The sequence below is a fragment of the Falco biarmicus genome, chromosome 2, assembly GCF_023638135.1.
Source record: "Falco biarmicus isolate bFalBia1 chromosome 2, bFalBia1.pri, whole genome shotgun sequence".
NCBI classification, from domain to species: Eukaryota; Metazoa; Chordata; class Aves; order Falconiformes; family Falconidae; genus Falco; species Falco biarmicus.
The window spans coordinates 77,783,848-77,855,936 of NC_079289.1; the positions used below are offsets into that span (position 1 = coordinate 77,783,848).

Consider the following 72,089-nt stretch of genomic DNA (forward strand, 5'->3'; position numbering starts at 1 on the left):
CAGCAAAGAAGGAAACTTTTAACAGGCATTTAGTACTTGTTTAAAAAAAAACCACAACATTTGATAAATACTTTACTGAGTGAAAGTAACTTCCCTATTAAAGAGGAATTTTTGCTAAATTCAGTAACTATTCTTAGCACAGAAGTGACAGTTCACTTGAGCAACAGAGCAATCACTCTTCCTAGTATACAGACAGTAAACAAAGGAAACACATCTGAAGCTGTGACCCTGGCCCTAAAACCTTGTCCCTCTCCCGATATCATTAATGTGTCCTTTACCAATTTCAGGAAGCTGTAACATTTGTTAAAGAGATTTACACATTAGGCAGAACATGCAACTGCCAGACATGCTCTGGGATAAATATGATTCACTGAACATCCAGAAGATGGCATAGATGTAGCAAGCCTGGTGTGAGAAAGCCTTTAAATGCCATTGGGGGGGGGGGGGGTGGGCGGTGCGGGAGCCAAAGAAGAGGGGAAAATTTCACATAACTTCACTTTTACTCAGCAGAACTACCCCGGCAAATATCAATACATAGAGAAAAGGGACAGAATAACCGGTTTGTGAGGAAGTGTAAGGACCCTGACTTGCAGAGCTCTGAGCATTGCCAGGGAGGGAAAGGAGCCTCTTGCATAGGCTGGAGCCCACAAAAAGCAAGAGGCAGTGGCTGCAAGGAGCAGAAGGGTCTGAACCAAAATTTAGGTTGTCTGTAAGGAAAACACAGTGGTAGGAAAACCTGCTTGCCTGTCAATAGCTTCTGACAGAAAAGGTTTTGAAAAGGAAAGCCATTTCTTTGGATATTATTAAGATGTTATGCATGTGGACGATTGTAATTGTGGCTTTATTAGATATTAATAAAGGGAATTATTAAGTTAGTTATTTTTAAGTGTGCTGCTGTTATCTTTTTTGCATTGACAAGGAGATGGAATAGGCATATGTTTTTAGTGTTGCCAAGTCTCCGTTATTCAGAAAAAAAATATTCTATGCAATTCCTCTATTATTATCAATGCAGAACTAGCACAGAGGCAGAATGAAAAGGTAACACCTGACTAAAGGAGCTTTCAGCATAAAATATAGTTATAGACAGTGTTCTACTTAGAGCTTAATACTGTAGCCTGTAACTTGTCACACTGTTTTGTCATTACCTCCAAAATGGAGGAAAACATTGCTCATACACAGAGACTGAAAGCAGTGGTGATAACAATTTGCAAAGGGTGAAAGACACTGCTGAATCCTAAGATCTCCTGAAGTCCTTTCAAAGGTGTTGCTTTCTGCCATTGCAATGTCTGTTCTCACTTCAAAAGGAAACTCATGCTATGACTGGGGTGGGAAGGATCTGGAATTCAAAATTCAGTGAAGAAATTCTGCTTGTTGCAACAGGGTCCATTGGGTGGCTTTTGCACTTGTGAGAAGCATCCCTTTGATAGAGCCATCTTGGACACAGAGCTCTGTGAAGGCACATCAAGAAGCAAATATCTTGAAAGTCACAACAATGTTTAATATGGGTTCAACACAAACCCATGTTTTGCAAACTGTGGTAAGAATTAATCTGTGTCATTAGGGGAAAGATGCTATTTCATCAGGTCCTGCATCTTCTTTTGTATGGGGTTAGGACTGGACACCCACCTCTAGTCCTCAGGCTGGGACATGATTCAGAAAGCTTGGAAAAAAGCAAAGATGGGGTTTTCCCTTCTCTAAAAAGTAGAAAATGTTTCTATCCCCCATGCTTTTTACTTATAACCACAAGTATAGCTCTTTGATTTGTGTAATGATGGGAGAAATAAGTGAACAAGAGATGGCTTAGTGGAAAGAGACTGCACTATATATCTCGAAAACTGCTCTCTGCTCTGATGGCAGCATTGTGTAGGAGCAGGGACCAGTCAGCCAGAATTGGAGTCATAAAGCATGACAAGTACCAACAGCCTAGGTTGCTCCCAAAGACTCTCTCCATTGAAGTCTGCTCTTAGAAATGCTGACATTCCTTATAAAAATGTTCCCTGTGTGCTTAAAAGTCCTGCGCAGCTTGACAGGTCTGAGCACCTATCCCATGGCTAAGCCCTGCTGGCATTCACAGGCGGGCTGCTTCCAGACACATCTCACCTGTGATCTGCTTGATCTAACAGGCCTTCCTACTACACCCCTCTTGTATTGGGCTCCAGCCAAAACCTGGCTGCCAGGAAGGTGCTTATTTTGTAGCAAATAGCTCAAGGCCAACCAAAATGAAATATTTCATTTGGGAATTTCATTTGGGATGTTCTGCTAGGAAATCAGAAAATATCAGGAAAATTAAGCTTTCCCCACAGAAATATGATGTTGGTAGAGAATTACTAATTAGCTCTCATATATGGTGTCAAAGACACTTAGACCCCAATCTTTGTTATAACCTGTAGCACTTTCTGTGGTAAATAATTAAAGCTACTGCTTGATGGAAGAGAAGCCAGTCTAGTTCAACTTGAAAACCACAATTCCTTGAGCAGAATAAAAAAAAAAAAAGAAGAAGAAACCAGACCTATTTCTTCTCCTGTCTTTTATGATTTTATTATTTCCTTTGCGATAATTGAGCATCACCTTAAAGTGCAATAACATTATCTTCTAAAAAGCACAGTATCATTTTCAAGTTAGGATACCAGTGTCATACTCCCCTTCCAAAATCAAAGTGTGTGATATTCTGCTCTATCATTAATACTGAAGCTTTCAGTATGGGATCAGTCTATTTGTTAGTGATGCTACTTGCTGTTACTGAACAGATTATATAGCTTCTTAGCTAAGAATAAATAACAGCTTATAATTAGGGTTGCAAAACCTTTTTCTATATTCAGGAGGCATAAATGCAGTGTTTGTTTCATGGAAGAGGAAACAAATTTCCACTTCTTTGTCCAAATGGCATAGACCTGGCAAGTCTAGAGATAATTAACCACAAGTAATGAAAAAATCCTTCTAATTCTGACATTACATTGCACTTCTTGCTTTTTTGTTGCTTTTCCAGAATTCATGTTTAAAAGACTCTTCAGTTTACTATCTTGGAGTAAAACTACTAAACATAAAACTAAATGCCAATAAGTTAGTTTAAAGGCATAATTATAAAATAAAACTTAATGGCCATGTTCCAGCAAATCATATAGTTTCTTCCATGTAAATGTAGCTGGCCTTATAAATGTCTTGGGCTCATATATAGCATTCCCCAGCACATTCTGCCTTAAACCAATTGGTGCATGTTCTCTGTGATGTTTACAGCTCAATTGACTGAAAGAGCACGTTTCCCTTTCCTGTCTTTACAACCTTTTTCCTCTAATGTTTGTTGATTGGCTTGTTATATTAAAGTTTCATCATAATTACATGTCAGTTTAGAATTCTCCTTTATCATTCCTTCAACCAACCTATGAATAAATTTCACATGTGCAAAATACCTCCACAAAGCCATTCAAGCTTCTCTGACAGGAGCATGGTAAGACTCATACATCTCCAGGACAAGAACGATGTTTGCTCTGCTCCTCATGGACAATCGTACCACTGACTTGGGTTAGCTTGAAGCAGGCCAGTTTGAAATAACCTGATGAAAAACTACTTATAATCTGAGGCAAAGTCACAATCTCTAGCTCTGCTTGATTCTGTCTTTGAGTAAAGGAATGAGGATGTGTTGAGTAAAAAGAAAAAGAAACCACGAGGAAATATTTAAGGCTAACTTTTTCCACGGCCTCTGAAAGAAGTTACTGAAGTAAGTGCTAAATGCCAGCAAAGCGATGTCAGTACCACTGCTAATACAGTTACCATTGAACTATAAACCATGAAAGCTTTCAGTTTCTGCAATGATTAGAACACTCAGTGAAATAAATGGGAATACAAGGCAACAGGATCCATTTTGGACAGTTGGCTGCCCAGGCCCCTCATGTTCCAGTAAGGTGAAAGGTAATCCAGCCAGCCCCTTTTGCAGCCTCCTGAGAGACAGAGATTTAGCACAAGATGGGGAATCGGGAGTTCCTGAGGCCAGTCTCACTGCCCCCACTGAGACCCCAGACCCTCCACAGTGTCACCGTGTGAGGGCATGTGGCACTAACCAGGAGCTCCAGCAGGTTTGGCTGTCCAGCCATTAACTGCCTATTCCCACGCTGACTGCTGGAGCTGTGAGGGTGAACTTGTTGAAGCTTAGACAGCACTTTGTGCAGTAAATAATTATCCCCGCTATCCAGTAGCTTTGTGAAAATGAAAATAACTGTGCCAACAGATAACTGTTTTGTAACTGCATCTTTTTTTTTTGCTGAGTTCATGTGCCTCAGCGCTCAGTTAGTTAATCACAAATCACCAGTAGACTGATTTTTTTATTTACATTAACAAAGTACTTAGTTTTGGCTTTCTGCCTTTCTGTAGACTTGGCTTTTCCATCTGAAATGTTGCCTTATGAAGCTAAATTCACTTCGTAAGTCTCTTTTCTTTTGGTTTGTGTTTTAAATTCCCCATTGCTTGTAAGACTGACCAGTAAACAGTCTATACAAAATGTTTGATGCTGATTTCTCCTTAAACATAGGATGTGAATTTTAACCTGTCTGTAATTTAAACACAGCACTCTCCTCAAGCAGGCTTGAATATAAAAAAGAATATTAACTTGATGCAGAGTTTTAAAATGCGTGCACCTTTCCAACCAATTCAGAGATGGCTTGATGCATTTTAAACTTTGGCAAAACAAAATAATGTTATGTTTACTGCTTGCCAAAATGTTGCTCATACTCTCCTGATAGCAAGTGGAATGCTGCTCACCCTTTGAAACAATTTACTGTTATAAATCAAACCACTGACTGTCCGTTTCTAAACCATGAAGGAATCACCAAAATTCAACCGTTTCAAGTGGAACAGTTGGAACAGCAAAACAACTTCCCTGGGAGCTTGTGTACACAGCTGAGGAGTCAGTGGCTGGAGAAAGCATGCAGCTGAACAGTTGAGACTGCAACCTCAAAGGCTAACAAGAGGTGGAAAGCCCCAGGAGTAATTTGAAAGGGTAATTTTCTTAGGAAAATGGTCGTGGTGGATAAGGACTATTAGAGGGTGCCACCACCTGTATGGGCATTTTAGATTGGCTCAGGAACATGCTGCTGAGGGTGGTGTCCCCAGAACCTACACTTAGCCTGCTTTTGTAGGGGTCAGAATGAACAAACCAGACTGGTTCTGCATGGCGCCTGCCTGGGAGGTGTGCATGGGGTATGCAGTCACTGATGGCGCTCGCTCTGCAGACCCAGGCTAAAGTGAACTCACTGACTGGATAGTCAAGGACAGTGAGGTCCCTGGCATGGACTGTTTAGTGCTATTGATCTGCTCTTGTTGGGCCAGTCTACTTGAACAGCCCACTCTGGTGCAATTTCAGCTGCATGGATGCTGAACTATAGTGAGAAAGAAGAGAATTGGATGGACTATGGCAGGGGTCCTCAAACTACGGCCCGTGGGCCGGATACAGCCCCCCAGGGTCCTCAATCCGGCCCCCGGTATTTACAGAACCCCCCCATCCCGTGTCCCCCCCCCCCCCCGCTGGGGTTTGGGGGGGGAAACCAAGCAGCCGCAGATGACTGCCTGCCACTTCATCCATGCGCCGGCCCCCTGTTTAAAAAGTTTGAGGACCCCTGGACTATGGGAAGGAAAGTTTGATCAAAACAAGTCCCTGTGCATGGGCTCAGCGGAGAGAGGACCTGACCAGTGCTGGAGCTGAACCCTGCCCCATGTCCTATTTATAGCACGCACTGTCGGGTCTTTAACCTAATGCTGCATTTAGACCTCTGATAGGGAAAACACTTATCCCCAAGCTTGATCTGAATATGTGTATTTTTATATATATCTGTCCATTTGGTTTACATGAAACTTGAAGTACATGTCTGAATTCATAGATCTCATTCCTCTTGACTTGAGACCTGTGCTGGGAGTAAAAGACTCAGCTGACAAAGCTTCTTTTAAAATCTTGTCTATGGCAAAGGGAAAACACACTTATGTAGCAATAAATCCATGAATTTACTGAAAACTAAAGAATCTAATCACAAGTAGTCCAGATCTAATAGTTACAGAAGAAGAAATAACAAACGTGGATTCAAATTGACTTCTATATAATTCTTAGTTTCTGCCTGTTTTCCTGGTGTTATGCTCACGTCTCCACCATTCCTCTGGGTACTAAAGTTGGCACTTTCCTTGTTGTAGTGGTGGGGTTAGAGAACTGTCAGCATGCAGAGTCCTCTGGAAGGAAAGTGATGTTTGTGCTGGTGGTTTCTTCTTCCTCACTCTAGGATCCACTTGGGATCACTTTTGTGTTTGCTAACATGTTGTTGCACCCTTGCTCTGTCTGTGTTGGTCTGCAGCACCCTGATACATCTGAATATACCATATATAGGGCCTTTTACATATGTTAGATAGTGTTTCTTTGTTTATCCTAAAATTGTGTGTGTCCAGATCCAGGTCTGGCATGTCTTTAACTGACCATTGGTGAGTTGTTTATAGCCAATGCAAAGCCTGTGCCCCATCTCTTGTCGTTTCATGCCTGTACTCCTTCATGCTGCATCCTGTGTCTCCACTTCTCAAGGCCTCTGCTGTCATATAAGGACACTATTTATTTATGGGACATCATCATTTTGGAGTCGTAAATACCTCATTCTGTATAGACAGAAGTAGCAAGCAGTTACTTCACTTAAATCTATGGTTGTACCACACGAAGATGAACAAAAGTAGAACAAATTAGCCGTAGACACCTGGTCAATTACAGTAATTATTGTCACAGTTAAACCAAATAAAAGAAAGCTGCAGGCAAGTGAAACTGCAGTTCAGCCTGAGCAAGGCTCAAAAGCCTCAGTCAAGCTTTGCAGCCTTGGTACCAAGCTTATGGCCTGTGACAAGTAATGGCAATACAGTAGTACAGGTCCACACAGTTACAGTTCAGGGACAGATGGGTTTGCTCAGGGCCTCTTAGAAGAAGTTCAAAGCTGGGAAAGAAAAAATTCCCCAAAGGTGGTAGGTACACAGTCATCTTTCTCATGCAGCAACAGGAAGAGGCAGAGTATGTTATTCACTGACATGTTGAGGTGGTGGTTTCTTTCAACACAAAGGAAATAAAGGGGGTTTGAGGCTTATTGGAGCAGTGTGCTGAAAGCAAGGAAAGAAGGGGCTTCACTAGCCTCTCTCTTGTTAAACCCTACTAGCTTTGGCTTACAAGGATCACCAAGAGCATGTAGAGGTTGTGCTGAGCAGCATCAAGCTCTTGAGACCCAGCACACAGACAAGGTCACTGATGGCACATCTTTACTACAAAGTCTGTTCTTCAATGTCATCAGCCACCTTCCAGCTGTATCTTTTATTTCCCTTTCCTACCACTACGATCTGAGTGCCACAGCTATCTGCCCACAGACTTTTCTTAAATTCCCACATGCACCTCTGAGATATTCAAATTAGTTTGTTTCCTACAGCTTGGGAAGCCTAGATATGGATAAACATGTAATTATACCATCTGTGCTGAAGTCCACACATTTAGCAAAGTACTTAGGCATATATTTCTATGGAATTAATCTCAGTGGAGAGTGTCACAAGCTTCTGTGCCTTGTTGAACAAGGTGATACATTAAGTACAAGTGAAGTACCTGCTCAAATCTGATGCTGAACCAGGATCTTAATTGGTTGAAAATCTACAGCTCAGCCTTGAGTCTTTCTTTCTAGAGGAAACCCTTTTCACTGGACTGAGATGAGTCATTACTCCCTGAGTGCAACTGTGCTCACTGCAGTCAAATAATATAAAAATCACCAGTCATGAGGGCACAGTTTGCTTCTGGTTAAACCAGTAACAGTTGTAAATCATCATTCATATCTAGAGAGTTACACTAAAATAGAACGGAGTCTAGTTCAAATTCAGCTTCTTTAGGGAAAAATTAAAGGAGAGAGAGGGCTGGGAGCTGAACCTACAGACTACAAGGGCCAGAGGAGGATTCCGGGTAGGAAACTGGCTGCTCATGGCTTGGGCAGGTGTACTCTATGCTGGGTGAAAAGCTGGGTGGACAGCTGAGCCCAAAGAACAGCAGTAAATGGAGTTACACCCAGGTGGCAGTCAGTCACAGGTGCTGCTCCCCAGGGTCAGTATTGGGGCCAGTTCTGTTTATTATATTTATTGATGATCTGGACTAGGAGACTGAATGTACCCTCACTAAGTTTGCAGATGACACCAAGCTGGGTGGGAGTGTTGGTCTGCTTGAGGGCAGGAAGGCTCTGCAGAGGAATCTGGACAGGCCGGACGGATGGGCCAAGGCCAGTTGTATGAGGTTCAACAAGGAGAAGTGCTGGGTCCTGCACCTGGGTCACAACAATCCCATGAAATGCTGCAGGCTGGGGCAGAGTGGCTGGGAAGCTGCCTGGTGGGAAAGGACCTGGGGGTGCTGGCTGACAGCTGGCTGAACATGAGCCAGCAGTGTGCCCAGGTGGCCAAGAAGGCCAACAGCATCCTGGCTTGTATCAGAAACAGGGTGGACACCAGGACTAGGGAAGGGATCGTCCCCCTGTACTTGGCATGGGCGAGGCCGCACCTCCAAAACTGTGTTCAGTGTTGGGCCCCTCACTGCAAGAGGGATGTAGAGGTGCTGGAGCGTGTCCAGAGAAGGGCAGCAAAACTGGTGAAGGGTCTGGAGCACCAGGCTTATAAGAAGTGGTTGAGGGAACTGGGGCTGTTTAGTCTGGAGAAGGGGAGGCTGAGGGGGGATGTTGTTGCTCTCTACAGCTACTGGCAGGAGGCTGTAGGCAGGTGGATGTTGGTCTCTTCTCCCAGATAACTAGCAACAGGACAAGAGGAAAAAGCTTCAAGTTATACCAAAGGAGGTTTAGATTGGATATTAGAGAAAATTTCTTCACTGAAAGGGTGGTCAAGCATTGGAAGAGGCTGTCCAGGGAGGTGGTGGAATCACTGTCCCTCGAGATATTTAAAAATACCTTGATGCAATGCTTAGGGACATGGATTAGTGGTGGACTTGGCAGTCCTGCGTTAACAGTTGGACTTGATGACCTCAAAGGTCTTTTCTAACTTAAATGATTCTATGGAATATGGCTGAAGAGGCACTGCCAAAAGAGCAGTGAGCCTTCATGCACTTCTCCAGTGTCAGACATTAGGATACCCTTCAGAAAAAAAACTCTTGAAAATCCACTTCTTAGCTGTGAAGAAGAAATTGACAAAGACTAAAAGGGGGCTGTAGAATCAATGGCTTCTGAGAACTGAAGTACTTCTGAGTGGAATTCAGGAGCCAAGGTTATTTTACTTTTTTGATATCAAAGCATATTTTGGTACAAGTGTATTTGACAGAATCTAGATTAAGATGTAACTGATCTGAATAGTATTACAATGTTGTAGTATGGAAGATGGGTTAAGTTTTGAAAGGCAAAAGACACTATTTTGTTAGGCCCATATATACCTATATATGCAGTTATAAATACAGAAATGGCATGGATGACAGAAAAAGTAGCAGAAGTCTGTCTTCCAAAGCTTATTTTTAACCTGGCAGTGATGCTTTTCACTTCATGAGTTATTGCACTGTGTGTGGTTTTCTTATGTTGTTAGAGCAGTGTCCTGTTTCTTCCCAGATTAAACGGTGTATCAGGACTGACTGAAAAAGTGTTGTGTACCTATATAGTATATTATCTGAAGTCTGTTAACTTCTGTGGTCAGGCATGGCATAAGGGCAGTGGGATCCTTGCAGGGCTCTTTCTTCACACTCCTGTTTGGCAATTGCACAGAGAAAAGGGAAATAACTTTCAAGCCCAAACTAAATTTCAGAAAACTTTAAAAACTCCAGTGCAATCAAGTAAAGGAAATCTTTCTGAACGTGCACCACTATTAGGCAAGAAAGCTCCTGAAGCAGTATTGCAGATTGCAGGAAACTCTAAACATCTGTGTAATGTAGACTCTAAGTGGAACTGAAAAGAACACAACCTGGGAAAATGCCTAGTCAAACCACCCAGACAACCTTATCTGAGCTCCCTCTGGTGCTGCCTTAGGCAAGAAAACAGAACCCCCAGGCAACTTTATCCAGCCATCACTAAAAAGTCTTGTTTCATTAGTTACAGTCTAGTGTCATTACTACAGCCTGGGGAAAGCATACCCTGGGGAAAGGCACTGGGCTGTTTTAAGGTTTGCTGGCCTGTGCTTTCACTCTAAGTCTCCAACAACTGCTTCTGCTTCTAAATAGCCTTAGCTTCATTAAATGTAGCTGAAATGTTTATTCCGTCAGGGTCTGCACAGGGCACCTGAGGTTTCTTCATATTGCCTTGGCATACTATATATATATATATATATATATATATATATATATATATATATATATTTAGTAGCCATACCCTGGGATATAACAGGTTGGAAGGAGCTGAAGTGCAGCTCCTGTCCAACACTCCTTCTTTGGAGGTAGACAACTATTATTGTGAAAGAGGGAAAAGTCATCTTTGCTCCCCAGAGCCCTTACTCCCCGCTTTTCACAGTCGACAGCCTTACTGGCCCTTCCATTTTTTCAATAAGCCAAATTCACTGCTTTCCTATTTAGCTTCGAGATGGGGGTCTCAGTCGGCTGCCTCCTCTCTGTGCTTCCTGCTGCCAGCTTCTTCTCTCTCCAGTGTGCCATAGGCTTAACCTCTCTCAGTTTCTATTACTTTCCATAAAAGAAAAGGCTCGTGAGCTGCATTTGTCCCTCTCACATACTCACAGAGACCAACACTGGCATTAAGATTACAACTCTGCATTGATTGTCCGGCTAAAGAGGACCCAGGAGCCTTGAATTCTTTATGAGTTACCTCTTTGAAAATGGTCCACAATTTAAAATATCCTAAGGGGTTTCTGCATCCCAGGCTCTGAAACCCCACTGTTGATCAGAACTGGAGAACCCTAAAGGATAGGACTTGGGAGGTAAATAAAGCAGGGGAAATTTGTAATCAAAAAGCACAAAATTCTCTTTACTTTCTATATGCTAAGGAGGAAAAAAAGGCAGGGGGGAAATGTTTCCTTCTGCCTTGTTTTAAATGTCCTAGTGCGTGAATGCATCAGTTACTCCAGGCACAAGTTAAAAGAGGGGTTGAAAATATAAAGCCTATAATGGATGTCTAGACTCAGAATCACTCCCAACACCTTAATATTACTGCCCATGTATGGGAACAAGATGCGTATGTCCACATTCATTTAGCAGCACATTCCTCCACATTTTCTATTTATTTTACTCCACACAAATGAAGCTCTCTAGCCACTTTACAGACATATAATTAGACAGTTCCCTTCCCTTTAAAACATTTTATGCCGAGGTGTCTCAAAAGGCATAAGACTCAGGCATGACTTTTATAAAAAGAAAAAAATTTGCTGACCACAAGCAGCAAATTAAAGTAATAGTTAAAAAATGAACTGTTAATTCAACCACATCTTCAATGGAAAATTCATTTTACAATGAAAACACCAGCATATTTCTTTTTCCTTTGTGAGTTTAACTTGGAACATCACCACAGCTTTAAAACTGGATGAAAAGCAAAGGGTTTTGGAGTGAGAATTTCTAGCATCTGTTTTGCTATGGCAGCACTACAAGAAAAAAAGGGTCTTGTGTTAAAAGATAGCTGAGGATGTTTGACTCAGTTTTCTGACCTTGATCTTCATGTTGACACCTAGAAAATCTGATCACTATACCCTAATTTATTTTTTCTCAGTGCAAACTGTACTTTTACACTTTCTAATTATTTCTGGTATTATTTGAGAGACATTTCCAAGACCCTGGTATGACAGTCAAGTCTTGATTTTTTGCAAAAGGTTGCAGGGTGTATAGTTTGAAAGCTGTCAAATAAAATAAAAATTACACTACAGTTTAAACTGGCAATTGCATTCCCATCTCCCTTGCATGGTGCTGATTTATTCTGAGATAAAAGCCCAATTCACTACCTTCTGCCATAGCAGTGCTCACTCAGGACTGAATTGAATGGCCTTTCATTCAGTCCCTATGATAACAGGCAGATCATGATGGCTTGATTCATGCAGGTCTGTCAGTGAATGAGCCACTGAACAGGATTTGTCTCCATACATTTGCAAAAAGCTGGTTAGATCCTCAGTTAAACTCTGAACCTCTAATTGCTGAAGAAGGATGTAGGAACAGTGAGGGCAATTGCTTAAGGGTAGGAATTCATCCTATGATTACTTAACAGCTGACTCTGTATATGTTTTCAGGATTTTGCTCACTAAGAATGGTTAAAAAGTAGCCAGAATACAGTTCATACGTAACAGGAATCTTACTGTTGTGTTAAACATTGTGGAAGATTATGTTCTTGAACCAAAGATTTAATACCACAGTGGTTCCTGCTGCATCACAGACAGCTTTTGTACTTGCACATTACAGGTTGTCGGATGAACAAGTGATGAATCTTGGCCCTTGAGATACCAGAAGTGATTTGTCATGTGCTTTCAGTCACAATTTTTACCATTGGCATAATATCTTCCAAAAAAACAAGCATAGATTTTGCTCTTTGGAAAACATAATGTAGTTTAATCAGTAAAAATAATACCAGATTTCAGTTGTCTGCTGCAGCCTCCTTTGGTTTCTTGAGTTTGCCTGCTAGGGTGTCACACTGGCACTGAGTTTTAGTTTTCACAAGAAGCAGAAGGAAGGGACTTTGTAACAGCCACTGCAGTTAATGGATTTGTCAAGAGTGTCTTTATGCTATAGCTATAGTCTCATTAAATGCCGTTTTAGCTGAAAAAAATTGCCCAGTGACTGAGACAAGGAGAATATAAGCAAATAAAAAGTTTTATTTGATAAAGGAGTGGTCTGAGTAATTGATTTTATAACCAAGTGATCTATGGGAAAAACAATTGCTGTTGCTCAAATCCAAACAGGAAAGAATTCATTTCTTCATGTGTAAAACTGAGCCTCACTAACCACTCTCAAGTCAGACCACCACAAAGTAGGTTCCAGGAAATCATTTGCCTGGCAATCCATTTCCCTTCCCCAGTACAGGTGCATTAACAAGTGAAGTTATTTTTGAAGTGACTGGTATGCAACTCAACTAGGCTTGTAATTAGTTTAGAGCAACTCATTAGACACACAGGTCTGCTTCTGCACATAGCCAGCATTTTCCTGCTGTAACCAGCTAAGCCCTGAGTTCCTGCCTAGGCTAACAGAGGACTAGGCAATTTCTTTACCTATACTGCCACAAGGTTAATGTTCAGGTCAGTGTTTAGGTCGGGACACTTATGACACCCTTACAGAATCAGGCCCCCTCACAAGATGTACCTGTGATGCTTCATTTTAGTATATGGCAGTTTTCAACAGCCAGTTTGTGCAGGAGGGAGGAACACACGAGTTCATTGCTCAGCCTGCTTCTGCATGGTCTGGTATTATTCCTGAGGAGAGCCTTCTGTGACTGAGGAGAGCCACTCAGGTATCCCACTTCTTGAGGGAGAATATAAGTCAGCTGACAGCTATATAAACTACAGGCGCCATCTCCAACCACTGCAAAAGCCTGGCCTCATTTGCACAAAAAAAGTGTGTGACTGTGCTCAGAAGAGGTCTGCAAAAGGGTACTTCTGACGGCCTGAGCTCCCAAGGGCTAAATTTTTGATGCCCCCATAAGCACATTCTTTCATGCTGTCCAGTAAACCAGGGGTAAAGCAGCAGGACAGAGTAGAAAGGCCTTATCTCCAACAGGGCTATAGCAATTTCTGAGGCTACTTAGGTTTGACTCCAGAAGGGTTTGGATGACACCAGACTTCCAGATTTTAGGTGATTTCCCCAAGAAGAATGCAAAAGGTCAGGGCTTCCCTTCCTGCTCTCTCCTGGAGAGCATGCAAGGGTGTTCTAATGGGTGCTTTTCCGAACTCCCTAACTTCAGTAACAATCTCTGATCTCAGTTTTGGCTATACAAAGAAAACCAGATGCCTATCTGCAAATTAAAACTAGCCAATTGACCTGCTTCAAGCACGTAGCTCCCTTTTACACCTGCTTTCCAAAGAGAACGGTGCAAATCTTGCCCCATCATGTATTGTGAGAAGTGTGAGAGACTTTCCCTTTCACATCTCTGCCCATTCAGACAGTGTTCACAGAATCAGGCAAAACAGTGACTGAGCCATCTAAGTCCTATGCAGAAAACCTAACAAAAGCATCACAAGGATCCATCGTTGGAGCTGCCCTGTGGTGTGAGAATCCACCACCACTCCCTCCCCATATCCCACTGCTACTCCAGCCTGGACCCCCAGATGGACTGATTGCCAGGATATCTGTGGCATCTTGCTTGGATCTGCCTGGGGGAGACACCATGAGTGCCAAAGGAGGTGGAAGGAGATGAAAACATGTATAAACATGTAGTGCATGAAATTCTGCAGTTGCCATGCTTTGACTTTGACCTTAGCTCTTTCTTTCACTTACATGTCCCTAACCATGTCTGAAGCGAGCTTTGCTGCCAGACCATTTTTGTTGTAATTTTTTTTCCTATTACTGAGATGAAAATCAGCATACATCAATGTAGACACCAATATGCTTTCATATACATATTCTGTTTAACGTAACCTGAGGCACAAAATCTAGAAACTTTAACAAATTCCAAACTCTGCTGGCCCTAGCAGACCGCAAACTCCCTGTCTGTCTTTCCTAAGGAAAAGACTGTTTCAATAGATCTAAGAAGCTGCAAAGATCATTCCTTGGTTAACTTCGATATCTGAAAATCACAGGCATTTCTCATTTGACTTTTCAAGGTTATTGTAGCATGTACATTGTTCTATTTCCATAGAACTGTAAACACTGATCAGGTGTTTCCAACAAAAAGATCAGTTTTTATCTCAGAGTCTGTAGGGTCAGCTTTGACTATTGCACTGTAGTAAAACAAAGGTAAGTGTTTGTCCCAGTTCTGCTAACAAGATGGCAAAATGCTGTTGCTGTTTGCTGGAGAGTCAGCAAACTCTGAGAAAGAGTATGCTGGAACAGCTTTAATCCAGCCTCTCTGCATGGAGCTGTATTCCTCTGTGTGTGTATGCAGGTCTGTCTTGGGAGTGTGTGGTTTAGTTCAATGAATTAAAGTTATACATGTTGGATATAGAAAGAAATTGCATAGAAATGTAAATGACAGTGGAGAAATGTGGACTAGAAAAGCTGCATATGTTCTACAGGAGTAAAAGCAGTTCTCAGGGGTTTTTCTCCTTACTATCATCTCTGTGGTAAATTTTTAGTCCATTTAATTTACAGTACTCATAAGAAATGCCAACGGGCTATTTCCCTAATCCAGATGGATCAAAACTAAAGTGATACAATGTACTTGGAATTTTAATATCAAGGATAGAAACACTAAAACTTTACAAAGAATCAACATTGTAAACAACCCATGTTTTATGTATTCAATTTATCTGCTTAGTACAGAGGCAGCATCTGTTTTCAGTGAGATGCTGCTTTTTTTCTTTTTCCTCCTAACTCGGCAGCTGGGATAAATGAAATAGTAGTCAAAGACCAAATTAACAGTTTGAGGGCCACAATTCTGCTGGAATGAGGGGAAGGGAGGACAGCTGAGGAGGACAACGACAAGAGGAATTGTAACCTCCAGATGTCCCGATAATAACTTCCAGGCACACAATCTCATAATGTGGTATGTATTATGCTCCACACTAGACCGCTCTATCTCAGGCAAGTTTCTTGCAGTGCTGCTAATTCTCCTATTATCCCTTTCCTCCCACAGTGCTGCAGAAAACAGATGAGTGAAGGAGAGGTTCCTCTGAAGCCACCACGCATCACCAGTGCTGGCAGCTCTCAACAAGACATGGGCCACAGTGTTGCGATAGAAATAAACCTGTCTCGCTCTGCTCTGTAACTGGAGAGCCAAGCATTTTGGCCTCAAGTCACGTTCTTAAGCTTCTCCCTGGATTCCAGCTTCCAAAATACCAAAGTATAAATTCTCTTCTTTCTTCTTTGCTCTCCAGCTCTCCGGCTCACCACCTCAACCTTCTCCAGCAGCCGAGAGCAAGGAAGCTGCAGGAGCAGTCAGGAACGGGTCCAGCTAGAAGAAACGACCGAGCTTCAGTAACCAGTGGGGCAGAAGGAAGGTGGGACGAGCTTCTCAGTCCTCAGCAACTGACTGCTGACACACTCAGGAGATGCCATTGGGAAGAAGAGCCCCTGTCTGCTGAGAAAAGCAAGGAGGAGGAGTGACCAGGAATAAATGGACTGGTGTGGAAAGGTATTTATTTGTGGGTGCATGGCTGAGAGGAGAGAGTGAGGGGCTGGCATGACTGACAGTAAGGAATAGTGTAATGAGTTTAAATTACCTTCATTGTAATGAAGAAAATTAATCAGATTTTTAACCATCCCAATTGAAGTATTCAACCTTTTACCACACCAGATTTTCCTGACAAGAATTAGGGCTCTATCACAGCTTGAATAACCAAGTCTCTCTGTTTAAGTACCCTTTGTAGCCCTGCATTTTCTATTAGAGGGTCTGAACCTTTCTTGCTTTTAGATGTCTCCATACTGCCAGAGAGGTGTAAAAAAACGTGAGTGGAATTAAGAATAAGACCTGGAATATTCTTGATTTCCTTCTCTCAATAGCTGTGCAGCACTTCAGAGCACTTGTTGCTGGTTTTCACCTTAGGAAGGGTTATTTGCTTTAAGAGTAGCACACTGAAATGAGTTAAAGTGTATAATTCCACCTGACATTGTTGGGGAATTTGCAATACTTAATACAGCACCTACAGTATGAGTCTGCCCCTGAAAAGTGCAGCCTAGTCCCCAACAGGAGGATCACCCTGCAAGGAGCTAGAACATTTTGGATGAGAAGTCCTGCACAAATGCAAGATGATAGTGCTGATAGTATTAACTACCTTGTACTCACACATTGCAGGGGTCGGAGATGACTGAATGATCTCAGAGACAGTATTGCAGTAACAGCTTTGCACGAAGAGGTCACTTAGAGATAAAGTGGCAGTTAATTCAAACCAGAATTTCAGACTTAGCTTTGCCTTTTTCCCCCTCTTTGAAGGAAATGAGAGGTGACACAATTGGACTAGATACACATTTTAGGCTTTTTCAGAAACCAGGATATTATTTACTGAAAAGATTGTAATAGTTCCAAGCTGATAAATGTAGTGTATTGTTTTTGGCATGTATATCAATTCTTAAAACAAATACTATTTACCAGAAATTTTGTAGAAGCTCCTTTGGACTCTCAACAGTCCATTAGGTAAATATAGGCTTTGTAGCACTATAGGAAAACGTACATTTTTACAGAAGCTTTTCAAAGCTTGGCAACACCATCCAGCCCAACCTTCTTTATTGTATATCAAAGCTCTTAAGATTCATTTTTCAAGACTCATTTGCCAAAGTCCACAACACTCAGCCTACTCTTAACATGACAATAGGAGAGTGAGGGAGATAGAGATGTACTTTGATGAGCAAGTGTGTCAGGAACAGATATATAAAAATGAGAAATAGTCTGTAGTGAAGTAGTTCCAGAAACCAAGTAGAAGAAAGGACTCATTCCTTCTCCGACACCATGGTATCTGGATCACAGGAGGTGAAAGTGATCTGGTCTGCCAAGGAAAGTAGGAAAAGTTCACTTCTGGAAACTACACATGCACACAAAACACATGCACACAGAACACATGGCACCTAGTACAAATGAATGTATAGAGATTCACATTTTATGTACATATAGGTACCTATCTCAATGCAGATATAGATGTAGACTACACTTATTTTAATGTAATTTGCTTTCATTTCAGAAACTTCTGGCAACAGGTACAGTAGCTCTTTTAGATGGACCACTTCTCTCAGCCCTCTCTTTCTAGCAGCCAGCTCGTTTCATCTTTGCTAGAGCTCTGTGAAACACTTTACTTGCTGTGGAACTACAAATAAGGAAGGATTCACCTGCTTCAGAGTGTGTGCCCAAAACCAGAACTGGCAGGACATCTTGTAATGTGTTGCATCCAAATACTGTCTTGCCAATGCTGGAATTAAATTGTCTCACTCAGTTCTGATAGTTCCAGATTCCTGGAGGTTCAACTTATTGGAAATCCAGAGCCCTTTCCATGGCCTAAGCCTGATGGCTAAGCTCCAGAAAAAAAGTCAGTGTGGCTCACTGCATTCTTCTGGACAGAGAGGGTGTCTTTTTGGTCAGCTTATTTTGTCCAGCAGGAAGGAGAGCCACGTCAGAGCCCACTGTGTGGCCAGGGCCAGATGTTGCACTCTTGCTGTCCAAAGCAAGCCAGACTCCATCACCCAGGTGGGAACTCAGGCTGTCCTCTGACACAAAGTCACCTGTGTAGCTCTGTGAGCTGCCTGCATGGAGTCTGTGTGTCCCCCACACCTGGCTCAATACCATCTTATCCATGTTATTCAGTGGAAACCTTATGGCTTCAGTCAAGGTACAGGGCTTCCCTGCATCTGTTCTCCTGGGGAAAGCACCTCGAACCGCCTGTGTCCAAGTACAGGACTGTGTTAAAGATTAGCTCTTGGAGGCAGTCCTCTAAGGTGGGTTTTGGTGACTTTTCAGGCCACTGAATTGCAAGGATGAGGAAATCTCACCACAGATCAGCTGTGATATATACTCAACAAAGTGACAAAAAACAAAATGAAGGAAGTTAATGGAAAGTACGCATAGTTAACAACAGTCTAGAGGAGCAATAAAACAAGGCAATATGGGGAAAATGTAAACAAGCCAAGGCTGAAGTGAAACAAAAGAAGTAAAAGTATCCTGCAGAAAATTGAGCTCTGAGGCTAGACAAGCAGGGAGAGATCTGAGGGAAGATCAAGAAAGCAAGGCACAAGGGCAGTGTGCTAAAGGTTAATTTCTGTGGAAATGCAGTTGAGCCAATAACACCAACAATTAGAGTGGGGAAAGAGTGGTGAACCACATACCACAAAGGTGAAGTAAATATCAAGGATGTATTTTGAAGCCTGCCTTAGCCAGCCTTAGAAGCTTGCAATCCACCCTGCAATGCAAACATAGTAGACACTCCTGAATGGGCTCAGTTCCTTCATCAGAAAACTATGCTCCAAGAAAGAGTTAAAAGCAGATGTCCTCCAAGAAGAGATAAATATCACAGTTGGCCTTTTAGGGACAAACTCTGCCAAAGCAGAAAATAAAAAAATATCTGAAAAGGTATATTGGAGCAAGTGGAAGTTCAAGGTAGCTGAATAGAGAAAATAGTTGAATGAACCCCTGATGAAAAGAGTTGCTTTCATTCCAAGCAATCCAGAGGTATGAGTTGATTGTCCTGGTGAAATCAATTGTCAACATGCTGTGGTTAGCTGCAGAGTAGGGGAAAGAGACAGTGTGACTTCAAATCAGGGTATGTTGCAGTAGTCAAGGTATCAATACTCCAGCAGTACATGGAAAAGTACGGAGGGTGGAGACACTCCACTGTGACTCCAGTCACTGTTTCTGCTGGATTCATCACAGCATTCAGCTGAGATATATTGTGGGAAGCAGGAGAAATATAGGGTGCTCCGCATAAATGCACTGATAAAAGCTGTGTGTGAGCTCCTACACAACAGTGTCATAAGGCTTTATGGGCATTAAGAAATTGCTTCATATAAAACTTTAGTGAATGACAAAACAGTATGAATTCACCATCGTTCTTTTTGCTTTTAATCAGGTATTACAAATACTAGATGTATTAGAGAACAAAGCCACAGATGGTCTGATGTTAAGGTCCATGTGCAGGTGTAATTGAATATCTGACACACATTCTTAGATAGCATACAAAACTGGAGGAATTATTTAATAATAATTGTCATGTAGATTAATTGTTGCAGCTAGGAAAAGGAAGTTATAAAACAAGCAGATTATTTTGTGTTCCTTGTAAACTTCATCTTTGCTAGTCATTCTGTTGTGTTTGAGATTAAAAGTATTGCATTAAAGCATTATATTTAATGTCAAATACTACTGTATCAAGACAGCCTGTGAACAGTATGTTTTTGTGGACTGAAAAATACAGTCAAGGCAAGCAGATAATCAGGCACTCAAAGGCTGAAGTTGGAACAATAGTAGACGTAAAGTGCAATCATTTGAAGACAAATGAGGAAAGTGAAAGGAGGATAAGAGGTGAAATCAAGGCATGGGAACGACTGAATCTGAAAAGATTATGATGGTGGGAATACTGCAGAAATCAAACAGATAACAGAACACCAGAGATAGTCATGCAAATTCAGCCAAGGTCAGTTCAACAAGAAACAGACTGAAAGGGTTGGTCTGAATGGTTCCAGCTAAGCAGGCTGACGCACTATGCAGGGATGTAGCCAAACTGGACTCAGTGGAGGAACAAGTCCCCAGACAGGGACAAGCAGCAGTGCTGCTCTCTTCCCCATATCTGCTGATAGCCTGGGAGATGCAGAGAAAGAAGGAATTTAAAGAATCATTCATGATTGCCTGCAAAAGTTTTGATGCATAAATTAAGGCTTCACTGTAACTTGTTTGGTCTTCTGTACACTGGTTGTGATGTTTTACTGAAGCCATCCTATCTGTTTCCAGAAAGCCTATCCCAGATTTTCAGGCAGCTTGTACCTTAAAATCTGTGACTGAAATCCCTATAAGACTAAATCATGTGAGATGAACATAGAACTGAATATTAACCAACTGTTCAGCAGTATTAAAGGAAGATCATATGGCAACCAGATTTTCTCTACCAGCAACTTGGCACCAAATTAAGCTGTAACCTGGAGGGTGTGTATCCTCATAGAGTAGACCTACTGAAACAAATACATTTGCACTCCCAGAGACCTTTGGGCAGCTCTAGTCTTTATTGCGGCCTGTAAGGAGACTGGCTTTTCCTGTCTGTACAGTACCTTTCATACATATTTTCCATGAATGATAAAATCATGAGAATGCGGGGGGGTATATGAGGCCACCTGGGCACTATGGCTAAATAGTAGACATTCTTTTGTTTTGGGATTGGTTTTGGCTTTAAGAGCTGCCCATCATTTCTATCCTAATGCATAGTCTGTGGTCTTTAAAGCCCTGAGACTGCATTTTCGAGCATGGGTACCTGTAGTTCAGCATCTATGCCCATCTTTTAAGGCTCCTTCAAGTGTCCTACTTTTGAAAAATCTAGAGCATCTAGTGCCCTTGGCTCTGACTTACCCAGCCTTTTAGGAAACCAGCTAACATGGCAGTGCATGGGAACATGCACCCTTTTACTTCTTAATGAACTGCTTGAGAAAAGCAAGTGTCTCATCTAACAGACACCCGAAGGGACAAAATACAGTTTCCTGTCACAGGTTTGTCACGTTGCCATGTTTTGAAGACTGTATTTAACATCATTTGTCAATAGCTGTTTCTGTAACCCAAGTGTTCCTGATGTGAATATGGTAGTCAGCAATTATCTTTAGAGAAGAATTTTGCTCGGTTCAGTACCTCCCAGTTAAATCTCTCTTCTCTTTACCTGCTGCCATTTGCAAGCTTAAACAGTCCTTGCAAAAGTTGAAATCAGGAGAGCTCTGATTTGTTTTTCATGCTTTTCATTTTCTGCTTTACATGATGGATGGTAGGATTTATTATAGCTCAGAGGAACAAAGAAGTTGCTATACAATCTGCCCCAGGGAAGCCATGCTGGCAACAGCCAAAACATAACAGCCACGGTCCCTGAAAAGATTTTGCTCAGACTTTCCGAAAGAATTCACCTTTGGGGCACGGAGCAAGCATGGAAAAATGCAGCCCCAAAGGTCAGCATTTTGCAATGCTTATGGTATATGAAAACAGGAGGTTGCGATGGAAACTGTGGTGCAATCACAGTGACAATGGGTGCAGCCAGCACCCCTGTGCCATCATCTTCTCACAAAACAATCATTTTCTTCCCCTGTAATATCATGGATTATATTTTACTTCCTCTCAGAGTTGAGTTCAGTAGATTAAATGATGGCAAGTCTGCTTTCTACAACATTTAATCTTAAAGTTGAGGCTTTTTAGCACTGTCTGGACAAATGTTTGCCCTTTGCTTTTGGAAGACCGCTTTCCTAACCTTTTCGTAGTAGGGATGCCATGATCTATGTTGGTGATAGTAAGCCTGGGGGTAGTCTTTGTACATACACTGTGTACTGAAAATTCTTTACCCTTCCCTTTATTACCTTCTTTTCATGCACTTTAGTAGTGTCATACGCTCTGCCAACAACCTCAGTAGTTGTTTGTAGGTTCGCTTCATAATCTTCTTTGATAAAGTATGGAAAAAGTCTATGCTTCCTTTCATTCAAGCCAGCAGTTATTTTCCATGAAGACATTTAAAATGCACAGTTACTTGCTTAATTTGTTCTGCCTTTTTAGTACTGCTTCCTGAGAGGCCATCTAGTCTTGGCATCTGAAACTGGTAATAGTAATGCCACGTTTTTATCCCAAAGAATCACAGGTTTGTACAGCTCAAAGAAATTCGGTGAAGAAAGTACATAATGTGTATTTTCAAAAGGCTTTTATTGCTGCCCATTCCAAGTACTTCTCAAATCACTCCAAAGCAGAGCTCCATTAAAATATCACTGAGTTTTAAAGGTAAGGAAAAAGACTAACCTACCTGCTGTGGACTGCTATGAAATGTGTTTCAGAACTAGAGATTGAGGCCCCATGGTGGAAAATTCAGAGCGGACTCTGCAGGTTCAGTGACCCTAAGAAACTGAAATCTGACTAGGAGAGATTTCCCTTTCCCTTGCTGTCCTTCAAAGTGTGCTACTGAAGATATGTGACAGGATATAGCTAGGAGGTATTGCATATGCAGGTTTTTCTTTGACTGAGGAATGTTCTTTGTGCCGGAGAAAACACATCAATAGAAGAAGGGATGCAACAACTGAGAAGCTGGGGCTTTCCAGCATTTTCCAGAAAGATTTCTGGTCATCAGGACAACTCTAACTAGGGAAATTCACACTTGAGGAGAAGCCACAGGCACACCAGGGGGACCAACCATCATGGGTCAAGTGGAGGAAAGTGCTAGATAAGAGAAAATTGTCTCCCTTTTTTTTGAGTCAGTGGTTCTCACAGCTGACTGCTTTCAGCCGTGTTTCTCCCAACATCCCCTGGAGCAGCTCTTCTGGACCATAACCCTGGGCCATTTCTTAGGCCAGATATACTGCTTGTAGCTAAGAGCAATTTTCAGGATTGGGTCTTGCAGAGCATAGCTCTCCATGACTGTGGATCTGATCCTATTGCAATAAAACCAATGTCATGTTAAAGCTACAACCTGAGTGACCTGGAAAGCTGTCTGATCTTGCTTTCGTAAGAATGAGCATAGAAGCGCTACAGGAAGCATCTTTGCCTGCTGGGGTGTTACCAGCAATGTGAGCAGATCATCCGTATGGATAGCTTTATGCATCCTGCTGTCTCATGATGTGGCAAACTGAGCATGCACCCACCACAGTGTTTCAGAAAGTGAAGTCATGTGGCCCAGTTCCAGGAATCTGAGCTGATTTTTGACTGCTTCGGACATTTTGGCCAGATTCATGGGGGAGGGGAAATTAAAATCCCTCTTGGATCTGAAGCCTATTGTAATTTTCACTCTAGTGTAGAAAGTCAGCTTGGATTTGAATTCCTGCTTGTGCATCTGCCCTGACTCTGGGCTAGAACCAAAACCGGAGGATGTTCATTTCCGCAGCTGGGGAGAAGGCAGCCAAACATGCCTGGGAATGAGTGTCTTTTCTCAGGGGGCTGCTTTTTCTCCAGAGCTTTCTGCTACCTGGTAATCCTTTTGACATCTTGGGCAATAACTTGTCAGTACTTTTGTCATGAAGAAGCGACACCCCTAGGCAGGAGCTTAAATTTGGAAGCTGAGGTTTGCTGTCAAAGTCCTTCCATCCCCAGCAGGACAGCAGTTTTGCTGAGGCTTTGAAACCCCAAGCCAGTTGGATGAAGAACAACCACCTTCCCTAATGTGAACAGATAAAACACATCTCAGCAACTACAGTCCTCTCAGATCCAAATTACTTGGGGTGAAGTTGAAGCTTTTGAAAGCATTAACTGCTGCAGTAACAGGGTTTCCACAAAGGTCACTGCTTGCTTCATTGAGAACAGAGCTGGGACCTCCTCAGCCAGATCCTTCCGTGTGAAGCTCATCAAGTGGAATAAAACCCCATTCCAATTATATGTTTTTCATGTGCACGAATCTTCCTTTGGAACGACAGTCTCAGCCACAACCTCTCATAATGCAAAGAACACATGGCGGAGTGCTTGTACGCAAACCACCACTTTAAACCGTAGCAGCCTAGGTAATGTGCTATGAATTCCTTGGTGCAGATGCTGTTGCAATGTCAACAAAGAGGCAACAAAAGAAAGAAGATGGAAAAATGTGTATTGACTGTCCTAAGAGCACACAATGCTGTGAGAGCATGGTTTCTGATTTCGCTGGAGTGTGAAGATTCATGTGCCCCTTAGCATTCATGTGCTTGGAGAATTGCATTTCCTACAGCACCTTTAGGTCCTATGTTTTCCTAAACTCATGGGAATTTGTGTAATGAACTTTAGCCCTTTCAATTCTTTTTTTTTTTATCAAGAACCTGATCAATAAGAAGCAGATGAATGGTTTGATTTACAGTTTAGATGAATAGTTCAATGCACAGGGCAAAAAACCAAAAAATAGGAGAATATCTTAAAGCAATTCAAGAAAACAGACAGTAAAGAGAGCGCAAAGTCACAGGAGAGCTTCTTTGTGTTTAACAAGAACCAGTTTTGGATTAAATACTTTGAATGTCTCTTATTCAATCTTCTGGTTTGAAAAGTATGTATTTCTATTTCCACGCAAGAAAGTCACCGAAACCTTAGCTGCAGGGTGTCTTCTAGTAAGTTCATGAACAGGAAAATAATTTTAAAGTTAGTTTCTTACTTTTAAAATCAAATTCTTTCATGTGCATAACAATGTGTGGCTTTTTTACCCTTTTTAGTGAATGTACTTTTAATCCTGGACATGTCACATACTGAACGACAAGGTGTAATTCAAGTAATTCTTGACAAAATGGTATTTGGGATTAGTTCTGCATTGTGTGTTATACTTTGTTATTGTTAATATGAAGTGGACAGTTTCTGTTGCATTGGTTTTACAGTACTTGCTTTCAAATGAAGACACATTTTGAAGTAATAAGCCCATGGACAACTTAGGCAGGACTCCTGCCAGCTTTTCACTCACCCTTCTGCTTACTGAAAGCCTTGCTATTATTGATGCAGTTTTTCAAAAGCCTACAATAAAAATAGAAAAAAATAACTTGTGTAGATGAAGGTAGAAAGCCAGCTGGTACATGCAGAAAACATTAAGTTCTATCAGTTTAGTACTGAAATATAAAAGCAGTGTTTGGGCTGCAGGACTGAAATGGCTGCAGAATGCAGAGCACCACGAATCATGGCAGAACAGTTCTGGCCTCCAGCCAGCAGAACTGAACACTTTATGAAATTGTTTTGACTTGGAGGGTGCACTAAAAATAAATGCGCTATTACAAGAGATAATTTTTTGTGCTTTTCCTTCCCATCTTTTTTGCATTTGTTCTAAGGTTTGGCTGTACTATTATCCCAGTGTTACAGAGGGAGTCTGAGTCCTGAGAGATCATGTATGCAACAGTGTCCAGTCACCAGTGTGATTCCTCTGGGAGCTGTGCTCCTCAGTACTTCTAAGAATCTGCGCAGGAGTAGACAAGGCTCAGCTTTACACAGATATGTACATAAAGTACAAATAGGTGTTCAGCGGTTCTCAGGTGACATCTCTGCTCAGGACATTTTAACCTTACTTTGTGCAAGGTCCATTTCTAGTCTTGTGTCTGGTTTTATATACCAATCCCAATTGCTTTATATCCTGTGTCTAATTTTTAAGTCATGAATTTGGGGCTCACAGAAACAAAGGAGAAGAGAGAGTGCCAGCGTCACTGTTGCTGTGGCTTTTCCCCATTCTCACTGCAGACATCCTCATGAGCTCCCCACACAGGTCACACTCCACATGAAAAGCCCAAAGAACTTTTTCAGTAAAAGAACTAACTTTCTGATGGAGGTTAAGTTGGAGGTGCAGATCTGATGTGTAGGACTAACTTTACTACCAGGGATTCTAGTTTTATTGTCTCTTTTCCTAACTTAAATTTAACCAGAGCCAACATAAGAACTGAAAATGCCCTGAGCAAGCCCCTTATCATCATGGGATTTCCTGCTCAGCTTTATTGATTGAAGAATTTTGGATAAGTATTTCAACTTATCTTGGCCAAACTTTTGAACTCTTACCTGTTGTTGCTGTAAGGAGGCAGATTCTTGAGTTTCGGTACTGAGGTAAAGCTGAAGAAAGAACACATGAGTTTACATGTTTTGGAGGGCATGAACTAACAAATTAGTTTCTTCTTTTGGCCCACCTCAGCAGCAGTGTGGGAACCATCCTGGAGCATGTGGTCACCTGCCAGTAAACACTTGACTGAGATAGTTTGCTGGTAATAAAGGAGGAGTCAGAGCTGAGCAGAGACAGCTATTGGCAGGCTGCTCACTTGGGGTAACCCATGTCCTGCTTTTCCTCTGCTGGCCATGCACTCCTCTCACTCCTTTTGTAGGAGCTCCCAAACTCAGGTGGCCTCTAGATGGGGTGTCTCAGATTGTTAGACTGGCAGAAAAGTAACCCTGCAGAAAGGAACAGACACATGACACTTTCTGTCTGGTTTAGCAGCCTGACGGGATTCACTGACAGGTTTGTACAAACAACCAGAGACGGTGCAAAGTTGGGGAAGAAGCAGCACAATTAAAGCAGAGAGAAAATGGGGGGATGAGAAATTTGAAGACCGTTTTACATGTCCATAAGCAGTGTAGCCAGCTCAGTCATCTTCTGGAGCCTCTTCACAGCTTCCTGGGAGACAGGTTTTGTAGTCATCATTTCGTCCTCAGAGCCCTGATCACCTGTGAGCTCTCTGCTGAATGGATGAATGGAAAATCGTGTTCAAAGAAAGGTATTTACATTTTCAAGTCAAGCGTGCAAAGCTGGGAAATGCTCATACAACTTAAATTCTACCCTCTGCTCTGCTGGTCTGTCTTCTGGAATGGGATAAGAATCCACAGGGTATTAGCAAAACAGTACAAAAATTTAAAACTGAACTGTAGTGTGGTTGCACAAAATGTGAAATGCATCGTTCAGAGCATATCCTCATATTACGCTCTCCCAACCACCCTTCACACTGCAGATGATTTCACAAGCACCATGTTGCCATGGATGCTGATTTGGGGGATGTATGGGACTAGCACATGAGAATATTCATATTCAGTTATGATTTGGGCAGTTTCCCAAACTTTGTCCAAAGAAAGAAGAGGAAAGGTGTAATTGGGGGGGTTTAATAATGTATAATTCAGTTACAGCTAAACATAATTTAATCAGATAGCAAAAAAGAGTTTCTAGTATAGGTGCTTTATCCCATGACACTGCAGAGGGCTCTGCAAACAAAGGAGCTTCTCTGAAAGGAGAAGAAGACATCCACAAGCATTTTATATATATATATCTATATATATACAATGAAAACTGATAGGAGCTGTTGCCGTCTCCCTCATAGTAAATATAGAGAAAGAGATACCAGTGCAACAGGTTCATGGATCTGGGGAAGAATTCAAGTCGTGTGAAATTCTTTAGTCTCTGGCAAAGGGAAAAAAAATCACATCTAACTGTTATCCTTTTAAATATAAAACAGCTGCTGCCTGCTGGCACTGCCTGAATGCCTACACAGCTGACCACTTGACGGCAGAATTCCAGCCTCTAGTTTCCTATGGTTGCATATCATGATATTATTAATGTCTGTTAATGGCATTTAAATGTCTGTTTACCAACACTGCTGAGGAAAGGAGAGATTTTGTTTTTGATAATGCGTTCTCTGTGAATTTGAGGTGGTCAGAATTTTTTTAGTAAACAATTCATCGTGTGTTGATCTCCTCTTTCCCACAAGTGAGAAGGAATGAAGTTAACCTGGCATCGGTTGGACCATGGGATGTCCCTGCAGGTGATGCTGAGCTACAGGTGTATTGGACTAGCTTAATGAGCTATGTAATTCCTGGAAGCAGTATTCCTGGGAACATGGACACAGAAGAATGATATGCAAGGGCTATCACATTAACCTTTCTAGTACTGCAGTGACCTCTCTTTCACTGCTGCTGTTTGCATTCAGTTCAGGGAGTCCCGTCAAATACCAAGTGGTACAAACAGCAGTGTACAAGCTTTACAGATGGCAAACATCCACATGTCTTCTTCGATGTGTTCAGGGTGCTGAACCTTCCCCAATTCAAATCATCACTCTCTGTGCTTTCTGCATCTAGGAAACGAGCAGAAAGGCACTGAAGCAAACCCAGAGTAAGTCATCAAAGGAAAAGAGTGTTGTGGCGAAACAGATTGGAAACTTTGGTGGTCAGGGATTTCAGCTGCGTCCGTGGCTGTTACAGCTCAGTGTGTTACAACCATAGTATGAATTTGCTTCAGATGAGTTTCAGCCTCCCTTTTGCCAACAGGAAAGGGGTAATCAATAATGTTGACTTTTTGTTCTTACTCTTTTCTTAGCATTATACAGCCACTTGTAACCTTATTTATTTAGGCAATAAGGCCTTTGAGGGACTTTGATCAACCTGGCTAAAGTTCCGTCAAAGATTAACTGACGTTCTTTAAAAGTACATCAGTTTCCTCTTAGGCAGGTATTTGCTTACCACGTAACTAGGTGTTGAGTGCAACGTAGTTATAAAATTTGCCGGGCTCAGCTGTAGGTTTCCTTAAGACATACTGCTGACATCACTGAGTCTCCTCTCAGACTATTTTTTTTTTCTTCTCTCTCTCTCTCTCTCTCTCTTTCCCCCTCCCTCCCTCTCCTCCCTCCCTCTCTCCAGTTTCTTTATTCAGGTAATTCCAACTCAGACTTATTCCAACTTGCTTTTGACTGACAGTGAGGGAAGAGAGACTCTCTGAGGGTTGTGTTTTGTTTTGGTTTTTTTTTAACCATGCACACATGCTTTGTTGAAAAGACATCCAACCTTTTATAAAAAAGATTGTTTGACTTGTCATGACGATAACATCTAGTAAGGAATCTGAACATTGCTCTTTTACAGGTAAGAGGTATTTGTCAGAAATGCATACATGCTTAACAGTGCTTTGGAGACTGTGCGGAACTGAAAGCTAATGAGTAGGTTCTTTTCCTATTTTCCTCTTATATTAGTAATTTAAGGATTTAGAAACTGTCTGTAAAAGAAAAATGTATATAAGATTATGCCTTCTTGTGAACTTTGAGATACAGGCATTTTAGCAATGATAAAGCAAAAGCTGTCATGGTTTGGTCTTTCCACTGATGCAAGCTACTGAATGTGAGGTTTGTAATGTATGTGGCTGATATTTTTATATGTTGGGGAGGGTGGCAGATGCTGAACCTATCTCTGTAAATGTTTGACTGCCAGAGGTTTTTTCTTATAGAAATCTGTAGTGCTTTTTAGGGTCTTAGAAGCATACCTTTCAGTCAGCTCTGGTTCTTTTTTTCAATGCAAAAATAAGTTTTCATTGACATAGTGGGAAAGCTTGCCTAGAACTTTATCCAGTCCCTGTTACCTATCTGAATAAGAAAAGATTATGTAAGTTTTCTATGGTAGGTATAAAGAATGTAAACATGTCTGAGTTGGAGAACATTATTCATTTTCTTCCAACTTTTGCATGTGTCTTCAAACTACTTGTTTACAACAGGTTTGGCTTATCCTCAGTAATCACAGCCTGAGCCTGTGGTGCAAATTCCCCTCTACTTCAATGTAGCTTGGTTTTGCCTCACTTTTTGTTTTCACACAGGGATCAGGCTGTAAAGAGATTTACAGATAAGTTCCTTTTTTCTCCCTGCTGATCATAAAAAGGAACAAAGCTGGCTTTCCTTTGTGAACCAGGAGTATCTGCATTACTTTTTAACTAAGCTCACTTCCTCGCTTGCCTTTGGCTGTATTTAGAGGCATTTCTAGGGTCTTTCTGATCAAGTGCCTGCCTACCTACCTGTCTGTGTTCTCCTGTATTACCTGTGATTTCTTTTTTAAAATTGAGGGGGAAAGGGGGCAATTTGCTATTACAGAAATGTCTTCTTTATATCCTTGGTTGTAAAATGTCACTATGCTCTCTGCACTCTCTAATAATCAGCTTATAGGAGGGGGGAAACAAGCCTGGAATGTAACATAGTGTTGGTTGTACAGTACAAACTGGCATCGTTTTTGAAAAGCAGAGTGTAGACGAGACCAAAAACTTCCCCAAGAATTTCATCCCAGTAAATGAGGCATGGCCTAGAGACAAAAACAGCAGCAGATGACTTGGGCTTCAGTCTTCCAACATACATACAATACTTCAGTCCTGTTACTTTTTATAGAATTTCAAATGAAAACAAACAGTTCTTTTTTATCCTGGCTCCTCATGCAATGAAACAAACAAGCCAACGACCCACAGCCCTGATGGGAGCTGAAATTTTTGTTTGTCCAGGATATATTAAAGCAGTTTGGACTATTATTCCCTCCTGCTCTCCTGTTTCTCTCTCCTAAGACACACAGTTCACACAGACAGGCTGTGTTCTTTGGGAACAGGTAGATACCAAAGCTGTGAAGTACCAAGCAGTACTCTTGTGAGGGGCCAAGAAAAACAGAAACTTAACTGTTTTGCATGCTGAACCTCAGAACATTTTGAAATAAATTCTGATTCACTCTGTTTCCAGGAAAAACAAAGCAGATTATGGCACAGTTGTTTTGGGCTTTTCTTATTTTGTTTTTGGGGGAGTTGTGTTTGGTTTGTTGTTGGTTTTGTTTTGGGGGGGGGGGTGTTGTTGTGGTGGTGGTTTTTTTTTAATGGAGGAAAAAGTCTTTACCTTGTTGGCTACACTGTGTATATGGAAATTACAAAAAATACTGGTTAGAGCATCAAATAGTTAAAATCAACATTTTCAGCCCAAACAAATTCACTAAGTATTAACTATTCAAAGCCTCCTTCCTGCTGAGCTATCCTTGACCCCTTGGGATGAGACAACATTCATGACTTACTTGAATGAGTTACTACAGGTTTGAGGATCATTTTAACACTCAATGTGTTTGTAACATTAATATGGTAAATAGCTTGGTGTTCAGCATGTGCATGCTCTTGGAGTAAACAGGGCACAGCTGAAAAAAGTAGCTGCCTTGTATTGGGGGTGCATGAATTGAAATGCCTGCTCATTCTATACCTGTTGAGCCTGAATGGTGTGAAAAACACATGGAGAGCAGCCAAAAGCAGCGGATACATTACTAATTGGGCAGGAGAAAGGAAGGAAAATGGCAAGAGCCACAGCATCTTTTCCTCCTCCTAAGCGTATGAAATTATCTTTGTATGACTAGCACCATCTGAAGTTCACAGCAAGTTAGAGGTCATGGTCAGGCAGAGAGAGAGCAAGCAATGACATGAATGCTCTAAGTATTATCATACTTTACTGGACAAAGTAAATGTTTGGACATAGTGAGGGTTGGCATATTTTTGACATAACACATCTGTGGTCATTTTTACCCACTGTGGAGAAATGTGTCTGGCAAATTCCACCTTCCAGCAGAGCCTTTTGCAAACCTCAGGCTGTCTTTGGTGAAAGGTTGAAACCAAACTGCTGGGACATAAGTTGGACCCAGCATGTATCTCAGGGAAGTACCACAGCGTTGTGCAGATTCCCTGTGTCTTCAGGACACCCTTGGGGATACTGGGAAGCCCTGCAAGCTTTTGCTGACCAAGGCTTGAGAATCTCCTTGGAGTCCTTGCTGAGGAGATCTGGCTCACTTTGTGGGTGTCAGTGGTAAGCATCTGGTCACTTTGATCTAGGCGTTTCGTTACTTGCAAAGCCCCTTCCCTCCCTGCACTGTGTCTGCTGAGGTATGAGAGCCAGCTGCCTTTCTGTTGCCTCCCAGGAGGGCTTCTTGATTAAGAAATGTCTTTCTTCCACGTGGTTCAAAGTAGCCTGTGCAATCTGACCTTCAGGGCATAATGCATTTTACCTGGGTTTTAAGGTGGAGGGGAAGTCTAAACCTTGGGAACTGCAGTCTGGTGCCTTTAGAACCACACTTGACTCCTTTCTGGTTTGTTTTTCTCATGGAGAGTGTCACCTAGAGTTGTCCATGCTTACAGAGCCTGGGTAAGCCACCGTCTCTATCAAAAGTGATAAAGTAAAACAAGTTTTGACTGGAAGAAAATTATCACCTGCTTAGATTAATTTAATCTCTGTTGCTTTAACTGAAGTGATTCACTCTTGGTTAGATTGGAGCTTGCAGGATACTTCTCTGGGTTTACATTATGAACTTTTCCTTATCTACAATTCACACTTTTGCATAGAGGCTATATGATAAAAATGTTTATTTGTTGAACAAATTGCCGTAATCTGTAATGAAGCAATATATATAACAGTACACCTACTTAGATGACTTAAAAGGTATATTCTTAGCATGAACTGATGAAAAGGGAAAAAATATATTATGATCAAATTTTCCCCTTCTCACTAGAATTACATAGCCTGATAAAAATATACAATAATATAGACTTTCACCAGTAAATAAATTCTTCCTGCTTAAATGATTTTTATTTCAGTCAACATTTTCCAAGGAAAATGTCAACTGGAAAAAGTGTTTCTGAATTTTTCTGACCTTGTCTGTAAAGATCCCCCTAAGCACTCCCTTGTTTTCTGCTCAGTGATGATCTCACTCAAAGCTGCCTATACTTACTCCTGGAAACTTCCATGCCACCTATTTTCTTCTGAACCCCCTCCAGCCTCTCGGCCAAGCAAACAGGCTTCAGTTTCCTGCTGCCTTATCCAGAAATAATGTTTCCTAAACGTTTCTTTCCTCAAACACTTCAACACCAAACCTATCAACAGTCCCTTCTCTCCATAGTAGACTGTGTACTGCACCAATGAATAAAGGGACTAAGGGAAGGTAAGCAAAGATGTGCTTTCTGTGATTTTCACAGCATTTGAGCAAGGCTGGGCTTCATTCACACACCAAAGGTATACCAGCATGTGGGAGGAGGTGTCTGAGTGATACAGAGCACTTGCAATTCTGATTCATTTTTTTAGGCAAATGTCAAAACATTCTCACAACAATGCAAAAGCTTAGGATGAAAAAAAAAAAAGAAAAACTTCTAAGGCAATATTTTATTTTATTACCATATTGAGTTTCATTAACTGTCATACTTGGTGGCCTCTACCATACATGGCAGCTGGTCCTTTGACTCTTCCCAGCTTACTGTTTTTAGATCACAGCTCCTCTTCCCCTAAGATTAGGCAGGAAGTCAATTGTTATAAGGGATTCTGTTTATGAATCATAAATTAACATAGCAAATGTCAGCTCATGGGTGCTAGTTTTCAGTGTCCATTACCTGTCATGAAATGAGCTACATAAATGGTGCTGAAAGCTTTTATCACATCACAGTAAAGAGTCAAAAACTGAAATAGCCTGCTGTGTAAAAATGCTTCCACAAGAGTAGTGAATACAACTCAGGCAGGTGTGGGAAAGCTAACAATGATATTTTTATCTATATATAATGGACAAACAAAAGGCTTCAGGTCTGGTTCTCATTCACACTGTGGCCCTTTTATACTCTAATGGGAAATGTAGAGGCCAGAAAGGTTTCTTCAGCTGGCAGCATCACACCGTGAGCTCTAAGTTGAGGTCTGTTTGGTTTTATCTGTGCAAACAGATTCCAACAAGTAAAATTTGTAGTATTATGCCATAATTCAGCTAGCTTTGCAGAGGTCTAAAGGTCTGTCATACTGCCAGAAATATATCTAATTTTTCCTCATACTCTTGCTTTTCTTGAGATAATTATGCCAACACAATTAAGGCTACAAGCCTCACTCCCTGTCTTCAATACAGGTAAAAACATTATTGGTGCTTCAGCCCAAGTCTTGAGAAGTGCTTGGTCCTTGAAGTTTGTTCATACTCTGCTCTATTCTTGCAGTTTTTAAAAAAACAAACCAACCAACAAACTAACAAAAAAATCCATAAGAGATGTCCTGAACCTTAAATATACATTTTAGGAACAAAAAGCTCTAAAATTTAGTGTTGAGGTCTTTTCCTGTCAGTGTAAAATGACCAAAGCTGTGACTTGATCATGACCCGGAATAATATTTATTGGTAGTTAAATCTCCCTCCCTTTTGCAAGGTCTCAGGTGATAGGGAACATAAAATCTTAATTTAAGACAATTTCTTAGTTTTTATGTACAGAAATCCAAGAAATCATTTCAGTGGAGCAATTCCAGTGATATATTCCACTACTGTACCGTAGTGCGGAGTTCTGCCTTTGCAGATACAGCTCTGATTGGTAAACTGTGAAAATGTAAGACTGGGGCACTATGCCTTTAATTACTGCGTTACTTCTTTGGGTCTTACAAATATGATTACATATTCAAGGAAAAGCTTCTATTTCTGATTGCTTTATACGATCTTAAGAAACCCAAGCTGTCACATAAAGACTGACAGTGTCACAGAAGTCAATAACCTTTGTGTTCTCACTAGAAACTTTGATTTAAGCATAATACATACTATATGAGCTCAAACATTAACACTGAAATCCACAAAAAAGTTGGGAAGAAGGACCAGATCCTCATTTCCCAGCCTCAGAAGAAAACAGTGGTCAAAGATTCAGAATTTGTCGAGTTCCTAAAACTTTCAGGTGCTGTGAACAGAAACTACTTTTATCTTACTTTGATCAGCTTAAGACAATATGTGCCACTGAATGGCTCTGGTTTAGTTATCTTTTTCTATTGATTACTAGCTCCATCTTGCTGAATGGCAGGTTAGGCATGCTGAAAAGCAGAGGCAGATTTGAGCCACACTGTGAAGAGGGGATCATTCGAAATAAGCAGTGGTGACAAAGGTGTAGGATGCAGGTTGTTCACAGGCAGGCCCTGATGACATTTTTTGAAGGTCCATAAGTAAAAACAACATGGATGAGGAAGCATTTCACAGTATAAGCATGATGCATCCGTACTCTGGTAAAGACGTGGTGGCAGTGTATATGTTGATGACATAGACAAGCAAGCTGACCTGTGGTAGGGAATGTCATAGTCAAAGCCCTATAAAACAGAGCAGACATCTCCCTTATCTTGTTTTAGATTCCTAGATAGCATGTTTTTTATAAAAGAACCTTGTTCATCTGCTTCAGTGTGTAATTTACATTCTTTAACAATAACTGAACTGTATGTGTGATGGAAAGAGTACATCATGTTGTGTAATCTTGCATTGGATTCCACACTGCACAGCATCTTCTATGGGATTTAACCCAAAAGGCTTCATCAGTACGAGTCAGGCTGGCATGTATTTATTTAGGATATTCCAACTTGAAATATACACATGTACTATATAATATATGTACATAAGCCTCATGCTTCCCAGAAGAGTGGGGGTACTATCACATACCCTGGAATAGTTGATTTCTATAGAAGCAATAAACTTGGCACCCCTCAGGAACACTAGCCTTGCTATACAGATGCAAGGATAAGATAATTTCAGCTGTCTAAAAGTTAAAGATCTAGTTTCAGCTTATCAGGCACTGCAAGGAGTTGGGCACCTCCAGGCGTTAGAGGAAGAAGAGGCAGACTCACTGTGTGGAGGTACCCAGCTCTCTCCGCTGACTCTGGTGCCTTAGCAAACTAGCTCAGGCTAGACAGAAACCTTTCAGAGGACTAACATGAACAAAGAAGAAATTTCAGCCTACAGAATCCAACAATTGGTCTTGCAGTGGATATACTTTAGAAATGTCTCAATTTGGTAGATGCTTGGCAGCCAGGTCTGAACTAACATCTCATAGTGAGGTTTCGAGATGTCTGGTATTCACAGGCAAATTTTTAAAAAGTGTATCTCCAAGTTTCTTTCAGAGAAAACTCACTATTAGATAAAGAAGCATCGTTCAAGGTATCCCAGGTGTGCAGTAGGTAGAGCCATCCTGGAAAAGAATTCCTCCAAAAAAGAAATCACTTGTTATCAATGCTGATGCTGAACATAGCCTGTAAGCAGAACAAGTTAATTCTCACCATGCTGTAGGTCCTCAACACGCTTTGCAGTCAGATGAACAAAGAAGAGGAAAACTTTAGATCTGCTCTAAATGATTACAGATCTAACAGCAAGTGAGACATGATACAACACAAAGGAGGAACTTGCTAGGTGAACATAAAGATGAGCAGATGTTTGTTGAAATTGTAATGTGTTTCAAAACAGGTGTGTTTTCAGGATTTGGTTGGAATCTGGTGAAAGGGGGAATTTCGTGTATGTCAAATAGGAATGGCATAAGAGAAGTATAAACCATGAAGGGGGCAAAAAGTCACAAAAAACAGGCATTGCTGAGACAGAGGAATGAGATACCAACAAAGAGTAAAAGAAAGAAGAGCTATGGGGGGCAGGGCAGTAGCTGTGGAAAGGTTAGGCTGTGAGCTTTATGGGTATGAAGTAATGAAAAGGTGTTTGCATTAATGAAGGGGAAATTATGGTCAAAATAGCAGAAAGGAAATAAGATCTTTACCCTAGAAGTATGAGTGATTTGGTCATGGAACAGATAAGAAGGACTGTGAACAAGAGGCACATTGGGAAATAATTAATAAACTGAAATTCTGGACTTGAAAAGGTGGATCTTGCAGATGCTGTGGCATCAAGCTGCCTGCAGACAAGAAGTCAAGCATACAGCAGTGGAGCAGAGGAAGTGCTTTCAGAAACGGCATGTCCTTTTGGGAAAGATTGTGTTTGACAGTGTGTCACTAGAGCAGTGAATGAAGGACTTTTCTGCATTGCCATTAAGCTGTCATCTGACTGCTGGAGTCATGGTCTGTACGACTTCCAGCAATAGCACTATCTTAACCCCATTTGAAATACGCTGCTGCAATTTGATATATTCATGGTCCTGCTTAGCTACTTTTTGCAACCACTTATCTTTAGCAATTGTCTACAAAATATGAATTCTGTTCAACAGCACTAAAACAACATATAAACAGCACTAAAATAACATAAATGTCTACTAGGTCTAGTTACATGTTTCCCATCAAGTGTGTTTTTCAATGAAAATGGAGGCTTTATTAAATTAAATATTACAGGAAAAGCACAGTGTTAGGGATCAAAAAGTTTGATTTTTCCACTGAAAGAATGATCTCTTGTGGGAGATGTAGTTGATTTCCTCATACCCCAGTTATTCTTTATGCCTGGCCTCCTCAGCCAGACAATATTTCCATTGATGTATCAAGCCTTATAACAAGGCGACAGAAAGTAATTGGGGAATGGTGGTATTTTTTGTTCTCATAAATCAGGCTGCTTGGAAAACATCAAAGTGACTTCTGAAATTCACAGCATCTGTAAAACTTACAAAAACCAAGGTAGAAGTTGCTGAATATTGTAGAATTTTAAAAATAAGTTTGTGGTATTCTGAACGTAGTTGGAAACTATTCTCAGCAGAACATGAACAATGTTCTATTCAGTCTAATCACTTCAGTGATCAAAGCTAGACCTTCCCAAGTTCCCAACTGTAAAACATTGCGGAGCTTTTGAGATGACATGGGTTCATAAAGGAACCGTCATAAAGATAAGGTATGTGTAAATAAACAAGCAAAATAGCCTCCTTTGAGTATAAGGAAATGTAGTAACTTTGAAAAACAGCAGGAAGTTTTTTTCTTGTTTGGGCACATCATTGCTGCTGGGTTTTTTTCACCCTGTTGTAACATAGCACCACAAAGCTTTTATGGAGGTTCCCAAGAAACTATAGGACAAAGGAAAACGACAAGTGAATCACACAGTTATGTCCCCGGATCACAACAACAGGGACAGGCATTGCTTCTGCTGTGTTCTCCTAGAGGAACAGTTCATTGCACAAGTTTCACTTGCTCCCAAACCAGCCAGGAAACTCATGTGGTCTTTACAGCTACAGAAGGCTGAGAATTTCCAGCCAAAAGTCTTAACGGCTGCAAATGTTGATTTAGGTCAGATGAAAGATCTAATGAATTCATGTGAACAAGATAGAGCACCTTAGACTGAAGAAGTCTGAAAATAATTTTGAAAAGTAAAAACTTTTGTTTTGACTTTGTGAAAGTAAGATGTTGCAACCTGTCACTTCAAGCAATGTTTTGTTCCTCACCTGATTTACATTACACACACACACACACACACACATATCTCTACAAACGTCAAAGCAAAATTAAAGGTTTAGTTTTGGTTTGAACAAACAGCATCTTCAGTCCAGAATGATTTTTTTATTACTATTTTTTAAAAAAATCGAAACCTTTTTCATATTTTTTTTTGTTTGTTTTGGTATTTTTGGTTTGGCGAGAAAATAAAAAAACATTGATGTGCACCAGTACATTCATGCTATTTCCTCCCTTTCAGAAGCCACAGTCTCTGCAGCAGACTGAGGGGTCTGTGTCATGGAAATTGGCAGGGATCGAGTAATTTGGGAAAGCAATGAGGAAAACAAATATTCTCTTCCCTCTGATTCCTTGGGAGTTTATCTGGAAGACATACAAACCTGGACTGTGTAACCTCCCAGTCAACAAACTCAGGAAACAGCTTTTTCTTAAACACTATGTATTTTTTATTCCAGTTTTTGCAATATGAGTGATAATAAGATTCTGTATAACGATAAAATTTTGTGGATGGAAAGGATAAATAATTAACCTAGCATATTCCTTCACAACAAAGGGATAAAAAACAGCCCGCATACTTAAATCCACAGGCTAATTTCAGCTTAACTTGGCAGGTGAACAGAGGCTTCAGAAACTATGTTCCAACAAGCTTCATGAAACTAGGTGGCTCTGTAAGTCAGAGAGATGTCATTAATCCCTTCACTGAGAAGAGGAAATCAAGGGGGACCTGCTTTGACCAGACATCAGAGAATCCCCATGGAAGTGAGTGCAATGAAATAGACTGCATGGAGCTTGCGTGTTGTTACAGCCCTGGGGTTCACCCTGGAGATGCAGCAGCAGGAGGGGACAGGGCTTTGCTGGCTCCTTCCCCATGGTCTGGGGTCTCCTGCCACCCCATGAACTACAATGGAAGTTCTTGTAGGAAGGCAGGCATGGGCAGGGGTGGAAAGGTTCTAGCCCTGCAGCCTTCTCTCTGCCAGGCCGCTGTGGCCAACAAGAGAAGCCCTTTGCAGCCAGTCCACCACCTTTCACCAGGATGCTCATGGCTTGAAATACCCTATTAAAGGGAGCTCAGGATGACGCAGCTGAAAACTATCACTTCCATTTTAAACTCCCCAACATTTCTCATCATTAAGCTTTGATTTTTTTTTCATCCCTCTCATAAAATATCGATGTGTTCAAGAGTGTTACTAACGTACTTTATAAGAACAGAATGGAAACATATCAGCTAGCAGCTTATGCTACTTTTACTTTATAATTATTAATTTTAAAATCTCGTTAGCACTCCACAAATACAGCTCAGAGTCCCAACCAAGCAACCAGGCTTGGACCCCATGCACCTCCACAGGTGGGCAGAAACAGTGTTCCCATGGACAACCCTGGGACTCTTCTCTGTTTCTTCTCTGAAATAACAGGTATAACTGGACTCCTCTGGAGGCCTTTCTTCCGTCTCCTCTACACATGCTCCCCCTCCTTCCCCCAAAATGTGCAGAAGTGGAAAAAAGGGCATTTTTCCATTCATTGCATGGTGAGTATGAAAGCTTGGCACACAAGTGAGCTATGTACTGGAATTTGGGTGGGTCTAGGAAAAAGCACAGACTTCAGTGGAAAACATATATGGGTGTGTGTGTGTATGTGTGAGAAAAAGCCTTTTAAACCTTAAATTAACCACATCCATGGATTGGTGAGGGGAAAAAAACAAGAAAGCTGCCCTGAAATTAGACTTTGGGCAGTACTGAGAATAAGTAACCCTGCAACATGAAACTGTCATTGGTATTTCGAGACCACTTCAAAGAGGCAGGTGAGAGCCCCCAGTTTATACACCAGTGCAGCATTTTAATGCTTTATAGGACCCTCGTGACCATTTCTGTCCATCTGGGAGCTGTGGCTATCTCCTGCGGGGCCAGTGAGGAGGAAATGCTTGGCTGGGGCAGTAGCAGGACCAGACTGTGAATGGGGCCAGGGATGGAGATGGGGATGGGGATGGGGACACCCTGCATGAACCCCAGGATGGCTTGAGCAAAGCTCAAGGGGAGACTTGATAGTGTAAGGACTTTGCTCCAAGACCATAGCTATGGGCTGCGGCTACTGGTCAGTGTGGATGTGGCCCAGACTTGCCATTTGAGAAAATTATTTTGTGTTGACTTTATTAAGGGTAATAATGGCATAAAGGGAAACATATGTAGAAGATACATTCACGACTTAACTCGAGATCACCAAAATCTCCCACATTGATACTCTGTATTTGCAACTGCTTGTGCTTTACAGAATAGGCAATGCATCATCTATATTTATAAGTTTTATTATTATTATTTAATTTTTATTATAGATAAAAATTTATTATTATTATTATAAGAACACACATATCATGAAGCAATATTTTAGATAGTAAAAATGAACCTATGTTTTCTATGTAAGTGCATATAGATTTTTGCCTGTGAAATACCACGTCCTGATTTTATTGGACACTATTGAATTTTCTTTCCAGCATTTAAAAGTTTTAACATTTTGGTTTTGTTAATAGCTACCAAATATTTGTTTGAGATCAAGTAGAACTTGATCTCTGTTTATCAGACCTGGACAATCAAGGGAAATGGGTGCTTGGTGCAATCTGACATCTTTGTAGTGCAGAGAAAATGGAGTAGGAATGAACAGGTTTGAAGCTGTTGTGTCCCTCAGAGAGAACACTGACCACACAACAATACAGTATAAAGAAAATTCAAGTAATCTGTATGTGTCTCTGTTATGCTGGTAGCACCGTCTGTGTTTTGCCGAAGAGAGAAAGACATGCAATTTAAAAGTCATTAGGTTTGGGTGAGGGAAATGGATACTTTGTCTCACAGGCTGCATTTTGCTAGCATGAAAGACCAGTCACTTTCTGAAAACATTTTCCACCGTATGAACTTGTTCACACAGGTAGAGCAATTCTTCATAACCAAATAACTTCCTGAGAAAATCAGCTTGTAACAAGTTTTAAGATGAAACCAAGACAAACCCATCCTCCTTTCTTGTGCTTTGTTAGTATTGCAAAAATCACAAGGCCAAATTCACTAGTGTGCCCTGGCCATGAAGAGAAGCCATAAATTTGGCTTAATTAGCAGGTTATTCTGCCCTTCTTGTTACTCTGCCTTGATGAAACAGTACAAAACAGCTGCACCATACAAGTAAGAGACCCAGAAACTGTCACAGAGGGAAAGCTTTATTAGTGTTACAAGGTCCCTCTTCCTGCTGAGTCAAGGTGTGCTGTTTCCCCAGTTAGATTTGATTCTATCTGCGTTAGGTATTAGATGAACAAAAGGATATACAGACCTTTAAATAAAAAGCTTTTTCCCTTGCCAGTTTCCTTGCCTTTTGCAGCACTACCTTTATTTTAAAGTACTATTGAGGCTTTTACATATTTAATTTTTTTTTTTTTTGGTGGAAAATTCTTTTCACAGACTGGTATTTCAGTTCTCAGATTTAGTGACTGCATAGCAACAGAGAATTATAAGCATGCCTATTTCGGCAGTGTTTGCAAATGTGTACATACAGTGGGATATTTGTGGGCTACTAAGGTCATTCCTCTGCCAGTGTAATATCTTGTGGTATGGGCTAAAGGAGTGCTGTGATTTACGGGAAAAGTAGCTTTCATCTGCCACAGCAGAAGCCTGACACCCTGCAGGGAGCCTCACCTCACAGCCACACCTACGCTGAGCTATGAGAGCCCTGGTGTGCAATGACTAATTAAAAAACAAAACCCAACTTGACTGGCATACAGTGCATACATCATGCAATGAATTGGCATCACAAAATGGTAATTAAAAAGAGAGCTGCTGAGCCACTGGATATATTAATATTGTGAGGTTGACATACAGGTAGGAACTGATGTCTCTGCCCACCAGAGTGAGATGCGGCTGGTGCTGGGACCTGGTGTCCAAGGCTGGGTTTGATGTTCCAGGTACTTGTAGCCCACAAAAGGGAAGAGGCACAAACCACTCTAAATGATTTGAAATATCTCACTGATGCCTGATAAATATTTTTCATGTACCACCCATGGTAGCTGAGAAACAGGGAGAAGTGGCCCTGGGAAAGGCAGGCTGAAGATGTTTTAGCCAGCTTTCACGGACTATCAGCAAAGGGCTATTTTTTCTCCCTGCCTCTTGCATAAACATGACTAGGCACATTACTATTCATTTTCAGCTACCTGCTGACAATTTCAATTAAAAATATAGGAAGTGTCTGGTTTTCATTTTGTTTACTTGTTTGCTTTCAAATGAAACCAGATTTTTATTTGACCAAGAAATTAATTTGGAGAAAAAAGTGAACAAACAAAAAAAGAGACCAGACAAGCTTTCTGTCCCACTAACCCTTCTTCAGGTCTGAAACAAAAGCAGCAAATTTCGAAACAACTGCAAATTGGCAAATCAGTTACTATGAATTTAACTTTATTATTATCACCATTATTCAGTGGTAAAGTAGGTCTCTGCCAGTTTGTGAAGTGATAGGTGGACACTGTGGAGGTTAAAAACAAGGTGCTGTCCTTTACCTGCTGTGAAAGAAGGGAAGACAAGGACACTGCCAACCTACGGTGAGCAAGGAATGACGGTCCCAGTGAACTTAATTAGCAGTCCAGTCTGGGACGTTTGTGCTCCACACTGACTTGGGAGGAAACTCCATTCCCTACAAACTTTGTCGAACTTAATACCTGAGCAGTAGATGGGCTCACACTCATTATTTTCTATACTGCTATAAAAGCTGCCAGAATGTGACTAAAATACTAGAAGGAAACAGTCATCCCTCAGCTGTGTACAGAAACATGAAACTGCCTTGGCACATGAGCTTGTGCAGTCAGATTATAGCCAGGTGATTTATACCAGGCAGTATATAAATAAGCATAAAGAGAGGTAAACCGACCCAACCACCTTGAGTCCCAGCCCTGAAAACAGAGAAAAGAGCAGCACAGCCCCTCTGGCTGCCTCTGCCTGGCTGGTTCTCCCCCAAGAGCTGTGCTCCAGCAAGGTGGCCCGTCCCCACGCCAGGACGGGAAAGGTAGTGGGAGATGTGTGGAAGCATGCTCTCACAGCAGCTGGAGCAGCTGGCTGGCAAAGGGCCCGTTCCCAAAAAAGGAATAAAGCATTTAAGTAGGACTTAGGTAGGTCTTAGTTGACTAAGTGAAAAACTATTTTGCAGAAAATCCCTGCCCAGCTTCTGTTTCTGTTTTGTGCTGGAAGTGCTTGACATGTACAGGTGTTTCCATTTCTGACCCTCATTTTGCTGGGCACCCAACAGCTCTGCATTTCAGCATAACACAAAGCACCCTGTAAGATACCAAATGGATTAGTTGATCTTGTGTCTAAGCAAGAAAAGCCAGAAACAAGACATTCCTTGGCTTGTCTTCAGCCTTCTCCCAACATACCCCCTTTCCTTCTCCACCTTCCTCCTGCATAGCAAGACTTCCTGAAGTGTGGGGCTGCTTCCACTTGTGTTCTCAAATCTGACCATCGAAGGAGGTGGAGGTGAGACTCTTCTCTGTGTCTGAGGTGATTTGTTCCCACATTTCCACCCTTGCAGTGGAGTTCACTGGTAAGAAACTGGGGAGATGGGGAGGGGAGATGCACTTCCTAATGAAGCTGCATCACTGTATGGATGAGGCCAGAAAGCAAGGAGGCATCATCATTACTCTATGGCCAAGCTGTTAGGATGCTCATCTGGCCACAAAGAGTGTGAGTTTCAGTTTCTGCACCAAGAATTGTTTGTGTTTACACTCTGACTTCCTGAAAGAAAAGACACCAAAACTGTCTTAACATGGGTGCAGAATATTCCCAAAACATATTTTCTTGGCTTTGATTTTGGAAACACTCATTTTGTTTTGACTGACACATTAAGCAAACGAATAAAAAAGTGTGTTCGCTTGTGACCAGTCTTGAGGAAAACCTCAGCCAAAAGGCTTGAAGCCTTGCAAAATTTGAAACCACTGAAAACATTCATATAATGGAAAGATCAGGAATAGGTGCTGCGAACCTACCGTAAGATACTTGCAGAACATAAAATAGTATTCAGTTTTTTGAGAAACAGCTCTGCTGCCACAGCTACACACTTGTCTGGTAGTGGTGTAAGCACAATAGGGTTGGATCTTCTGATTCACAGACAGGGGCAAAGAAGAGAGGAATGGGATACTAAACAAAATGGGGGAAACCAGGAAAATGAGAGATACCCTCGTGGGAAAGAAATACTTCAAGGAGAAAGAAGGGTAAGATATAGCTACTGAAAACCCCCAAAGGCATCCTAGAAAGAAAGAGTGAAGAAATAGTGGCAGGGACTACAAAACAGGACAACAGTAGGTGGTAAGCTCTCTGAAGGTCCAGTCCTGGCTTTAGTATTGACTGCTAACGTTGATTGGGACAGGACATTGCTCCCATCATCCCTTAGCTCAGTTCCATCTCCGTGGTGGTGTTGAGATGGTTGCCTGTGCCAGACACCTGCGGTGGGGGGTCACTAATGTTCCTACAGCAGGTCAAAGATGTAAATGAAAGTGGAAGTACAGGTTGTGAGCTTGATAAGCCTAATGCAACAATAACGGCCCTTTCAGCCTTGCAGAGTAGTTCTGGCACCCAGCTCCCCAGAAACAGAAAGGACAGGCTCTTGAGAGTCTGTTTAGACTTGCCCATGTAGAAAGAGCCAGGTAAGGTTTGAACAGCAAGAACGAGCAAGGGCTTAGTGGGTGGGAAAAGCATCACATCAGAGGTAAGTTTTGAATGCTTAACTGTGCTCATGAAGTGTTTGAAACTTGAAAGAGTTTGAAGCAACAATACGCCGGAAAGGGAGACATTCAAAAGTATTGAATGTTACACTACTGCAGGAAAGCCATTTGTAAATACAAAAGGGCAGAACAGGTTTGTGGGGAACCTTTCTCTCTTTTCCAGCAGTGTTGTATAAACCATATTACCAAACGAAAAAATGAAAGTTTTGGAAACTGGTCAATTTATATACTTCTTTCTGAATGGAGACTTTGGTGTTCTTGAAGGTTCCCAGACTGAAGACTCTGCATGACCACGTCCCTGTTTACCCTCAGAGCCCACGGCAGAGGCTGGAGGGCAGGTTTTTGGAAGGGTGGGTGGCTCACTTGCAGTGTGTTAGCTGTTCAGCATGTGCTTTTTCTCCACTTGGAGGCCCGACCCAGACACCTGTGACATCACTGGAAGCTTCTCCATTAACCTCAATAAGATTTTAATCGTCTTTTGCCTTCTCTCTGCCTGCTTGGTTGTTTTCCTATTTGCTTCCATCCCTTTAGATTCCAAGGCTCATTTACATAAAGCAAGAGTTAGTGCAAAGCCTTGCATCCTGTCCTTAGAAAGAACAAGATGCCTGTACAAATATTCCTCAGAAACAGTGTATCATGAGACTTCTCCAGCTTTAATTCATCTTCCATGGCCAGATGTCAGGCAGCAGCCTGGGAGACATCAAGATGGATTTGAGTTTTTAATTCATTAACAGTGGTCTGAAAATTGTTGTTGCCTTGGCTCTGCCGAGTGGCGAAAAACATGCTGCTAAATGCCCCACGGCACTACTTGCCCCCGCCTCTGGTGCAGCCAGTTCTCAGCCCCTGGATGCTACCCTGCTGGTAGGCTCGGCTGTGCCTCTGTTTTCATCCGCTCCTGGGTGCCCAGGCCTGGGATGTGTCACCATTCACAGAGCTGCCCACAGCGATGGGCAGCTGTGGAGGGGTGGGGGAGCTAAAGGCGCAGCTTTGGGAATGGATTTTGACATAAGGAGGTATTTACAGTTCTCTCAGTTCAGTCCTTTTGTGAAAGAAAATAAAAAAGTGTTAATTTAGTTTTTTAAGTCAGTATCTTTCACAATGTGACTGCCTGTCAGCCTGCCTACCTATCACCACTCTCAGTGATGATCAGTCCTGTCAGAGAAGGGCTCTTTTAGGAAGTCCGGGGTAGCGATGTCCAACTGTGTGTCTGCAGCTGGTGGTGGAGGCGAAGCACCCTTCTGCAGCCACTGCTTCCCTCCCTCTGCCTCTGCCCTCCCTTTCATATTCCATAGCTCAGCTGCAGAGGATGACTTTGCTGGCTGACAACTGTGCAGCACAGCCTGGTGCATAGCCCAGAGGGAGGAGGGTGTTCATGCTAGGCAGAGCACTGGGAATTCAGGAGGCAGGAGGGACTTTTATAACCTACTGAACCACATCAGATGTAGGAAAGATTTAAAGATTATGTAGTTCTTTTCAATATTCAATTATTTTCTTTCCTCACCCCTGATATTTTTTTTTTTTAATGCCAAGTCTGCTAATGCTTTACGCTGGTTGAAAAAATAGTTCAAGATTTGCCCCTGAATCAGAGTGGCAGCGAAGCATGCGTGAGGTTTTGCTCAAGTGGCAAATCATATCTGATTTGAAAAAAAGCAAACAGCTGAGGCCATTTGAACAAGCCATGCTTCTGTACACTTTTAATCAGTTGTGTCTGCCAAGAGATCTTGCACAAGCAAATCTGGCTTCATGAAACAGGAACATTTTTGCATGTATGCAAGCTGGCTTCGACTTCTTAATAATGTGGTCTCTGGAAGCAGTGTTAATGTGCTTGTTATATCCCTGGCTGCTGGAATTGCCTTAATATCAAGGTATTCATGGCTGGTGGTTTGGTATGTAGCTCTACATTTTATTGACTTTGTCTGCACTAAGCTTCCTTACCAGCATGTGCTCTGATGGGGAGTCTCCTTTGGTGTTCCAGAGGGCTGGTGAGAAGAGGAGGTAGTTCACAGGACATTAGAGTGCTAGACAAGTCTGAGACAATTTGGTTTTCTTCCCTCTTGAAGTATCTGTTTCCTTAACAGTACTTCAGTTCACTTTTCTTTGCAGCTACAGTTTGAGTAAGGTTTTCTTTTGCATTAATAAAAAATACTTTATCAGAGTAAATTCAGTTAGAGAATGGGCAGTAGAGGTTCTTTTGATTTAAAAATGTATACTGTTATTATTATTCAGGATTGTTTGCTTATGTTAACTTAGTGTGGTTAGACATGCTTTCAGATTTAGAGGGAAAGGAATAGAAACCAAACAAACCAAAACCTTTTGGCTGGGGTTCTAAGGATGGTCATCAGGGTGTGGAGTACCTGAGGTGCCTATGTAAGGTATAAGAAGGGAAACAGTAATGGAGGTGTTATAAAACGGGTTTTATACACATAAATACTCACTGATCACTCATGGTGGGATATTGTAGTGGTCATTTCACTCAGGAAGCAGTGGGGAAGTGGAGGGCAGGGAAGAACCTCTTCTAAAACCCAGTTTTGTCCCACTGTTGGTTTCATCAGAGTTTCTTCCCCCATATTACTCCTGCTGGCTGCCGCTAGTGATAAGGGAGGGGAATAAAACCAGCGCTTCCCTAAGGCAGTGTGACAGATCCTCTCTCCCCATATCAGCGTGGCAGAGAAGAAGGCAAGTATTTCTGCAGGGAAAGGAAACCAAGATGAATTTCCCTGGAGAAGAAAAGAGCACGAGAGGAATTCAGGATCATGCAGGAAAAAGTGATGTAAGAGAAGAAAAAAAGGAAGCAAATCAACACAAAAAATATCCTACCACCAAAAAAAGGACCAGAAATTGGCTGGGATCCATTTCAGGAAATCACTGTAAAGCTGACTAACTTTGTCATATGCAGAAATACAAATCAAGAGAGGACATAAAAGATGACAGTGGAGCTCCGATACAGCCTCTTTCATCTATGGTGGAGTCCAAACATCTCTGCCATGCTGACCTCACAAGTGGAGATCAAACTTCACACATTTGGGACAGTAGAGAGGTACAGTGAAAAACAGCTTTGGTTGTGAGTTGAAACAGTCTGGAGTGTGCCAGACATTGCCTAGGGCTGCAGCAAAGCTTTACTTCACAGGTTAAGCCTGAAATGGCAAATTTTTAATCTGTACTCTCCGTTGACGTAGCTTAGGGATGACATTGTGCTGTGCAATTGTCTCCCTATCTTGTGGATGGAACTCTTCTACTATGGCATTTCGGTACATCTGTGATGTTAGGTGTTCTCCACCAGTTTTGGAAATTTGGCAGGCTGCGGTGTCAGAATTTTCTCTGTTCCGGGCTCCCAGCCAGGGAACAATGTATTTCAGGGCACAGCAGAGGCAATGGCAAGAACTCTTACCAGATCCTTGCGCAGGTTGAAACCATGGACCCAGCTGGTGTTGCAGATGAACAGTGCAGTGCATACATACCAAGTCTGGCATATGAAGGAAGTGTCAGGGCCACAGCAAGTGTGAGGCAGAGCTGCTGTGCACTGCAGGCTCGCTGCATCCCAAACATGCCAGATTTATTACATATATGCCAACCACTTGTGCAGAAGCCAGTGTTTCTGGGGCATGGTGGAGCCATGATGAGCGTGGTGTACTGAGTGTCCAGTACGTACTGTCCTTGCCCTGAGACACCTCTGATCTTGACCAGGTAAGTCTGCTCATGAGCCCTTTCCCTGCCCCACCAGCTCAAGCCCACCAGATGGAGCACCAAGGAGGGAAGGTGGAGCCTTGGCTGTCTCCATCCTCTTGGCCTCCAGAGGAGGAGGAGCCGACAGTCCTGGGGAGCTGCTCCCAGGAGCAGGCATCCAGGTAGGCTGAGCAGAGGGATGGGATGGGGACATGTCCCCAGTGCTGAATTGGAAAGGCCAGTTATCTCCTGGCCTAGCAATCTGTGGCAGGGAAATTTGCTCTGACAATGTAATGTTTGTGCCTGGAAGTAATGGCTAAGGGAAAATGTGTTTGAGAGCAAGAACAGTTATTTCAGGACAGATTTTTGCGCACATTTTATATCCATGGCTTATCCAGGGTGAGGCTCAGTGTGGGGAATGGAGCCTTATCACCAAGCGGTATGCATTTTCCTAAAAGGTTCCCCGTTAGAGGTTGCATGTATTTACCACACCCTGACAGTAGCGCTTGATTTTGAGTTTTCTTAAAGAGCAGTTGCATGTACACTCCTTCCAACCCTACCCTCCCCATCCCATCCCCCCACCCCCACCCCCCACCCACCCCCCCCACCATTTCCTCCTGTTGTTCTTTTTCAGATCACTTGAAGGTTTTTTCCTGTTTATTATCCGGACATGCTGTGCACTGTGTGTTGATTTGACTGTCACATAAGGAATCTCCTACTGGGATCATTGATGCATTCCTTTGTGTGTGTGTGTGTGCGTGTGTGTGTGTGTGTGTATTTATGTGTGGCAATGGCTCCTAGGCTATTAAAAAGAAATGTTGGTGATTAAACAAAAATTAGAATGAGCTACAGGTGTTAATGTGAGTAAAGTTTAATTACCCTTTACCAGAAAACCTACAACAGTGTGATGGGTATAGTCATAAACAAAAATTCTCCTTAATTGACATAACAGGAAGGGTACTTCAGTGAGCAATTATGCTGATGTCCTGGACTGGCACATGTGTGTGCCACAAATATATCTTGTACTTCCTGCAAAATTCTTTTAAGTAGCTATAAGGAAGACGGGTTGGGTTTTTTTGGGGTCTTTTTTTTTTTCCAGTGGTTCACGAAAGCGAATCACTTACTTACTTAAGGCTCTTTTTGAGGAAAACAATGGAACAAAACAATGCTTTTTGTATGACCTGCCAAAGCACAAAGGATGCATGGGATGTTATTTTTCTTTGTTGTTTTTGTCAGCAGGAAGTTTTGTTGTTGGGAACGACTATAACATGCACTGTCCTTGCTCTACGTAATCACTGTCTGGTCCTGCAAGCCGGGTCTTGTTACTTGCCTCATCAAACTGGCACAGGCACCGTTCTGCTTCACTCTGTGGGCTTTGTTCAGCCCTGAGTGTCCGCACACTTACTCTTCATTCGGACTGATGCACAGTAAACAAACTTCAGGAGTCGGGTGGTCCAATGATTGCTGGGTTTGCACAGGTCAGGGCCCATGGCTAGAATGCTGACTTTGTGAATTACCTCCTTTTTTTTCCTTAGACAGCTTAAAATTGGAGTGTGTACAGTGCAAACAGCTTCAAAGTGTTTTCAGGTGTAAATATTCCTTCCAAAACTCGACTTCGATGTGTTCAGGTCTGCTTTGTTTACCTCTAGGTTAGTTGTAGGTTTGTAACAAAGAGCCAGATCCGACTGAGTAAATCACTTGTGGAAGTTAATTGTTCACAGTGAAAGCTGGTCTGGCTCATTTTGCCTCCGTCGCAGGAAGAGACAGAAGTGGCGTGCTGGATCTGCATTCTAAACCAAGCATTGACGCGACTTTAATTTTGATCAGATGTCTCTCTTCAGGGCATTAAAGAAAACCTGCTCAGTAATCAAAAAGAGCCTCTTCTCTAGAGAAACGTAAGGAAAAAAGCAATTTAATTCATTTTACAGAAATAAAGTACTAACATAAAATTTCAGCTTTGTCAAATCTCTTTTGCAGGCTATCATAAAAGAAACCTACTTCTCCATATTCGGCAGTCACCAGAATCAAAGAATGGTTATTTTTTTCCTGAGAAAAAGAAATTCAAATTATTTGTAATGTGATATATTGTGTGATGGTAACTTTATATTCCAGCTGCTTTTATTCACTGCTGCTGTGTTTAGATGATGTTTGTACCTTCTCTCCAATGACATTTTCAAATGGTTTTCAGAATCAGCTATGTGCTTTGATTTCATTTAAGTAACTGTCTTGTTTTATTCTCTCCTTAGGACTGAAGCAGTGAGAATGGAAACCACGAAGATTAATATGTCGCGCATCCCACTGGTTAACGGTGGCATCGACACTGCCATGCTCAAGGCACACAAGCCCCGTGTGATGTCCAAAAGTGGTCACAGCAACGTGCGGATAGACAAAGTTGATGGCATTTACCTACTCTACCTTCAAGATTTGTGGACTACAGTTATAGACATGAAGTGGAGGTACAAACTCACCTTATTTGCTGCTACTTTTGTTATGACCTGGTTCCTTTTTGGAGTTATCTACTATGCCATTGCATTTCTTCATGGTGATTTAGAAATAAACAAGTTCACTCCAAAGCGCGAGCCATGCGTCAAGAATGTAGACTCTCTGACGGGGGCATTCCTGTTCTCCCTGGAGTCACAAACAACCATTGGCTATGGATTTCGTTTCATTACAGAGGAGTGTCCTCACGCCATTTTCTTACTTGTGGCCCAGCTGGTCATCACCACCTTGATTGAAATCTTCATCACAGGTACCTTTCTGGCCAAAATTGCAAGACCTAAAAAAAGGGCAGAGACTATTAAATTCAGCCACTGTGCCGTCATCACTAAACATAACGGAGAACTTTGCCTGGTGATCAGAGTAGCAAATATGAGGAAGAGCCTTTTGATACAGTGTCAGCTCTCTGGGAAGCTTCTCCAGACATATGAAACGAAAGAAGGGGAGCGGATCCTGCTGAATCAAGCCAGTGTCAAGTTCAATGTTGACTCCTCTTCAGAGAGTCCATTTCTCATTTTGCCCTTAACCTTCTACCACATTTTGGATGAAAGCAGCCCTTTGAGAGATCTCACACCTCAAAATCTCAAGGAGAAAGACTTTGAGCTTGTGGTGCTCCTGAATGCCACGGTGGAGTCCACCAGTGCTGTCTGCCAAAGCAGGACTTCCTACATCCCTGAGGAGATCCACTGGGGCTACGAGTTCGTGCCTGTGGTTTCTCTGTCTCCAAATGGAAAGTACGTTGCAGATTTCAGTCAGTTTGAGAAGATTAGGAGAAGCACAGATTCTACTTTTTATAGTATGGACTCTGAGAAACAAAAACTAGAGGAGAAATACAGGCAGGAGGATCAAAGAGAGAGGGAACTGAGAACGATGTTGTTACAGCAGAGCAATGTTTGACTGAATGGACAAACTATTCTGATTAATCCTTTTTGCAAATTGAAAAATCATACTGTCTGTGCTGTATGTCTGCTATGAAACCAGCAGTGAAGTCCTTTTCAGCAGATAGCTTTGGTGTATAGTAAAACTGTCCCTTTGACTGAGTTGTTAAGTATTTTGTAATTAGGCAGGATTTATTTGTTCATGATCGTGATTTAGCAAAGTTGGATTTGTATTAAGTCTCTGCCTTATACGACCACTAAAAGCAGACACATCACTTTCTGTATGGAAAGTGAAACTGGATGCACTGTGCTGATTCCTTCAAATATTTATTTGACATGGCTTTACTGTGAGCATGCATTCACAGAGGCAGCACACAGTACTGCTAGAAGAAAATATGCTCCTTTAAAATATGTATATTTAAAATGCATATTCTCGCACCAGGTATTGCCTTTGTGGGGATCCCTGGCACTGAAAGTAAGTTTATTTGAGATACAAGTGGTTAGATAGGGGAAGAGCCTGCAGGGAGGTGATAAACTTCTTAAATCTTGAAGGAGGGTGACAAAGTAGTTGTGATGGGTGGTGAGGAAGGGAGCGTGCTCTCTGCTACTCAGAGCTTGTTTTGTGATCACTCATTTTTTTTAACCTTGTTAAATGCCTGATTTATATATACTAGCAAAAAGGGGAGATGAGGGCAAGATACACAGAATCATAACAGTAATCAATTATGATTAAAGCTGGCTTTAAGGCACCTGTTTTTTATCCAATGTAAATAGTTTGTAATAGCAGCATGACGATACATTTCTACAGATTGCTTGCTTTGCTAAGGACCATATTTAATTTTGGTTAAAAGAAAGCTGTATAATGTCTGTAGACAATATTTACTTTTTCTGGCAACCATAAAGGACAAGCATTCCTTTCATTCATTTCATTTTTGGTCTATTAAAACCATTCCATTAATAAAGGATTTAATTTGAGCAGCTCCTGATCTCTTTATGGCATGGGGAGAGGGTGTGGTACCTTGGAGATGTTTAAAGAGCCAAGTGCTTGGCATAGGCAGTTGCATCCAGCACACAACCCAGGGACTCAGCAGATCACTAAAGCCATCAGATTACAGGTAGCACACCAGGTAGCAGTGGTGTGCGTGTAGCATGCCTGTTATATATAGGTCGGCTTTGTTAATGGGACTTAGAAATTATTTCCGACTCATACAACTTAAGCAGCTTTCTGAGTTCTAGAGATTTTTCTCCTCTAAAGCTTTGCCAAGGAAAAGCTGTATTAAATATGATTTTGGGTCTGTGGACCAGGTCTTGGTCTGAGAGCCACCAGGGTTAGCAGTGATGAAAGGACTTTTGGCATCATTGCATTTACTATTACCATGCTTAGCTTCCTGGCACCAGTGGAATGCAGCTCTGCAGTCTGCCATACAATATTTTGCACAGTAAATATTGTGTAAAATCCTGGCTTGGTGCCTAAAGAGGCATGCAGCAAGTTGAGCATGAAGATGCCTGTGGCACCAAGAAGGTGGTCAAGAAAGAAGTACATACTGAAGGTGTGTGGTGGTGGTGATAAGGGGGAGCATGAGAGGCTTGAAACTGCTCATGTGTGCAAATTGTTCTCTCTCCTGCGTGAGAAGTCAGAAATCCAGGTACTTGTCTGAAGAGAGAGACCGAACTTAATCCAAGAAGGTTCCCTACCCATTACAACGTGAGCAAGTTTTCTAAAACAGTTGTACTTGCAGGTCCCGCCTAGCATTTTTGGAAAGAATTCCCAGGTGGTATTATGCTGTGTTGTCACACAAGTTTTCGTTTGTAATCACATATAGAGGATGTTAAAGTTTACATTACTGATTGCTCATTTTCAATTTTCCTTCACTTTGATCACTTGTTTCATTGCAAGGAAGCGTGTGTGCTCCATGAAATTTTGCAGTCACTATGTATAGACCTGAGGTTCATGTCCTACAGCTCAAAGAACACTGCTTTGGGATGCTGAGGGGAGAGTGCAGGTGTCTTAACCCTTCTGCTAAGCCTTAGCCTCCATGTTTTGATAAAAAAACATACACTCCAATTCTTTCTTATCTGAGTAAGTGCTCAAATCATTCCTAAAGTTTTGTCTTAGCTGTGTATCGGCTGTAAAACAGTTTCACCAACAGCAAGTGAGCTGGTTCTTCTCCAGAAATACCTGATCATCAACAGATCCCCTTCTTCCCATCCCCAGAAACAAAGAGAGACATATGAATTTGTATCTTTCAGGTGAGTGCTCCACTGATTTCAATAAACTTGTTTGTTATTGCACTTTCTTGGTTGTATTTTAAGAAATCCTAGTGCATTTAGCCCTGTAGGGTAGGCACGTGCCAAGTCCCAACAGGCCTGCATATTTCTTGAGTGTCAGATCTAGGAAGTCCTGTGGGTACCCAGCTGCAGCGATGTGTCTGTGTGAGGCCTTTTGTGGCAGTCAGTTAGGAGCCTAGAGACCAGGCTGCTCAAGGCTTTGACTGCTGCTGAGCAGTCATTTTTTAGGATCTTCAATTTGGCAGCTAAGGAAGCAGGTAGAGACTTAAGTCCCTTTGTACACCAGTCCCAAGGTTCCATTGCTATGTTCACTAGGCCATTCCAATTATTAGGTTATCCTGATGAAAAGACATCATAAGAAAAAGCCTTGGAAAGAAGGAAAGCATCACAGATTATATTTTCTCTGAACTTTCAGTCCTACAAGGCAAGGCAAGAGAAGGCAAGGCAAGGAAAGGCAAAGAAAGGCAAGGCAAGGCAAGGCAAAGAAAGGCAAGGCAAGGCAAGGCAAGGCAAGGCAAAGAAAGGCAAGGCAAGGCAAGGCAAAGAAAGGCAAGGCAAGGCAAGGCAAAGAAAGGCAAGGCAAGGCATGGCAAGGCAAGGCAAGGCAAGGCAAGGCAGTCTTTGGCAAAATCAAAGTCAAAGCAAACCTTCATCAGGTAGTGAGAGACTGTACAGTCTCTGTATGTACTGCATACATACATTAGTATAATACATAACGCACTGTTATTCATTCATTCCAGTCTCAGAACACAGTCTTATTCTGCAATAAGCTGTACTTTTCAATCCTGCCTTCATGCAAGTGTAACTTCCACTGCTTTATCTGCAAGTTAAGAAGAGAAGTGGCCTTTAAGAAGCATGCTTAGCTGCAGGGTACTGAACTGCAATGGAAAAATCTCATGACATGTGGATCTGATATGAATCACTAGCAAACCACAGCCTCTCACTGCTTGTGGTAAGTTCTTCTGGTTGTGTAAATACAGCTATGGTGATTTACCTCAGCTGAGGACTGACAGGATGGAGAACCAGAAGGCAAAACTTCCATGGCCATCCTGAAGTTGCCTTACTTATGAGTAAGAACTGTCCTGCCCACATGGTGATTGAGGGTGTGATACCCTTCTTGTGCATCAATTGCTTGTCCCAAGGGTATTGGGGCAGAGCATCCACAACTCCAGCAGATCAGGTCCCTACACAGCTGGCAGCAGCACCTTCTCAGTCCTCACTCTGCCCCACAAATGGAAAACACTGCTTTGGGAACTACTGAGTTGGATGACTATACTAGTCTTTAGAATGTACAAACTTTATGAATAGATTTAGATTAAATCTGAATCTAAAATTGCAGGGACTAAGGGAAGTGGTGGAGCTCCATGGCCCTGTGTGCATGATTATGTCTGTAAAGTAAATCCTACTTTCCAGTCACTACATCATTCTGAAGAAAATAGTCATAGTAATTTAAATTAAATTAAAATAAATTAAAATCTACTTTTTAAAAATTTACTGAGGAAGATGACATACTTTTCTTTTGTTCATGAGTTATCAGTGAGCAGAACATTTTTAGAGTCTTTGGGACTTGTACAGCATACAGCTGAATGGGAACTTATTTCAGCTTGTGGACTGTTTCTGAACTATTTGCTTTGGCTTCAATACTTCATTATTCTTTTTTTTTTTTTTTCTCTCCCTTTTCTCTTTTTATGATTTTTTTCTGTAGAGGTAGGTGATTGAAAAAGCATAATTTCACTTCTGTTACTTTTTTGCAATGACTTAGGAAGGGGTGAAATGAACTCGCAGAGACTGCAGGCTGACTGTGCCAAAGTCAGATCCACCATCCTTCACAAATGTTTCACTTCATCTTCCAAACTGACGACAATGTTTGTGGAAAGCCAAAAACTTGACAGGGGATCATAGTAGTCTCCAGAAAAATTTGGTTCTCTAATTTTCTGAATAGAGGTAGGAGGGCAAGTAGCTATTAGGTCTTAAATATACTGGGGGAGGGGGTGCACAATGGAAACACAGAAAGAAGCTCTAATTGTGCATGCTCACACTGATTTGTATGACTGACCACTTGCCACTTCCATAGGACGCCAGGTTAAAAAACCCTACAACTCACTCAGATTTGCTGAGACGTCTCAAAGGACTGGGAAAATTGAAAGCAAGTTTTGTATTTGAACAAATGCTCCTGACGCCTTCTGAATGTGTTTGCTCAGTTTTAGTATGATGACAGCCTGATCTTGAAAAAGAACAGGTAAGACTCTGTGATGATTCTATCAAACCCATGATTGAGAGAAGCTTAAAAAAGCATAGTGTATGCTCTTGATCTTGTTTATTCATTGCTAATATACTGCTTGACTGCAAAGCAGTCATATCCTGGTTACCCTCATGTTGTTGGGATTACGTGAATAAAGGAAAGATACCCTGGCTTGCCTACTCAGCCTTCAGCAGATACTCTCTGCAAATATTAGATTAGCAGAACAGTTCCCTTTTAATGCAGCAGGTACTCATTGAACATCCTGTACCTAGATGGCTCGAAAGATTTTTTGGAGCATTTCCAGGACATCATATATTCCCTCAGTAGAGACTGTTCAGAGCCACCCTGTCTTATGTCAGCACACAGAACACACAGCAAAACAACATAATTCCACAAGTAGCACAACATACGTACGCTTTTATTGCATCTCCTCTTAACAATACATTCCACAATGGCCACTGTGCACCTCACCATATCACATGATTGTTAAATACATTCCTTCTTTACTATCCCCTGTAAATGTTTATCCAGACAAAATATGACGTGGTGACTGACACTAGTGATACTGAGATGAGGAAAGTGTTTAAGGACATAGGATTTATGACTCTGACACGCGTTGCCATGAATCTTTCACGATGGACAAAGACTGTACTGCTTTACCTGCTTGCTCCTCTCCTTTCCCCAGGATCAGCACCCTCAGGACCAAGAGCTGAATGGAGCACTGCCTTGTACTACCAAGGCTCCAGCTGAGATTCAAATGTGCGGCAGGCTCTGATAAGACCAAAGCCAGCTCGTGGAGGTAAGCTGGCACTAAGATCCTGCACTGTGGAGGTGCAAGATGTGTGTTCTGTTCTGCTGACTTTCATGCGGAGTAAAAGTGTCTGATGGGGCAGCAACATGAAACTGTCTTCAGCCACCCTTGCTGTATATCTACTCTCTCTTGGGAACATGCTAGCCTCAAACCAAAATGCAGTGAGTCTGAGTTGCTATACATTAAAAAGGTCTGAGGTATCTGAGGAAAAGACTTAACAGAGATCAGATGGCTCCAATACTCATTAATGACTTTTGCAGTTCAAATTGTTCACCTCCCATAGACCAATTTCTATGTCTTTTCCCTTCTACTGCTCATATTAAGCATCTAATTACTTAATGCTGGTTAGATCACAATTTATTTATCTTTCCTTTGCAACAAAGATATATACTTGAATCATAAGCAGAGTAAGATTTCACTTAACAACTGTGGTTAAACAATAATTTTCAAGTTAGGGAATTGTTATTCATTCTTTACCCAATGAAGTTGCTAAAACGGTCTGTGAAATGTACCCTTTGCTGTGCTCCAAAATAAGAAATATCTCAAAATAAATATCAAAGTCCAAGATCTGGAATGAATTAGGTGATTCATGCTAAACGGCCAGTCTTGCTATTTATCGGAAAAAAACATTGTTATTTTCAGAAAAAAAAAAAGTACCATTAATGCTACCCTGATGGTAGACAAAGTTTGGAAAGAAGATTATGTGCCATAGCAGCCTTTGAAAGATGTCTGTTGTAGGTCAGGTTAGTTTTTCATTGTAAAGCTGCAGACATATAGCTGCTTTCCTGTGAGAAACAAAGGTTTAGGCAATGTTCATTTCCCAAAGCATGTCCAACTGATATTCGTGTAACAGAATCACTCATTTCAGTCTCAGCGCAGTACCATCAGGTGTCTGGGAAAGGTCAGAATGTAGGTTAAGTGCAATTCCCAATGACACCCCCACATTTCTTCCTCCTCCCTCTCTCCTCTGCTCTCTTCCATGGATTCATTTTGAGACTATCTGTTCTGTACACTAAGTGCCCTAAAATAGCGCTAAGTAACAAACGGCATCCCTACGAGTACGAACGTAAAGCATCTCTAAAAGCTGCAGACTCGGGTTCATATTATGACAGTTTATGGCTGAAGTAACAGGCAAAACACCAAAAGACAGGCAAGAAAAAAAGGTACAGTTAAATACTTTCTTTAAGCGGGTAGCACTTCAGAACTGAGACTTGCTATCCTCTTCAAATAAGTTGCACCTATGTATGAGGCAAGTTGGCTAATTTTTCTAGAAAACTGCTCTAAAACCGTATTTTTACTTATATCTGGGTGAATATCATAGCTGATCTTTTTTCCTAAATTTAACCAAAGTACTTGAAAGCTAGAACAGACACTCAAAACCTCTGTTTTAAAAATCAGAAGTGGTTGTGGGTCTTCCAGCTGATATGTTGAAAAAAGTTTGCTCAGCTGTGAAATGTCTATTAATGAAACACTGATTGCTTTATCCTGGCAGTTTTATTTATACTAACCTCACAAACCTGGGAAAATCTTTTATTCTGAAAGGAAATAAGCAAGTGGAATCTATTCCCTGACAGACTTCTGCTGTTCCCCAGTTCTACAGAAAAATGGGAGCTTATATGCACATGGAGTTATTCCAGCATAATTGTTTAACAACTCCAAGTAACTCAGCCTGGAGCAATAGTACACGTGGACACTGTGAGACGAGAATGTGGGTGTCTTTCCCTGCATCAGCTTCATTGACTTTCATGACCGATTCCATCAGAAATAAAAAAGAAATGATCCCATTGCCACATGACTTTACTCCATTTTACCACTCTCCCACTTTAAATTTACAGCTTCTTTTATTCCAGATGCATTTATTTGCATGTGCAGACAAGCCCCAGACTGCAAGGAATGGCTCCAGTTTCTGCTCATGGAAGTGGTCCTTCCCAGGAATTCTTTCTGGGTGTTAATGTCAGTGAAATCTAGAGGCCAATTTCTTGGCTCCACGGTTCCCCTTTCTGCAGAAGCCTGGCGTTGCAAAGAGGCCGTAAAGCTGATCCAAGAAGCCAGCTGAATCTTTTCTCTGGCACAGAAAGAAGCATCGTCAAGACCAGGCTATTTCCACTGGAAAAATGAGTCTCATTTTGTTCAAGAAACGAATGTGCTGTAATAAAATTTTACAACCCCCATAATAAGCCCATTATCAAGATTGTGACAAAACATGAAAAAGTTTTAAACTTCCAGTAGTTTCATGCTAACCCAGAGAACTGTAGCCAGCTCTAATTCTGTTTTGTGATGTTCAGTTGGTGTCAGATACAGGTTTGTTTAAACATTAAAATTTACAACCATAAATTTGGCGTTTTAGCTGGAATTTGAACTTAGACTACATTGCTAATCCATGGTCAGTGCTTCAACTGGTATTTCACAAATTTGTCTGTGGACTTCCATGTTCTGAAAGTCTCTATTTTAAACCTGCAATCTGATATCACCATCCCATTACCAAGTATCCATCTCATACCTGTATACAGCTGCTAAATAATAGAAAATGGGCCTATTTTGCTATTGCTTCTCTTTAGAGCAAGAGGTTCTTTAGTACTTTATTAAAGCAGTCAACATGATTTACTGTCATTCCTCTCCATCACTGAGAAGCTGTGACACAGAATAGCAAAACAGCAAGGGTAACCCAGCAGATCGAAGCTGTTGATGTCAACACCAGGTGTCAAAGCTGGAGACCTAAGTTTTAGTTCAGTGAGGTCGTAATAAGGTCACATTAGGCTTGTAAACATTTTTAAGACATTTGATGCTACCTGAGAAGTGGTATGTGTCAGATTTTCTATCTTGTCCTCTTATCATCCAGGAGACAGTTCGCATTCACACTAATGTTTGTCCATCAAGATAAACACCACTGTTACTGGCACGTTTTTTGTCCTCTTTCTCAGTTCTCTTGGGGTGCCCATGTTGCCATTCCTGCCTATTAGGACAGCCTTTTTGGTTATTTTTTCTGTATATCTAGTCAGTCTCCCTCTCTCCTTGATCTCCTTCTCTCACAAATATTTGTTGCTGAGATAGACAAGTAGAAATCCATTTACACCTCAGGAAAGGTGGACTGTGGCTGCTGAGACCTGTGGCTTGATCTCCAGGCCCAGGATGGACAGGACACAGGTCTGACTGAGAGCCATCCGGGCGACGCATCCTGAACCTGTCCAGAGATGCCATCTGAGGCACTCCAACAAGTCATTGGGAAGCGGAGCCTATAAAGAGCTTTGTATTTCATTGGAGTTTCTCTGGATTTCTTTAGTTATGTGATGAATGGACCCCTGCATTGCTCGCATGTACCTTCTCTACCCAGGCTGGAAAGGATTTGAGAAGAGCAAGCTCTGCAACTTAACTCTGCTAACTGGTGGTTAAAATGCACGATCTTGCTTTCCACCATCCTTCTCTTCCTTAACTTCTGCCAGAGAGCTTTCTTGGGAAAATTATGTTCACAGCTAGGTTTAGAGAACAGACAGCTGGTGCAGGGCAAGAATATGTTAGCTTATAACCACATCTTTTCTGATGAAGCTTCATCTAAAATAGCTTCAATTTTCAGGCGGTTACTGAGTGATTTGAGGTGCTGATGGAATAGCATGCTAGAAGCAATTAAACTGTACACAAAGTGAGGAACTGGGCACTAAGTGGAAATATTCTAAATGTGAAGAGACCAGCTCCAAACGTGGGCTTGGGTTACAGAAATAGAGTGTTTGCTGCTAGGGATGCATTTCCAGTCCCACTCCCAGGTTGGTACATGTCACGACACTGAATATGTATGTACATGGTGATCTGCAGTATAACTAATTCAATTGTTGGCAAAACACATGGTACACAAGACATGATCCAAAGTCCCTTGAAGTCTAGGGCCCTTTCCATTGACTTCAAAGGACTCTGGATCCATACTGCAGGGGTGGTGAGCCAAGCTCACCACTGGAACAAATGATGACAATTCCATGGAAGCCCATGTTTGCTTGTGCCAACAATGAATCTGGCCTATAAACTGTTCTACAGCAGACAGAGATGGCATAATTCATTCAATGGTTCAGAAAGTAATTAAATTTTCATGGCCATCAGTGTATCAGCCATGTTATGTACCCAATTACATTTTTTTTTCTCCCATTTTTTATTTAAATGCTCCCTCTTGGTGGTGTTGAAGCAGTCACAGTTTGCTCACTCTCCTTATCTAAAATGCTGCTTAATCTTTAAAGCTTTCCTTTTCACACAGTGGCAATGTAATAGAATTGATTGTATTATTATGAGTCTGGTTTTCATTTACTACAGTGTTGATAGAGGAGAAATGAAATGACATGACTTGTAAAAGAACAGAGAGGAAATAGTTCTGGACATTACCAGCTCTAGTAAATGTAGCAGTAATTCTAAGCTTGCTCAGTACTAGCCATATTCAATTCAGATGTCTGAATTCAGAGATCTTCTAAACATTGTATTTTGTCTTCTCTTTACTAGAAGGTCTTGCTGATAAATCCCTTGCTCAGTGATACACTCAAGAAAGTAATGTAGACTGTAATGGCAACATTTATGGTCACAAGACCAAACAGACAAAAAAAAAAAATAAATAGGAGAGCATTATGAAGGAAGCCTGGTATTTCTTCCCCTTTCTGTTGTATTATTTAAGTCCACAGGCTGATTGCTTGTTTTATTGGATTTGTTCGTATTATCAACCTGACAAATGACCATCATCTGTGGATTGTGGCAAATTAAATGCTCCACAGATTTCCATCCATTTTTGGCCAGCTGAGTGAATAGCCTTAATCCAGATAACAGATGTCAAGTGGGGTATAACATTTTATGAAGACATAAAACATATATATATATATATAAATATTACATGTTGGCAAGATGAGGCAGAGAACATAATCAAGGGCCCATTAATATCAGTCTGGACAGGATGCATTTTATGGTAGTATATAATGGCACTTACGTGGAAGCAAAGGAATATTTCACCATTTCATTCTTGTTTGCTCGTTTGTCCTTATAAGCACCGCCAGTGACCAACAAAGAGGAAAAACCCTATTAAAAATGCTTATTGCACCTGCCTTCTTCAGTTTAAAGATTTCTTCCCCTTCAGGCAGGCAGCAGCCCATAAATGGTTAATCTGGCATTTGGCACATCTAAAGGATCTGTGGTGGAGGAAGGAACAAGTTAGTGATGGGTGGAAATTTCTGATAATGCCAATAAAAAGGTAGCCCAATTACTTTTCATAAATATGATCATCAGTAAGCCAGTAACAATTTAACAGCCATATAAGGAGTTGCACTAGAGTGATTAGGTTTAATTAATACAGAGTTTTATCAGAAAGAAATGATTCAGCCTGGCAATTTCTCATTCACGTCTTCATGAAGGGGAAGGTGCATGCTCCAGCATGGCTTTGCATCATTTCCTCTGCTTCCCGTTGTTTGCACAGGAAGAAGTCCTTGATTGTGTTCTGGGTATTGTACTGCCTGGGACCAAGCTCAATGGAACATCAGAATGATAAATGTTTATATTTCAAAAATGAAAATGTGTTCAGCCTGTTAAGGGTCTTCACAATTGCATTTGTAGTAATACCAGTCTATACAGGAAAGGTTTTAGATCTGGGAGGTTCGTAATTCAGGATAAAATCTGTCTCACATTTCACCTATGCGGTGAACAGTGCTGTCAACATTTCTGCCACCCATGAGGTAGTCACCTGCATGGATGACCTACCATGAGGTAGGTTTTGTGTGATGGTCACTTCTTCAGGAGTGCAAAGCACAGGAACAAATGGGTGGGGATGTGTCAGATATTGTCCTGCATGTCAAATGTCATGTAAAGCATGCTACTGAAGGCAGACACAGTCTCTCTGAATATAGTTTGGGATAGGAGTAGTGATGTAATCCTGCCTGCAGCCTTCAGCTGACTGATGTCATGTGGGTGACGTAAACCCTACAAGCGCATTTTGGCCCATGTGACCTAGTGGCTAGGTGCACATGTGGGCTCTTGCTACAAGTCCCTCCATTTCAAAACCCAGTGATGGCATTAAAGAGCCAGCTCAAGCCTTTGTCTCTTCAACCACAATCAGTTCTCCACTAGTCTTATTTTGCTTCAAGGGCAAGCATTACATCACACTGGCTTTGACAACAGCAGTAATCAGTTTTCAGGCTGCATGCAGCTTTCGCAAGCCTTTCTAACAGCGGTTTGATGACACTAGTGAAGTCCCATCTGCTTAAGAAAACTCCCCAAGCACAGAGCACTATTGGGAAATATTTTTCATGCCTGTGATGCGTTGGTTGGAATTTCTAATCTGTAGCTTCCTCACAGCTGCAGGCACCCCTCCAAAATGGGTCTGTCTTGGGGTATTTATAACGTGTCTGTCACCAGGGTAGCCAAGCACCACATGGAAATGCAGCACCCAGGTTTGCAGCTGATGCAACTCATCATCGTTTTGTCTCTACCAGGTTCCTCACTCTGGCATGCTTCCCATGGCATTTGCTCCAGAACAGCTTGTTACAAATGATTGCTCCTCCAAAAGCTCCCTCGTGGGAACCGTAGGCAAGCCTGGCACCTGCTGCCCTGCAGTGCAGCATCCCCTCCACAGAGAAAAGGCTTTTAGACAGGTCTTTGATTTTTCTGTTCAAGCATTTGGGCTAGCATGCAACAGACTTCGGATGCTACAGTGAACAGCCACATTTAGCTGAATAGTATTTACACTGGAACTTTAGACCCTTTCTGAATTAATTTTCAGTGTCTAAATCTACTGAGCATGCCAGGTGAATACATTGCAAGGATCACAAACCAGCGTAGAGCATTGCACTTGGTCATACAAAGCCATGAACTATTTTCCTCTCTAATCTCCTTTCCGACTGATTCTGAAGGTACTTCACCTGAACTATCTAATGGCCTGATCTGCCATTTCCTTTTCATTTTGTCCGCAATTTTCATCCCTTCCTTGTGTTCTGCCCAATATCTACTAAGAGAGTAATCTTATCTGAAAGTTGAAGTTTCTGCTCTTCAAAGTAAATATGCAGCTTGGACTGCTAGTAAATTATCTGTAAAGTAGCTGATAAAGAAAAGTCCCTCCCAAGCAGTTCTGGTCTGATCCAGATCTGAAGCCAAGGTAAAGACCTGGGACTCCAGAAAGCAGCCAAGGAATTTGAACATTTGTGCTGTCTAACTGGAATACTTGTCTGAAACAGTTGCTAGGCGAACTTCAGCCAGTGCTTCCCAAACCAGCTCCATCACTGGGTTTCATACACACTTACATGTCTGAAGTTTGACAGTTTTGCAAAATATGTTTGGGAAGAAAACACTCTAAGTGGCATTTAGGTTACAAACAGCTGAGAATTCATGGGGTAACAGGCATTCCTGGGCAATGAGGCAGCCCTGTGCCCACCCAACCGGTCACTCAACCCGCTTAGCAGGGCTCAAGCATGGGGACTTGCAGAGCTTCGATGCCTGGGTAAACCTTTTGTGTAAGCCCTCTGAAAAGGATAGAGTTTTTATTCACTTTGAAAAGTTTGCTCTACTTTGGTGGATGCTCACAGGGTAAATTCTCCTAGAGGCAGACAATCCAAAGGACGGTAATCTCAGACAAGATATTGCTAACACTCTTTGAGGTTTTTTTCCCCCTCCCTAAGGTTTCAAACCTGGAGAAAGCAGATGTGCAGTGGGTTAGCAGCAGCCCCCATAGTGCTCCCTGCTAGCTCTGTCTCTTCTGCATTTGCTGAACCCTGTAGTTACAGAAGATTGCAGGCACAGAGCTGTATTCTGCCATTGATTTCCCATGTTTTCCCTAGAGAGCAGCCTCATTGACTTCCAAGGTATTACCCACAAAGCAAACAACTGCTTCCACTCATCTGGCCTTCAATAGCCATGTTACGTGCTTGCCTTGCCCACACTCTGCTCCACAGAGACTTATCACAAACCATGGAAAATTCCAAAATTTGCCTTTGGAATTCCTGTGTGCTTTGAATGGGGGAAGGGGCTGGTTCTGCATCCAGATTAAGTTTAGATTTGGTTTGTGGCTCAAAGCTGAACCAGGACTAGAGTTCATATTCATAATTGAGGAGTGGAAAACTCATGGATTTATCTCATGAGGATTCTTACCAAAACAGCTGTTATCGTTGGATTTGGGGCACACATGAATCAGAGCAGGATACAGAGTATCCCCTCAGCATCCACTGATTTCCATGGTACGGCCAGAAAACCTTTCAGTCAAGCCCTAAACCAGACTATGAGAGCCTTATGATTTTCTGATTCTTGCTCTGAACAGTATCTGCTGAAGCAGGTTTGATTGTGGGGATCAAAGCCCTGGATATTCAAAAAAATATTGTGACTTCTAGCCTCTGTGTGATACCTAGACTATGGCTAGTGCTGGACTTTGTCCTATTTTTGCTGCAGGGGTGCACTTCCACTGCTATGGCTTACGCAGGTGAGCATGCTTGCTGCACTGGCTGGGGTGCTGGGCTAAGGAACTTGTGCCAGCTGGCAGGTTTGTACCATAAATATGCACTGCTGCTTACCCTTTGAATCTGATTCTACTGTAGCAAGACTGAATAGAGGATACTTATAATCGGAATTTTTAATTCACTTCTTGGAGACCTCCTTCTCCAGCACCTTACAACACTACATTGAACAACACACTCAAAAAGAAGAGGGGGAAGATGGGGTCTTCAAAACTACTGAGGGTGGCATCTCTCTTAGCTTATAGAAGAAATGCACTTTTTAGCAGGAGCAACACAACCTGTCCACAGACCAGCACAGTAAGATGAAATATGCTTCAGGTCTTCCTAGCTGATGTGCTCCAGCATTGCTAGAAACAAATCTGTGTGCATTTTATCAGTGCAGCAAACAGTACCAGTTTTCCATTCATTCCATTGCTGATTCTGAAGGGAAAGCAGCCAAACCTTTCACTTTTCCACTGTTGTTAAAGCACAAGCATTTTATTTGGAGATTCTGAGAACATAATTGTTGAAAGTCTTAAATGAGATTCCTGTGCTGCCAAAGATAACCATTCAGAAACCACAAATCAGGCCACTAGAGATCTTAAGATTGGCATAAACACCATGAGACCTTAAAAAACAAGAAAATATGGATTCTTCATTTCTTTCTTGCTTGCTCGCTTGCTTGCCTGCTTGCTTGCTTTTTCTCCCCTCTCCCTTTCCTACACCTCTCACTCTCCACCTCTCTCTCTTCCTACAGGATTAATATTTTAAAGCTTTTCTCTGGACCATTAGAAGCACAGAAACTTGTTCTTCTGTTGAAGCTGAAACTCAGCTGTAACCACCTGACTAGAACATGAAGTTTTCAGCAAAACTCAAATATGGAGACTTTTAGTGCCATTACAAGAACCTGCCACACTGGCCTCTCGTAGGAGCTCCACATAACTGAGGGATCAGGCAAAGTTTCTACTCCACAGAGGCTCAGCTGCATGCAATTTATTTCACTTCTTTTTGGTTCATATCTACTTTTATTACTATTTATTGTCTATATTAGAGTCACATCTATGGGTTCTGGCCAAACTCAGGATACTCATAGCTGTTATGAGAAACAGCTATTAACCTGAGAAGCTCCAGTCTTAAAGGACAAGATGAACAAAGGGAGGAAGAAAAGAGAGATTCTCTCCCCCGCCCCCCTTCACAGGCAGACGGACACTCTGTGTCACAGTGAGATGAAATATCTTTCCCACGCTATCTCAGGAAGTCCATGGCAGAGCTCAAAAGTGAACCTAGACACTGATTTCCAGGCGACTGCCTTATTTGCAAAGCCTTCCTTTCAACCAAAATCCAAAGTAGTAACACTCAGACAGCAACCTGAGGTGACCCACCACCAGATGGGCTGTCACCAGGCCCCGCTCTGCCTCCCCTGCAGCCACAACTGCCTGTGCAGGGGAGGGACCCGGGTGGTTGGGATCCCTGTTGAGGCAAGAGGGGGGTCCCTGGGTGCCAAAAAGCATGTTTCTGTAGCACAGACCCTGGCAGGTGAGCTGTGACCTGAGGGTGACTTCAGGACTTGTCCTGAGACACAGCAGAGGGAGGCACCACCGGGGCTAATGCACAGTGTGAACTGCAGTGCTCGGTCACCCCCATCCTCTCAAGGGCTCCCTGCACAGTCCGACGACTGGCTGCTGGCTCTCAAGTAGCTCGTCTTGGTCCAGGGGGAAAGAAAAACATGAACAGCTTTGCTTACCATAGCATGACGGGAACAAAGGAACAAAGTACAGTGTTCTTGAAAGTCAACACATTACAGAGAAATATCTCATAGCTGGCAGGAATATTACTTTGATTAAAAAAAATTGTCTTGCTGGTAAACTTCCTGTATTCTAAGGATTCCGTCTGACCTTATCAGAACACAGGCTGGGGGTGATGAATTACTTTCTACATACCTGGAAAACTATCTGATGTAAATAATTTTTATGACTTCCAACTATATATTATTAGGTAATAAACTTAATGACTTTATGAAGGTTATTAAGAGAAACTGTATAAACTGTACCAGAGTCCAGGAATATATATTGTATGTATTAATATAAAGGAATCTGTGGAAAACATAAAGAGGGAAGTAACCTTCCAGTTTTCTGGAATAAGGTAATTTAAGGTTGTATCAAAAATAGTATGCAGTGCTGTTGGGTTCAGAAATCTTGTCTCCAGTACACTGAAAGTGATATATTGGTGGAGATTGGGATCAAAAGGATTTCAGAACTAAAACCCCTTTCTGATACGAGGTAAGAGGAGGGGTAAGCACAAGCAAGTGGCAAGTTTGCTTTTGCAAAGGAAGAGGGTGGGATGGGTCGCCCCAGGAGCAGGGAAGGGTCAGCTGCTAGGAAGGGGCTAGAACCAGGTTTTCTGTTTTATTCTTTTCTCTGAAGTGGATTTGCTTTAAGCAAAAGCCATTGGCTTTGTAGTTTGTGCCTTCTCCCGAAGAGCACCCTCACTGCCCTGGTGGGACTGAAGTCGGAGCAGCTGATGTAAACAAGCCCATCTGGCCGGAGTCACTGGCCAATGCAGAAAATACTGGAACTGCAGCTGGCAGCACCTGGGGGCCTGGGGGACCTTGAGGGACCTGACAGAGGCCTCCTCCAGCACAGGGAGACCTGGGGGTCAGGGTGTGGGAGAGGGGTTCAGAGAGTGTGGGGATCTTTCTGGGTCAGAGAGATCGTTTGTTTGCTAACTCTGGCAGCCACAGGGCTGTACTGAAAAATATTCCTCTTCTGGGTGCTTCTCATGGGCCGAAGTGTGCTCCCTGCACCCCAACACAGACCTGCCCCTGTCATGGCAGCTCCAGGGGCTGTGCTGCTCCCTGTCAACACAACAGCTATGGCTGGGCCTCAGCAGCCACATGGCTTCACCCACTGCCCCTCTCCTCACCGCCATCTCGGGCACGAGCTGCTGCCATCACCAGTCACGCGGCTCTGTCTTGAAAGAAGAGAGGTCTACTGTTTACTTTGGAAGGCATTTATACCTCCTTTTGTTATTGCAGATCATGCACAAAGGACAATCTTTGTCAGTTTTCCTCTGATCCCTACTCAGATATTTTTCCAGGGCTGCTACCAGTCTTGCTGGCTGCAAATGCAGGTACCCGTTCCTTCCTGCTCAGCTCTCTCCTTTCCCATGGTTACCCAAGTAAAATAAGTTAGGTACACCAGACTTTGCCTTTGCAGCATTTTCAATTTACTAAGAGGGCTGCTGTTTAAAGGAGTAATCATGCTGCTCTGTTGTCCATACTCCTTGGACTTTGATAAAAGCAACAATAATGTAATTTCTTTTTAATGTGTAAATGAGCAGATATTTTAAAAGCCTGTTTTGATTCTGCTAGAAAGGCTCTGTAGGAATGGGCATAAGCCAGCTGATGGAGGGCAACACATCTTCCATGCACACATGAAGAAAGAGGTATCTGATCCTGGGCACCCTGAGACTTGTCTGAAATACACACAGCTCACGGGTGAGCTGCCCACTGACTGTGCTGGGCAGTGGTTCAGCCCCATACAGGCATGTAAACACACAGGCTGCTTTTGTGGGTCTTTTTTCCTGAGCTGAAGTTGTCATTGCTCAGCTGGGCAGGCCTGCCAGGAATCACCTTGAGGACTTGGTGCAGATCATGCGCCGTCCCAGGCAGAGCTCTGTGGGTACCACCCCTGTGTTGTTTAATGGGTTTCAAAGACTGGGATGGCTCAGAAAAAAAATGAAAACCAAGTGCATCTGCAGCAATTAGATGATGTATCCTAGACCTCCATTATCACAGAGGCTTTGTCCTTCTAGTTCCCCATTCAACAGGAGGGTAATTACACCCTATACACTCTTCTGTCCCTTTCTGTCCTCACAGAGTGCTCACAGTTCCCAGAGGAGCATTAGGCAAAAAAAAAAAAGATGCCAGATAGCTGTCTTTTCTTTAACATTTACATTTTATTTAACAGATCTTTGAGGTGTCCCAATGATGGATAAGTGGTGTTGTTCTTCAGACCAGACGGCCAGGTATAACCAGGGAAAAGCACAATTTCTGACCTAATGTCAAAGTGGAGGGTGAAGGTGGTGCTGGTTGGCCAAGGGCAGTGACTGGAAGAGTTTGCGGCTCTACTGCAGCCATTTGGGGCTCAATCTGCAGAACTGCAGCAGATTCATTTAGCCTGCAGCTTCGACGACGTCCCAGGTCCTCTGTGTGTGATAAGTAATGCATAATGGTAGCAATAAACAACACTTCTGTTCAACTCCCATTGTTCAGAAACTGCCATTCTTTTCTGACATGGCCATTTGCACTCCCTTGACTTCCTTGCTTATCGTGTAGACCACAGCAAAACCATCAGCCCATGGGAACACTAAGTGCAAGAGAAAGCTTTGGCAGCTCTGCTTCACAATACTGGCTGCCATAGACTTGCCACAGGCCTAAGCCCAGCAGTCTGAAAAACTGCCTCAAGTTTTGAGGTGAAGAATGACTTTGCCACTGCCAATAACCTCCCTCCATAAATTTAATATACTTCTGTTCAGGAGAAAAAGTTGCTTTGGAAGATAGCCCTGGACTATGAAAACATCTGCCCACAGAAGTCATGGGCTATCTCAGTCCTTGTCACCCTCTAATACACACACACAGAGGAATGAGAGTATTTTTTTTAAAAAGTGCATCTGAAAAACCCTGAAAGCACTAAATCAAAACACAACATTGCACAGTAATTTTTCCTCTGGGAAAGGAAAACCAAACCACATGCACCATATACTAGTCATGTGACGTAACGTACTCCTGGAATCTTGTACAGCTCCTGGGAAAAGAAAAGCAGTACAATAAAAAATACCCCAGTCTATGGATAGTAGAACAGCCTGAACAGCACTATTCACTAAATTCACAGAGCCAGTTCCATTAAGCTGAAGTAGAAGATGGGTGAGATGCTCAGAGAGCCATTTCTGATGGGTATTTTTTTCCAGAGTGGAGCCAAACCTTCAGTCAACAGGAAAAGTTAAATAAGAGGGCTGTGAAGGGCATGGGTGAGAAGCAAGTCTCTCACACACAGAGAGAGAAAAAGACGTGGTCTTTGAAGCAGAGGTTAAAATAAAGAATCCCATGGGACACATGACCCCCTGAGGCTCAGTGTAGCATGGGCACCGCCAGGATGGAGGGCTCGGTGGTGATAGCTTCCTGCTCCTCCAGGGCAACAGGATGAGAGTCCCAGCACGGCCCCATGCATGTCCCGTGCTCAGATAATGTCACTGCTGCAGCCGCTGAACCCTCCCATTTCCTTCGGCGAATAAACACCTCTGCTTCCTCTTGATTCTCCCAACAGATACTTGGCGACCGAGCTTCTCAATTTCCTCATGAGAGATGAAGAAAAGTCTAGGTTTTTCCCAGTTGCGCAAATCCCCCCAATTATAACCTTGGCATGCATCAAGAAATTATTTCCTCTTTCATCAGTTAAACCTTTGCACAAGCCTCCTCTGGCTCCTGAGCTGGCAGGAAAGACACTGTTGGATTTACCTTGGCTCAAGAAAGGGCACAGCATGCTCCGGGCCAGTACAGCCTCATCAGTGACTAAATGTAAGCAGCAGGAGGATATTTCTTGGCATTTACCCCATTCACACTCCTGATGGCTCAATGGTAATTCATTGCAGCCCACCTTCACTCACCCCTGCTCCCTTCTCCGAAAGGGTTAGACAGCAGAGACATTGCCAAGGCCTTTGCCATACCAGACCTAGAGCACTATACCAGTAAAAGCTGCCTGCAGAGTGAAGGACAAGTGTGATTATTTTTTTCAGAAAATAGCCAAAGTAATGGTGGCAATCTGCTAACAGAAGTCACTGTAACTCATTAGTACCTGTCTTCCCTTCAGCTTAGCAGATCGTGCAGTCCTCGTGCAATTAAATGGTTTAGTGTCTCCTTTCCCTCTCTTTCCAGGCAGTGACGAGCATGTCATCTCTCTAACCACTGCTCTGTTTTCAGCCTGCTCACCTTTGATATAGGACTTAGCCTTCAGGGCTATGAGTCTGCTATGACAACAGCTTTACTGGTTTAGGCACCTGTGGTTTTCTTTTTGGCCCCTCAATTTGTCGCAGAGTAAGAGAAGGACTCCTCTTTATGAATAGCAAGGACAGGATGCTATGCAGTTTTTAGCCTTTTGTGTATTGAATCCATGCTCTGCACAATGACATGTTTCACAGCTAACAGTCCCTCAGGAGGAAAACACACCGGAGGAAGCATTTCCTGCTGTGGGCAGTTGACAGCTGGTGTTGAAAAAGGGCTTCTCAAGTGATGGAGAGGAGGCTATTTTGGGGAAGTTTTGGTGGCATTATTTTACTCTTCTTGTCAACAGCGTCGACGGTTACCATAACACAAGTACAGTGACAAATCAAATGGAAAAGATGATGGTAGCCAAGGGGCTCAGATCAGTATGAATGTCCCACCGTGCAAACACAGGTATCTCCACTTGGCTCTTGTCATACTCAGATAGGGCTGGCTGTCCCTCACCTGACAATCATTTTTTCTGAGCAAGG

The 72,089-nt window shown here is 42.1% G+C and overlaps 1 protein-coding gene across 4 annotated transcripts; it reads left to right on the forward strand.

The window, feature by feature from the left end:
• The first annotated feature begins 15,693 nt into the window (after positions 1–15,693).
• On the forward strand, positions 15,694–52,760 carry KCNJ15 (potassium inwardly rectifying channel subfamily J member 15). 4 transcript variants are annotated; one of them, XM_056329726.1, is made up of 2 exons: positions 15,694–16,169; positions 50,660–52,760. In XM_056329726.1, exon 2 carries the CDS (start codon positions 50,676–50,678, stop codon positions 51,804–51,806), a length of 1,131 nt encoding a protein of 376 aa, XP_056185701.1. In that variant the 5' UTR covers positions 15,694–16,169; positions 50,660–50,675; the 3' UTR covers positions 51,807–52,760. The 4 variants fall into 4 exon arrangements, with proteins under 4 accessions (XP_056185701.1, XP_056185699.1, XP_056185700.1 ...); XM_056329724.1 differs by lacking the exon at positions 15,694–16,169 and adding an exon at positions 28,609–28,985; XM_056329725.1 differs by lacking the exon at positions 15,694–16,169 and adding an exon at positions 49,171–49,891.
• Positions 52,761–72,089: the final 19,329 nt, after the last annotated feature.

What these genes read in the sequence shown, in the direction of transcription:
- KCNJ15 (XM_056329723.1), top strand. Translation starts at nt 50,241, where the DNA reads ATGTCTCTCTTCAGGGCATTAAAGAAAACCTGCTCAGTAATCAAAAAG. An exon ending in AGCCTCTTCTCTAGAGAAAC is followed by an intron (nt 50,309 to 50,659) that starts GTAAGGAAAAAA and finishes TTCTCTCCTTAG; the next exon opens with GACTGAAGCAGTGAGAATGG.